The following is a 72,089-nucleotide window of genomic DNA, read 5'->3' as shown; positions in this document are numbered from 1 at the left end:
AGGCCTTTCAAGTTGGTGCTATAGTGGCTAAATTACCACAAACTTGGAAGAGCTATAGGAAAAGAATCCATCATAAAAATGAGGATTATTCGTTGGAGGAAATCAAAAAACATATTCGAATCGAAGAGGAATCAATATGTAGAGACAAACTTGTGGAGGGGTCTAATGAAGAGACTTCCAAAGCAAATGCGGTGTCATAACCAAAACATCCCACAAACAAACGGAAAGGCAAGAAGGGTAATGAGACATCCTTGGGTCGAAGAACCAACCCAAACAAGTTTAAGGGCGAGAAAGGTCCGTGCTTTATGTGTGGGAAAAAGGGTCACTATGCTAGAGAGTGTAGGCAAAGAAAAGACCAACAAGGACCTAAGGTAAATGCAACTAAAGAGGAGAATATAGTTCCTACCCTTAGTGAGGTGAATGCGATCCAAGGCAAGGTAAAAGGGTGGTGGTATGATACATGTGCCACCGTCCATATCACCTCTGACAAATCATTGTTCAAGAACTTTGAAGAGTCAAAGGGAAACCATGAGATTCAAATGGGCAATTAGGGAAAATCCAAGGTACTTGACAAAGTTACCATTGATGTTTTTTTCACCTCCAGCAAGAAAGTAATATTAGTGAATGTACTTTATGTTCCTATAATGAGTAGAAACTTGGTTAGTGGTGATTTGCTTGGCAAGCCCGACATTAAAACCATTTTCGAGTCTGGTAAACTTATTCTTAACAAATCCAATGTATTTTTGGGAAATGGGTACTCTTGTGAGGGTATGGTTAAGTTGTGCACCAATGATGTAACTTTCAATGTTATCAATAAAAATACTAATTCCGCCTACATTGTTGAGTATGATTTTTTATTTTTGTGGCATCTTAGACTATCTCATATAGGTTTTTCAACCATGGAAAGAATAGTAAAATGCGTTATGATTACATGCAATATTAAAAACTATGGTAAATGTGAAACATGCGTTAAGGAAAAAATGATTAAGAAACCATTTCCTAGTGTAGAAAGATCGTCTAATTTACTAGATTTAATCCATAGTGATCTTTGTGAATTAAATGGTATTTTAACTAGAGGTGGTAAAATGTATTTTCTTACTTTTATAGATGATTTTAGTATATATATACCTATGTGTTACTTTTAAAGAATAAAGATGAAACTTTTGATGCTTTTAAAGTATATTAATTAGAAGTTGAAAATCAACTCAATAAAAAGATAAAGGTGCTAAGAAGTGATAGAGGTGGAGAGTACTTCTCTAATGAATTCAATATATTTTGTGAAGAAAATGGTATAATTCATGAGTGCACCGCACGTTATACACCACAACACAATGGTGTTGCCGAAAGGAAAAATAGGACTTTTCTAGGGATGTTATATTTTATGTTGGTGTTTTCTAAGTTGAACTTTAACTTATGGGGTGAAGCGTTGTTAACCGCTTGTCACATTCTTAATTGAATACCGATGAAGAAAAATGATATATCTTCATATGAGTTATGGAAAGGAGGAAAACCCAACATAGGGTACTTCAAAGTGTGGAGGCGTCTTGCATATTGCAAGAAAAACTAACCTAATAGAACAAAATTAGGTTCAAGAGTCACAAAGTGTGCTTTTGTTGGTTATGCCAACAATAGTAAAGCTTATAGGCTAGTAGACTTAGAGTCTAATGTTGTGATTAAATCTAGAGAAGTTGAATTCTTTGAGAACATGTTATGTGTCAACAATTCTCAAGCTTCAACATCTCTAAAGGAGAATTTGTTATATGAGAACAATTCTCAAGCTTTTACATCCAAAAATGATTCTCAAGAGGAGAATTCTCAAAGAAATGTAAAGCAACCCATTGAACATAGAAGAGGTCAAAGGCTTAGAAAGGAGAAAAGTCTAGTATTGGATGAGGTAGATTCTCAACGAATTTCTTTCAACATGGTAGAAGGAAATAGAGAGGAAGTCATTAGGAAAATTCCTATTGTACTTACTGTTGAGGATGATCCTAAGACTTATAGAGAAACCATGCAATCAAGAGATAGTGTATTTTTTGAAAGAAGCCATCAATGATGAGATGAATTCCATTCTTTCCAACAACAGTTGGGAATTGGTAGACCTCCCACTGAGGTCTAAGACAATTGGGTGTAAGTGGGTATTTAAGATAAAATACCACATTGACGACACTATCCAAACCTTTACAGCTAGATTAGTAGCTAAAGGTATTAGGAAAAAAGAGGGTATCGATTATTTCAATACCTATGCACCTGTTGCAAGAACAACTTCTAATAGAATTTTGTTCGATTTGGCTTCTATATACAACTTGTATGTTCATCAAATGGATGTCAAAATGACATTCCTTAATAGTGACCTCAATGAGGAGGTCTATATGGAACAACCCAAAGGGTTTGTCCTACCAAGATATGAACATAAAGTATGTAGACTTGTAAAATCCTTATATGGATTGAAACAAGCTCTTAAGCAATGGCATAAGAAATTTGATCAAGCCATCATGTCTAATGGGTTTAGGCACAACAATGGAGACAAGCGTTTGTATTCCAAAACTTGTAAGGGATATGTGATCATTGTTTTCTTATATATGGATGACATGCTTATTCTACGTGATAGAATGAAAAGGGTAGAAGAAACGAAGAGGTTTCTATCATCAACCTTCAAGATGAAAGATCTTGGAAAAGTTGACACCATACTTGGTATCAAAGTGAAGAAACATAGTGGGGGTTTTGCATTGGGACAAGCCCACTGTGTTGAGAAAGTATTGAACAAATTTAACCATCTCAAGGTTAAAGATGTCAATACTCCATTCGATCATAGTGTAAAGCTAGAGAAGAATGAAGGAAGAGCGGTGGGTCAACTGGAGTACGCTAGTGCTATAGGGAGTCTTATGTACGATGCCCAATGTACTAGACCTGATATAGCATTTGCGGTAAGTAAACTTAGTAGGTTTATAAGTAATCCAAGTGTGGATCACTGGAAGGCTATTGGGAGAGTTCCAGGTTATCTCAAGAAAACCAAAGGACAAAGCCTTCACTACTCCAAATTTCCTTCAATCTTAGAAGGATATACAGATGCAAGCTGGATATCCAATCTTGTGGATAACCTGTCCACAACTGGTTGGGTATTTACACTTGGTAGGGGTGCAATTTCTTGGGATTCCAAGAAACAAACCTGTATATCTCATTCCACTATAGAAGCAGAGTTTATAGCTTTAGCTACTACTGGCAAAGAGACTAAATGGTTAAGGGGTTTATTGATAGAGACACCCCTAATCAAAGAGAATGTATCCACTATATCGATACATTGTGATAGCCAAACAATATTCGCTAGAGCATATAGCAGAGTGTATAATGGGATGTCTAGACATATTAGTCTAAGACATGGATATGTAAGAGAATTGATTCAAAGAGGAGTCATCTTAATATCCTATGTGAGAACAAATGAAAACCTAGCGGATCCTTTCACTGAGCCACAAACGAATGATTTAGTGGCTACATCATCTAGAGGGATGGGACTTAAACTCCCTAAAGAGATTCACAATTGATGGTAACCTATCTTAACACTAGTTATTCAACTAGTGTTAGATTCAATAGGTAACAACAAGCCAGTGAAGTGAATATTAGTTGTACTCAAAACAAGTCCCATCCGAGATGTTGAGTACTTGTGAGTTACTAAGTTACCGAGAGGTTTTTTAATAGAATTCAGTATTGTGAAGACAAGTATTTTTGGTAACAAAATACTGTAAGAGTTCTACCTATATGGACCTAGGGGTGGTGCCGCCTCTCATGAGAACTGGGAGTATTCTCAAGAACGTCCATGAATGGAAAGTGCACATGGCCATTAACGGTGCAAAGTGAGACATAGAGGTCTCAAGTGAACATGGCAAATGTGTGTGTGTTATCACCAATTTTTTTTATCATGGAAAGATGGTTCAATGCCTAGTGCAACCAAATTTTCAACAAATTTTGTGATAATTACACTATAGTAAAGTTCAAGTTGAAAAACAATTTATTTTATGCACCAATGCAATGACTCCTATAAGAGAGAGTTATTATTTAATCAAGTGGGGGATATGTTATATTTTAAAATATAATATTGATGGATTAAATAAGTATTATAATAGATAACTATTTAATCTAGTGAGGGAATATTATATTATTTTATAATATAATGTTTTAGATTAAATAAATGTGACAAAGAGTGTCACATATTGTAACATATTTCGTGTTACAAATTCAGTTATAAATTTGTAACTTCCAAATATTGCCCATTATTGTGTAGATTTGTTGTTACACAATATTGAGATGATTTTCTTAAAGCCATATGTGAATTGGATGTTAGACATATGATTTTAACCCCATTGGGAGTGGTTTGGAACCATTTGGAAAAAAAACACATTTTTGTGTGTTGAAATTCGTCAGTGGTCGCGGCCAGGGGTGTTAGCGGTCGCGACCTGGGGAACAGAGACCAGTGGCCGCGGCCACTGATACTCCTGGCCGTGGCCACAGAGGCAGACTGGCTAATTTTTTCAGTTTTTTCAATCCTTTTTTAACGGCTCCAAAAGCACAAATAACTCCCAAATCTCATTTTGAATTCCATAAACATCCAATTAATCATTGGTAACAACCATGGGGATTGGTGGAATTTGAAATTCAAAGGGTGTCTCTAAACTCTATAAATAGGAGCCTATTGCTCACTTTTAAGACACAACTTTTCTACCCATTAGAGCACTTAGCTAGAAAACACCCAGAGACTTGATTATTCCAGAAAGCAATTTCCAAAATCTGTGAGAGATCCCTTAGTGCTTGAGTTAGGGGGAAATAAGCATTTGGATAAAGGTTTCAAGCCTTGTTCAAGTTGGTGATCCCCAACACTCTTCTCTTTGGTAGTGTGAGTGAGAGTTGTTTGTTCCTTGTTTCTTTTTTATTGTTATTTTCTTTTATTTTATTGCTTTTCATCTTCATATCCCTCTTGTCTCATTTACTTGTATTTCTTTTTAGAGAGTAGTAATCTCTCATTTCTTTTGTTACAAACATTTTACTTTATTTGTATCTTTTTGTTTGGAGTTTTATTCCTCCATTATCTTCTTCGAATTCTTCTATTGTTTGTTTGTATTTTCAGTCATAGATTTGTAACATGATTTAATCAATATTATTTATTTGTATTATTTTGCCTAGAGTTGTAATATTTCTTACCAATTTCCATTGAAATAACATATATTTTCCTAACATTATTATGTGGGGTTTGGGACTTTGTTGCCTAGCTTCTCACTGTAGGGTGCACCAGTTTTGTTTGTGAAGAAGAAAAATGGGTAGCTGAGGATGTGTATAGACTATAGAGAGATGAACAAGTTGACTATCAAGAACAAGTATACTCAGCCAAGGTTTGATGACTTTTTTGATAAGCTGCAAGGCAAGACAGTGTTTTTGAAGATTGATCTTCGATCTAGTTATCACCAACTGAGGATCAAAGATGAGGATATTCCAAAGACAACTTTTCGTATGAGATACGTGCTTTATGAATACAAAACTAATCAATCTAATAATGATAGCTTGAGTTAACAATGGAACACCATAATATCATAACTTGACTTGATGATGGATTCTTCAAGCAACTTCTTCTTCCCTTTGCAAAAGCTCATCCTCATCAATATCACCACGAACGTTCTAGCTTCTACCCATCATCCAATGCTAACATAATTCCATTTTCACTACAAGAATAAAATATATATTTATATAAATATATAAAGTTCTTGTGCAATTACAAAAGGCACCATTAAATGTTGAAAAATGCATACTTCATAAAAAAATCTAGCATATTCTATCATCAAAAGCAATAAAACTTCTACTCAATATCTCAATAATCCTCAAAATTTTCAGCAATAATCATAAAATCTATTCATATGAATATTCTCCAAAATTCTAATTGATCTTCAATGAAACACAACAATAAATTCACACTACCACTTCTCATGAAATCTGAATTTCAGCAATCATTTTCAACATACACCATTAGCACAATCAAAACCAAATTATGCTCAAGAATGCAAGCCACAACACTAACTCAAAATTTTGAATGTAATTCACTATCAAACAAAATCAACCAATAAGATCCAACCATCAATCAATAAGTCAAACAACACACATATTTTCATCCATATATCACTGCTGTACATAGAATTATTCATAGTTTATGCTTATATATATACTATGATTCAACACAAACAGCATAACGAGACAACTTAGAAGAAAAGTGTGAGAATTTGTGAGAACAGTGCACGTGAGAAGATACAACTTTGATTAGTGAGAAAGTGTGTAATGAAATTGTTTACCGAGTTTTTCGGAAACGAATACAAACAGAATAATAAAAAGATAAGAACTGTAGAAGTGCTGAAATGTAACTAAACAAACAGTGTTTTTACGTGGTTCAAGCGTTAACAAGCCCTAGTCCACGAGTCGATGTTATTATACTTGGAAGGGATTACAGTAAGATGGCTGGTGTACAAGAACTTCACACACTCACAGTGTTTCTCTCGGGTTCTCTTGAAGAAGATGAAGCTAGAGAGATTTTTGTAGAGTTCTTGCTATGTGATCTGTTGGTTGTCCCCCTTATTGTAAAATGAGGGGGTCTTTATAGCTAGGTTTTTGGATTAGGGTTTTTCTCTACGTCCATGAGTCTTATTTACACCAGCCATAAATAGGGGATACAATTACTGTAGTAGCATGGCTACAAGACTCTATGTGGGTATATTTACGTGAAAGTATGGGGAATACACAAAGTCAGCCGTCTTTTCCAAGTTGTCAGCAGAACAGTAGGTGAAAAGGTACCCTTAGGCGTGCTGGGATGTGTGCGGCTTTGACCTGTCGGGCGTGTCAGGCGGGATCTTGTGTCAGGTGGATATCATTCCAAATATGCCTCCTCCATGACTCGACCGCTTGGTTTTGTTCCGTGCGAGGCACGGAACTGTTTCCGCGAAGACCACTTGAAGAGCTTCTCCTGGAAGGGGATTCCCCGAAGGATACCCCTTCGGGAGTCCGGGAGAGTTGACGAGTTTCCGTGTCGTGTTTGCTTGGAAGAGTAATCCGGACACTAAACGGGAGAGGCGAAGCCTTTCTGTCCATCCGCGAGCTCTGGTCACCTACCGTGAAAGACATTGGTAATTCTGCTTCCCCGAGGATATAAATCTAAACGCTATCCGGAAATCTGGATAACAGAAATGCAAAGAGGAAGAAAACGCGGGAAGATAATTGTTTGGGAGAAAGGTTACCAATCAATACTATTGTCGATTGGAACCTCCGAAAACTATTGCGATTTTGATCTGAAGTAGCGCATTTTGCTTCTTTATTTTTTTTTCTCAGCCCCGTTGAAGCTTTGTTTTGAACATATCGTTTTTTTTTCTTCTGAAATGTCCACACGTGTTATTAAAGAATTAAGATTCCATGTCAGATTATTGTGTCTCATAATGTGTCTAACCAATATAATTTTGACACCTCATATTACTAGGGGAGGTAACAATTTTTTAATGAAAGGAAAATTAAATGAGGTGTTAGTATTATATTGGTTGAACACATTATGAGACATAGTAATTTGACAGAGGATCTTGATTCGTTATTAAAATGATAAAGCAAGTGTAACTATAAAAGGTTGGAGAAATGTCCTTTGTGTTATGTGTTTCTAACGTGTGTATCATATAGTCTTGTTGTGCCACACGTGTCTATTTAATTTACATGTGTTTATTAAATTTAATTTTCCCCATACCAATTGCTTGTTGATGTATTGTATATTTAATAATATGATAGTTTTTAAGATTCATAAGAATAGAGAGAACCAAATTAATTAATAAAATTGACAAGTAGCTAGATCTATCTTTGTTGAGTAAATGAGGCGAAGACTGAAATTCAAGAGTGTTAGGAGCTGTTATGTAATGATCATTTTCAATTTCTTAATCCACGCATGGCTAAAATATTTAATACCAATAAAATAATATAATTATAATTGATCAGTGTAAATCTCTAGATCTATAAATATTTAATATCCAATTAATTAGTTCAAATCCATAAATAAGTAGACACACAACAATTATAAATATATATATATATATAATAGAAGCGAGAATTAAACTATTAGTATATGTTTTCTTATAGTCAAGTAGCAAACAATTTCTTGTTTTATAGTACTATTTCACAAAATGTTATTCATCCAGTACATAGAGGTATTCCAAAAGAGCAGGAAACTACACCAAAATCAGCAACAAAATAGACCATAAATCTACCATATTAACCCATTCAACCCGGTCACAAAATACACCAAAAAACCAGTAGCACAATATAGATAATATGCCATTAAAACAGTAGAAAAATATACCAAAAATGGTGTTTATTATTAGTCTAAGCTCACCTCAATTCATTTTCCAATTCTTGAATCCACTGCTTCAACTCCTGCACTTTCTTTTTCTCTGATTATTAACAAACAAATACACCAACTATAAGTAAAACAAACATGTACACTAAAACAAATCAGTTAAAATAAATATACTTAAAACCCCTAAAATCATGAACTCAGTGCATCAATTCAACTTATTTCATAACTGTCAATATTATTTATTATTGAACACTTTTAAAATTGTAAATTCTAGAAAACTTTTACTATTTAAAAATAAAGGAAGGGAAATTAAAAAAGTTCCTATATGAATTTGGTTTCGAATCCTAAGAGAATTAAAACAGTTTGCTACTACCCTGAATAAGTTGTAATGATAATTATCAATATCTAGTATAATCCAAGTAATACTGTTCCTAATAAAATTATGTTTGTCCTTCTACTGGGCACCTTGCCATTAGTAGAAAATATACAATTAGATATGTTAGAAAAAAAAAATAAGTGCATTATGTCGCCTATAAAATGGTCTTCTATTGCAGTAAGTTCGGATCACAAGATCATACTCCAACCTTTGATAGACCTCAGCTAGTCTCCATTGCACAATAGCAAACTAACTCAAAAGCATAAACAAAATAGACCATAAATTGACCATATTAATCCATTTAACCCAGTTGCAAAATCCATCAAAATTTAGTCACAAAATACACCAAGAACTAGTAGCAAAATACAAGTAGTAGCCATTAAAGCAGCAACAAAATAGACCATAAATTTACCAAATTCCAGTCACAAAATACAACAAAATAAAGTTACAAAATACACCAAAAACCAGTAGCGAAACACAAGTAGCAGGCCATTAAAGCAAAAGCGAAATACACTAAAGATGGTATTCATTATTAGTCTAAGCTCACCTTCCCAGTTCAATTTCCAATTCTTCAATTCACTGCTTCAGTTCTTGCACTTTCTTGTGTTCTGATTATTAACAAACAAACAAACTAATTATAAGTAAATAAATATGTACATCAAACTATATACCTTTCTCTAATAGAAGCATTACAAAATTTCCTATAGAAAAATGAAATGGTACGTGGAGCCATATATCGAAAATGTTGCTAGAGTCATGGTTTGTATCATAGAAGTATAATATATTGATGATCTACTAAAATCATCCAAATGTGAGAAATCACGCTCTCTTTGAACATATTTGTTTATCATAAAGAAATTAACCTCTTTATTTGGCAGTCATGTTTTAATTTAAGCTTACATATAGACTTTCTACATTTAAAATCTCTTGTAAAATAACTATTCTACAAAGCTAATCCCAAGCTTTCTGCTATAATCACTACCAAACACAGGATAAAAGATCATACAAATTATAAGAAAATGTAGCAAACATATATAAGTATATATATATTCTTTCAAAGTAATGATACCATAACCAAGCCTCTGATAGTGATGGCCTCTTCCACAATCTTGACCCAATAACCATGATCACCACCAAAGCCACCATAGTAAAGGTCCATTGTCAATCCTCCATAACCATTTTCACCATCAAAACCTGTACAAATATAATAAGAAAAAAATCAAATTATTTGATAAATCTCAAACCACAAATAATATGTCATATAAGGTTAAACATATAAATGTACATACATATATTCTAAAAAAACACTATAAATTAAAACAAAAATAAAAAAACACATAGACATCACAGTAGTTATCACCAACTAAGGATATTCCAAAGACAGCTTTTTGTACGAGGTACAACCATTATGATTTCCTGATTACGTCTTTTGGATTGACCAATGCCTCAGCGGCATTTATGGATATGATGAACAGGGTGTTCAAGGATTATCTAGACAGATTCATGATTGTCTTCATCAATGACATCTTAGTTTATTCTAAGTCAGAAGCAGAGCACGAGTGTAACGCCCTGGATAGCCAAGACCGTTACACTGTGTGTTTATAAGGTGCCAGACTTGCTAATCAAGTCATTTAAGTAAAATCGTGTTACTGAAACAGTGGAGGAACTAGGGTTAAACGTGTTTTGGTCTCAAAAGTTATATTTTCATTACTAAGCATTGTTTATCTACATGGGATCCCAAAAACAACAGTCTAAAAGCCATTAACAAAAGTTACAAAGTTTAAATACATTGACTGGCCATACTAAGGCAAAAACGAGCAGTTAGGTAGTCCTTGTCCTGGTCCACTCCTCGATCGTGGTGATCGAACAGCTAGCTATGTACATTTCACCTTGGAGCTCTCCACCTCGGGCTTGGTCCAGTCTGCCCTTGCCTTAACCTGCACCACGTAGCACCCGTGAGCCAAGGCCCAGCAAGAAAGCATGATAACATAGTAAGATCAGCAACACTTAACAAATATTTCACAATGCCCAACCGAGAATTCAACATTTCACACATTTATCCAATCAGCAATAACAGTTGTCATTCAGACAGTCAATTAACTATATTCATAGCACAATATTCACGTTCATAACCAATAGATTGTCATACCCATCAAATAACATTCAGGGTTGGCGCCCTTAGTCGCACCCTCTATTTAGCACACTGTCTTCGGCTCAATAGGGCCGCCCCCAGTGTAATACTCACTGACTCTGGCCAGCTTAACCAAGCTCAGTGATAAATAAGCTGCCTCAGCTCCCAGTGGCCGAGCTGCGCCTCAATGCGCAAATATTGATTCCGACACCCTTAGGCCGGTAATCGCATGTCCCATGGCGTAATAACACCATCTCACGACATGATATACAAATGTTGGGAACACTTAGTCCCATCGTGACCACATGGTTAATCACACTCACATAACAATACATACCAACATAGGGAACACTTAGTCCCAACCTAACCACATACTCAGGTGCAGCTTTCTTACCTTTCAATTCCCCGGTTTCCGATGCCACGAAGCCTCGAGCACGGTCCTCTACCTCGAGCCTCTCCAAAGTCCTAATCACAACAAAAATACAATATTCTTTGTCATTAACAAATCCAAGACTACCTTCCCGGAACCCAATCCACACTCTCGGAACCCCCAAAACCTTAGAACAACACCCTGGAGACATCTCCCGAACCCCCGGAGCAAAGGCCAAAAATTGCATAATGTGACACCCTGAAATTAGCCTTGTGCCACGGCACCACATTCCTTGTGCCGCGGCATCCACCTCCAGAGACCCCTAGGCCGCGGCAAGCAAAAGCCGTGCCGCGGCACACCATCGCAGACCCAGATTTCTGGGTTTCCCTTCGCGTTTTTCCCAAGCCTAACTCACTCCAAATCATCCCAACTTCATACCCAAGCCCCAAAACCTGTTTGAAACCCCACATAGACCAACCAACAACTTATAAACACTATAACCCAACTCATCTACACATTTATCCACATAATTCACACCTAAATTCAAACTCTAACACTTAAACTGAAAGTTAAGAAAGCACAAACCAGTCCCCTAATTCCTTAAACCATAACAGCCATGAAATTGCAAATACACTTAATACCCTTACCTTTATCAGAAATTTGACTTGAGCTTCCTCCAATCCAAGCTTGAGCTAAGTTCCACCTTAACAAACCAGCTGAATCCCACACAAGAAAAACCATGGCTATTTCTCAATTCCTTTCAAAAACCAAATTCAAAACTTAACAAAACAGGGATCAATCCCTTACCTCAGTATAAACCTTGATATATGCTTGATTCCACCTCCTTAAGCCCTTCTCTAGCCTCAAGGAACTCAGCTCAGTTCCTCTCCCACCTTGCCTCTTAGATTCTTGATTCTCCCTTTCCTTCTTGACCTTTCTAGCCTTCCAAGACTTAACTTCAGCTTTACTTAGCATAATAAATCGTACATATCTTTTTCCCTCAGCCAAAGACTCTATATTACTGCCAAAAGACCTTTTTAACCTTCCTCAAATATCCTTTTCTAACTAAGCCTCAAGGGTACACTTATCTTTTCACCAGCTTTGCAATTCTACCACTTTCCCCATAAAACTTGTTACTCTCTATAGTTACTAATAGTTACACAGGTTACCAAATTACCAGTTACCACTATCTAGCTTTCTAGGACCGTCTCGGCACGTGCATCACACTAGTATCACGGCACCCACGTGGTACGATTCACACATCATAATTATCACATAGTATAATTCACATAGTCATATAACATGCTTAAAATCATAATCATGCATCTTAATCATAATCATCACACATAATTCTCATCATGCCCTCCCGGCACACTAATCAAGGCCCTTAAGCCTTATTAGTGAATTTGGGTCGTTACAACTATCCCCTCCTAATGAGAATTTCGTCCTCGAAATTTACCTGAACAATTCAGGACACAAATTCCACACAACTGATTCCAGCTATCCCGGTCACTCCTTGACCCTACCTTTTCTGGTGTGTTACCTTAACTCAAGGTACAATCTTATTCCTCAAAATCTCAGTCTTTCAATCTCATGCTTAAACCGGTCACCCCACATGGAATATCTTCATTTTAATCTGTAGATCCTTATCAATCAACACATGAGTTTCTCCAATCCATGTCCCTAACATGGAATACAAAATCCACTGCGTATAGCTAACGGTGCCCAAAGATGTAGTCAACTTAAATCAATCTCACTGATCCCCTACCGGATCCAAACAGCCTTGATACCCTGGGGTCCATCAAGCTCTTCACCTCTCTATCTCTGGCGACATCCCACGAAAGCTACCATCTTCTACTCGAAACTCCATACCCCTGTTTCCCAATTCAATAAAGCTTTTCCATCTAGTTTGAAAAGTGAGTTTCATGCTCTAATCTTTTAATAATCTCAATGATCCCCCGAACTACCTCCAGATCCAAATACAACCTATCACTTATCTCATTCCAACGAAGGGATGATATATAATCCTTCTTATATTCCATTTTATCAAGTGTTCTTCCAATAACCAAATAACTCCCTTTCTCTCTGATTTACCATCAGTCTGGAAATAATAAAACTCGTCAGATTCTGTCTATCTATTCATTGCCTTTCTTAATCCTCCCAAGACCTGAGAATAAGATAAAGTCCTTGTTCAATAAAATTAACTCCGAATTCCATGGAGGCTTACCACCCGTCTCGCTTAGAGTTCTGAATACTGGTCAACTGTATAAATTATTCTTACTGATAAAAGCAAGTTCTCCCCAAACGTTGATCCATGATGACCCCACCATCTTGGCAACCTCTCTGCAATACCTATCACCATATTTCCTTATTCCCATTATAACATACTCAAAGGTTGCGATGCCTATCACAAACTGCTATCGGGATAAGAATTTTGTTCCTCATTCATTATATTCTTCTCCATCTATGCCTCCAATAAAAACCTTCAAATTATTGTACCTTTTTCCTAATGTCTGGATGAAAGGACCAAGAGAGTAGTACGAGATTCATCCAGAATTTCTATGTAATTTCGGTGTCCATCAGAGTCCAAATTTGGTCCTTATATCACTATAAACTTACACATAACACTGTAGAATCCTTTGCTAATTCAATTAAGACTTGCCTTTGATTCCTTTCATTTGGGATTTCCTTAACTGTCATTCTTGTTCCTGTATACGATAACAATTCCAGGTATCCACTGGCTAATAAGCCTACTAGATACTCCACTCTAGTTCCAGTCGGATCCTTTAACCAACACCATGCATAGATCATCACTTCCTCCTGTCTTGAGGTATCATAGCAACACAACAATTGATTCTAATCTGTAAGAAGACGTGAATCTCACCCAACTACCGGTACCATCATGCTTACCTAGGGAAACTCTTACTTCCAAGGCATTCTTCAACCTTAACAAAGTTCTAACCAGAATACATCACTATGCTGTCGATCAAGACAATTACAAGTCCAATTCAGATAATCTTTGAATACTCTTTTCACCTATTTCACACAAAAAACAGTTTGGCACTGACCAAACCCTCAACACATAACCTAGCATCCTCAGTGCCCTTATCCAACATAATAGCAACCTCCTACTTATCCTCTTCCCTGTTCTCCAACTGGTAATAACCAGGTCGAAGATCCCTAACTGCACCTGATCTTTAGCTGGTAATAACCAGATCAAAGATCCTTAACTATTTCTGATCTCTAGCTGGTAATAATCAGATCAAAGATCCTTCCTGAAGTATGTCATCCTACTCAACAATTAAGACCTTAACTCTCATCGTTTTGTTAAAACCATTCAATACAACATCTTAGATCTAATTCCATCCCTGACACCAGTCTTATCCCCAATCCATCTCTTTGCGCAGACGAACTCCCTGACAAATTCCTTAGAAACTTATCTGGAAACCCACAAACCAACCCAGTCTGTCTTGTCCCACTGATATAACTCAAGTAGTGTCCATCACATCAACTAAGGCTCTAATCATTTCCCTTGCAGTAGACCTCACACTCCAAGTATAAACGCCAGCCACTGCAAGGATTTCCCCTTTTTAAACTCAAGAGTTACCGCTCCTTTCTTACAACCCATCACCGTTCCCCCTGCTTGACCGACTCTTCATGTTAAAAACCCTCACGCTGTAACTGTCTTCGAGGATACTTCAAGTAGTAGCTGATACATTCATCGGTCTTAGTGTGCTTCTGATCAACTCTTTCTGTACCTGATCTCCTCCCACCCTGTACTTAACCTGGAATACCTTTGAAGAATGAAGTTACTACCCTCTGAAACTTTACTTCTGACCCTACTGCTTCAGTCGTGATATCATCAGTATAGTAGTCGTTCACATTCCACTTCTAACTGGGGAGTAATTCAACTAGTCACTAGTGAATCCTGAATGCAAACCATCCATGTCATTTCTTGTTCTCTGCTCGTCAGACTTACTCATGTTATTAAAGTACAAACGACTAGAAATCCTTACTAGTAATGCATCACACCCCTCTCGGTATAAGTAATAATTCCCTAAGATGTCTCTTTCCTTGATCCTTATCTAGTAATAACCAGACCGATAATCAACTCCTACAGACACCGTCCTGTCTTGTAACGAGGCATTTAAACTCTTCATCCCTAATATCATCTCTCATTGCGTCCCTGATACCAACTTCTTCCATACCCAAATTCCAAACTGTGGCCGAAAACTGCATTCTTATCTACTTTCCTACTAACTAATATAATTCCCATTCAGTCCAATCAATATACTTCAAGAAATACTCATGACTGTCCAAAGTTGTCCCTAATATAACATATTAACTTCCCTCAACATATACCCATCTGAATCCTTCCTAATAGACGCACAACACCCACTCCTTTCAGCTCTCTTCCCAACCAAAGCAAAGGCTATCCAAGCCACTGGTCACTTCTGAGAAACTAACCTTGGGCTTTAAATGAGTAAAGTATCCCAGTCTTCCCTGCCTCAATGGCCAACCTGTGCACTGAACCCCTTTCCTGTCCAAACCAGGAACCATAAAACCACCAAAGGTTCTCATTCTTCCAATCACCGAGTAGCCACACTTACTATATTTCGACGGACGAAAATATCATCACATGTATTCCCTTCACCATAGATAATGAGGCCCTCTCTCTCTACTGCCCAAGCACAGACAACCAACTCAGAGTTTAACTCACAAATGACTTATCATCCCCGGCTTCATCCATTTGCACCATAATCCAAAGTGGACCGACCAACCCACCAAACTCAACAATATGTACTATCGCTACCTTGCCACTTTTGACACCCTTTTACCACAATTGCCTAGTAAGGTTACTCATCCCAATTTATCCTTCTCATATCACTAAGAACGGGGTTAGCCACACCCATTTACTAATTGATTCCTGAACAAACCCAAACCTTCCTCGAAACTAGAGGATAAGACTTCCGTACAATAATTCTTGTCTGTTCCTCCTCAGTAATTTGCCTTTTTCATCCATCCAATAAATTCTATCAGACCTTACAGCCTGACTCATATATCAACAAACACCCGCTGCGAATCTCAAGGGAAGGTGGAGGATTCCAACCTCCCAACTGTCATCGTCCATCCCTACCAAAACCAAAAATGAATCCAATTGACCATTCTCAATACATACACCCTGAATTAATCTGTCTTTATCGACTAAACTTCCCAGCCCTGACGTTTATACCCAAAACCAACTCAAAGGCAGATCCAAACAATCATAACAATCAAACACACATAAAACATATTAAGCACCCATATTATGCATAAATTATCAAATCTCTTTATCACTAGATGCGTTCATACCTTTTATGCCCTCCATGCCAACAAACGGGTATATCATACAAGTTTCAATTTAACATATAATAACATGCAATCCCTATATCGCCATTACCCATGTATTCAACCACATGCAAGAGAAATACTAATCAACATGCCTAAATAGCACCACACAGCAGTCAAGGGCCAGGCCCCATCAGTATCTCATGCTCCCTATTCATCAAACAGATATCAACAATCATATCTCACTCAAATCATTTAAGCACCTCATCATGCATACACAATTACCAAACCCCGAGTTGAGCTTGTCTCCCGCGGCGAATGTACATATCCAGCTAGTCTTCAGGACCCATAAACCTAGGACGCTCTGATACCAAGTTGTAACGCCCTGGATAGCCAAGACCGTTACACTGTGTGTTTATAAGGTGCCAGACTTGCTAATCAAGTCATTTAAGTAAAATCGTGTTACTGAAACAGTGGAGGAACTAGGGTTAAAAGTGTTTTGGTCTCAAAAGTTATATTTTCATTACTAAGCATTGTTTATCTACATGGGATCCCAAAAACAACAGTCTGAAAGCCATTAACAAAAGTTACAAAGTTTAAATACATTGACTGGCCATACTAAGGCAAAAACGAGCAGTTAGGTAGTCCTTGTCCTGGTCCACTCCTCGATCGTGGTGATCGAACAGCTAGCTATGTACATTTCACCTTGGAGCTCTCCACCTCGGGCTTGGTCCAGCCTGCCCTTGCCTTAACCTGCACCACGTAGCACCCGTGAGCCAAGGCCCAGCAAGAAAGCATGATAACATAGTAAGATCAGCAACACTTAACAAATATTTCACAATGCCCAACCGAGAATTCAACATTTCACACATTTATCCAATCAGCAATAACAGTTGTCATTCAGACAGTCAATTAACTATGTTCATAGCACAATATTCACGTTCATAACCAATAGATTGTCATACCCATCAAATAACATTCAGGGTTGGCGCCCTTAGTCGCACCCTCTATTTAGCACACTGTCTTCGGCTCAATAGGGCCGCCCCCAGTGTAATACTCACTGACTCTGGCCAGCTTAACCAAGCTCAGTGATAAATAAGCTGCCTCAGCTCCCAGTGGCCGAGCTGCGCCTCAATGCGCAAATATTGATTCCGACACCCTTAGGCCGGTAATCGCATGTCCCATGGCGTAATAACACCATCTCACGACATGATATACAAATGTTGGGAACACTTAGTCCCATCGTGACCACATGGTTAATCACACTCACATAACAATACATACCAACATAGGGAACACTTAGTCCCAACCTAACCACATACTCAGGTTCAGCTTTCTTACCTTTCAATTCCCCGGTTTCCGATGCCACGAAGCCGCGAGCACGGTCCTCTACCTCGAGCCTCTCCAAAGTCCTAATCACAACACAAATACAATATTCTTTGTCATTAACAAATCCAAGACTACCTTCCCGGAACCCAATCCACACTCTCGGAACCCCCAAAACCTTAGAACAACACCCCGGAGACATCTCCCGAACCCCCGGAGCAAAGGCCAAAAATTGCATAATGTGACACCCTGAAATTAGCCTTGTGCCGCGGCACCACATTCCTTGTGCCGCGGCACCCACCTCCAGAGACCCCTAGGCCGCGGCAAGCAAAAGCCGTGCCGCGGCACACCATCGCAGACCCAGATTTCTGGGTTTCCCTTCGCGTTTTTCCCAAGCCTAACTCACTCCAAATCATCCCAACTTCATACCCAAGCCCCAAAACCTGTTTGAAACCCCACATAGACCAACCAACAACTTATAAACACTATAACCCAACTCATCTACACATTTATCCACATAATTCACACCTAAATTCAAACTCTAACACTTAAACTGAAAGTTAAGAAAGCACAAACCAGTCCCCTAATTCCTTAAACCATAACAGCCATGAAATTGCAAATACACTTAATACCCTTACCTTTATCAGAAATTTGACTTGAGCTTCCTCCAATCCAAGCTTGAGCTAAGTTCCACCTTAACAAACCAGCTGAATCCCACACAAGAAAAACCATGGCTATTTCTCAATTCCTTTCAAAAACCAAATTCAAAACTTAACAAAACAGGGATCAATCCCTTACCTCAGTATAAACCTTGATATATGCTTGATTCCACCTCCTTAAGCCCTTCTCTAGCCTCAAGGAACTCAGCTCAGTTCCTCTCCCACCTTGCCTCTTAGATTCTTGATTCTCCCTTTCCTTCTTGACCTTTCTAGCCTTCCAAGACTTAACTTCAGCTTTACTTAGCATAATAAATCGTACATATCTTTTTCCCTCAGCCAAAGACTCTATATTACTGCCAAAAGACCTTTTTAACCTTCCTCAAATATCCTTTTCTAACTAAGCCTCAAGGGTACACTTATCTTTTCACCAGCTTTGCAATTCTACCACTTTCCCCATAAAACTTGTTACTCTCTATAGTTACTAATAGTTACACAGGTTACCAAATTACCAGTTACCACTATCTAGCTTTCTAGGACCGTCTCGGCACGTGCATCACACTAGTATCACGGCACCCACGTGGTACGATTCACACATCATAATTATCACATAGTATAATTCACATAGTCATATAACATGCTTAAAATCATAATCATGCATCTTAATCATAATCATCACACATAATTCTCATCATGCCCTCCCGGCACACTAATCAAGGCCCTTAAGCCTTATTAGTGAATTTGGGTCGTTACAACGAGCATCATCTTCGGATGGTGTTACCAAGAATGAGAAAGCATAGATTGTATGCCAAGTTAAAGAAATGTGAGTTTTGGTTGCCTAAGGAGACATTCCTTAGTCACATTATTAGTAAAGATGGGATTAAGTTGGATCCGACCAAGATTGAGGCAGTGAGGGATTAAGTTGGATCCGACCACTGACAAAGTTGAAATGTAAGAATCTGAAGTTTGTATTGTCAGAAAGCTGTGAGAACAACTTCCAAGAATTGAAGCGGCGATTGATTACTGCTCCGATATTGAGTCTTCCATTAGATCAAGAAAAGTGTGTGGTTTACTGTGATACTCGAGGTAGGGACTAGGCTATGTTCTTAGGCAGGCTGGGAAGGTGATTGCTGATGCATCACGACAGTTAAAGGAATATGAATAGCGATACCCTACACATGATCTGGAATTAACAGCGGTGGTATTTGCATTGAAGATGTGGCAACACTACTTATATGGAGATAAGTGTGAAATATACACCGGTCACAAGAGTTTGAAGTACTTCTTTACCTAGAAAGATCTGAATATGAGACAAAGACGCTGGCTAGAGTTATTAAAAGATTATGATTGTGAGATCTTGTACCATCCAAGAAAGCCAACGTGGTGGAAGATGCTTTAAGTGGAAAAGGTCCGGGACAATTTTTCAATTCAAAGAATATATTGAGAGAGTTGGTAGAGGATATGACCAGAGCATGGATAGAGTTGGTGGTGGGCCAGCTAGCCAACATTACTCTTCAGTCTACACTCCTAGAAAGGATAAGAAAAGCTCAGAGAAATGATCCTCAGTTAGAGAGGCATCGAGGAGACATCCTAGCTAGAGTTGCTAAGGACTTTATTATTTTCGAGACATGAATGTTCAGATACAAGGATTGGAATTGTGTTTCGATAAATGATGGTATTAGATGAGAGATTCTGAATAAATCTCATACTACATCGTATTCGCTGCATCCAGGTATCACGAAGATGTATCAGGATCTTAAGTCTTGGTATTGGTGGTCTAGGACGAAGAAAGATGTCATTGACTATGTGGCTAAGTGCCTAATGTGTCATCAGGTGAACGCTGAGTTATTACAACTGTAACGCCCTACTTCCTTAGAGCCGTTACTAAGTGAATTTTTAAGACAAAACAGTGTGCAATGGACTCGCTAACCGAGGTTTTGAAACAAAAGTGTGACTAATTAAAAGTTAAGGCTGTAATCTTTGAAAATGCGTCATTTCATTAAAACTTCTATTATTAAACATTTGGGATCCCAAAATAAGGTTTGAAAACTAATTACATCTTGAAATAAGGTTACAGTTGAGAAATCATAAAATCATAGATTATTACAGCCATTTTCGAATAAACCCCCAACCAAAGCAGTCGGGCAGACCAAACATGTACACGTCGCTTCACGCTCTCCGTACTCATGGTTGGTTGACTCAGTCATTGCCCTTACCTGCAACACAGAGCACCCGTGAGCCGAAGCCCAGCAAGAAAACTCATGCAGAACATAACATATGCAATGTATACAGTTTTATCATAACAGATAATCCACAAATAAATAAGTCACCCATTTAGACTAAGCAAACACATGTATCCACCGGGCCCCGCCCTGATTATAGCATAACACATGAATCCACCGGGCCCCGCCCTGATTATAGCATCCCATGTGCTAGGTGTTACTTTCGGCCCACGGCCGCCCCGGCTTACGCCGTACTCGGCCCACGGCCGCCCCGGCTTACGCCGTACTCGGCCCACGGCCGCCCCGGCTTACGCCGTACTCGGCCCACGGCCGCCCCGGCTTACGCCGTACTCGGCCCTTGCCGCTCATTTCATCATAATCACACATATAGTACATTCAAAATAATCATTCACACACATCATAATTCATTTAAGATTTAAACATTTGCACATAATACAATCTGGGGCCATGCCCTAACCTCGGGTGTTATAGTTTTCTTACCTTTCCAATCAATAGCTTAGATCACCTGACTCCTTGAGCACGATCCCACCCGAGCCTTAGCGCACACCTAGGCACAAACATAGGTCAAAGTCAACACCGAACCCCAAGTCCGAATACCTAGCCTCGGGACCAATCCCGAGCCCCCGGGAAGTCCCAAATCCCCAAAACAAAGTGGCGGAAACAAGCCCCGAACCCTAGGTCAAAATCCATCATCAAAACTCAAAAATACCCCTCTGTGAACAGTGCAGCGCTACAGCGCTCTAAAGAGGGCGCTGTAGCGCTACAAGCAGAATGCACCCCCCCAGAAACAGGGACTAGCGCTACAGCGCCCACTGACTAGCGCTGTAGCGCTAGTTGCAGCCCAGAAATCCCAAAATCGCATTTCTGCGATTTCTTTCACCCAATCTCAAACCAAACTTCCCCAAATCTTTACCAAACTCAAAATCAAGCTTATGAACACTCTCCATTCATCCCAAGCATCCCAAATCCTCAAATCCCAAGATCATTTATCCCAAATCTCAAAATCTACCATGAACAACCCTAAACCAGAAATTCATGCAAACCACAAAGATAAAGTCTTAGAAATCATACCATTGCTGCAAATTTCGACCTTGAATCAACCCTAAGCCTCCTTAGCTTGCTCTCCCTCAAAGCTTGCCCAGAAATCCCTAAAATTCCCATCAACTCAGCTCAAAACACAGCTTAAACCATCAAAACCCTTAAAACCGAAAATCTCTAAAACTTACCTCAAACATTGATGTGTTCTTGCCAAATCTTCAAGTCTAACCCAAGATCCTTGATGCTCAGCCTATCCTTGCTCTCCACTAAGCTTTGCCCCAAGAAAAATGGAGTGGAATGGTGCAAAAATGCACAAACCAACCCTTTGGAAAACCCACCTGTTTTTCCCTCTTCTCTTTCTTTCCTTTTCCTTCTTTTCTTTCTTTTCTTTCTTTCTCTCCACAGCCAACACTCTCTATAAATCCCACTAAGTGTAAAGCCTCATAAATCAATTTCTAAAAGCCAAATGACCAAAATGCCCTTCCTATTAATTCTCAATCCATTTGTCCAAATAGGGCCGTTTTAGTCATTTTATCCAATTCCCGCTAATCCTCAAGTGTCCCTAATATTTTCCCGTTGCTTTCCAACACTCGATTAACCACCAAATAAATATTCCCCATCATCAAAATAAATCTCAATCTATTCTCTGAATTCCTGCTCCTACCCCCAGGCTCGCCCCAAGCTGGGTATAAATTCCTGTCAACACTTTCCGCTAGCCCGCTCATTGGGATCGCCTCGAGTCACAAGGCACAGATACATCCACATACCACTGTGGCCTCAACAATCAACACATATCAATTACAGTTACGCCCAATCATGGCCAAAATTACAATTATGCCCTTCTAACACGATCCGGGCCTACATGCACACTAACTCACATAGTCATGCATCTCAGATAAACAAATAGTCATATAACATGCTTTAAATCATAACCATGCATTTAAATAATTAAAATCACACATAAATCCCATCATGCCCTCCTGGCACGCTAATCAAGGCCCTTAAGCCTTATTAGCGAATTTGGGTCGTTACAACAACCTTTGGGTATCTCTGAGTGGGAATGGGAGGATATCACCATGGACTTCGTGGTTGGGATGCCCAGGACAGTGGATCAGCATGATTCAATGTGGGTGATTGTGGATCGGTATACCAAGTTAGCTAACTTTTTACCTGTGAGGAAAATTTTACAGTGGATTAGTGTGTTGAGCTGTATATGCGAGAAATAGTACGTCTTCATGGGGCTCCCAAGTATATTGTGTCAGATTTGGACCCCACCTTTACTTCCAAGTTTTGGGAAAGTCTGCAGAAAGCTATGGGTACAAAGTTGAAATTTAGTATAGCTTATTATTCTTATATAAATGGTCAATCTGAGAGGACGATTAAGATATTGGAAGATATGCTTTGAGCACGTGTAAGACTTTGAAGTGTACTCGAGTAAATATCTACCTTTGATAGAGTTTTCCTACAACAACAGTTACCGGTCGACAATTGGAGTAGCTCCATATGAGATGTTGTATGGTAGGAAGTGTAGATCACCCATTCATTGGGATGAAATGGGTGAAAGGAAATACTTTGGTCCTGAAGCAGTTCCGAGGACCAATGATGCCATTGAGAAGATTAGAGCTCGGATGCTCGCATCATAGAGTAGGCAAAAGAGTTATTCTTATCTGAGGCGTAGGAGTGTAGAGTTCCAAGTGGGAGACTATGTCTTCCTTATAGTTTCACCGCTAAAAGGGGTGAAAAGGTTTGGGAAGAAGGGAAAGTTGAGCTCTAGGTTTGTAGGACCTTTTGAGATTCTTGAAATGATTTGATAGGTGGCCTATAGGCTAGCCTTACCTCAATCTTTGTCAGGAGTTTACAATGTGTTTCACGTCTCGATGCGTCAAAAATATGTATCAAATACGACTCATATGTTAAGTTATAAAGATCTAGAGCTATAGACATACTTGTCCTATGAGGAACAACCAGTTTAGATATTAGACAGGAAGGACAAGGTCTTGAGGAACAAGACCATACCCCTAGTTAAAGTGTTATGGAGGAATAGTAAGGTCGAGAAAGAGACCTGGGAGTTAGAGTCAGATCTGCGGGATCAGTATCTTGAGTTGTTCACGTAAATTTTGATAATGAAATTTCTATAAGGAGGGGATAATTGTAACATCCTAAATTTCGAATAAGGCTTAGTGCCTTGATTAGTGTGTCAGGAGGGCATAATTGGATCTTTTTGTGTATTTGTGATCTATTGTTGATTATATATCTGATTATATGAGCTATATTATGATATGATTGATTATATGAGCTGTTCAGGTAAATTTTGATAATGAAATTTCTATAAGGAGGGGATAATTGTAATGTCCCAAAATTTCTAATAAGGCTTAGTGCCTTGATTAGTGTGTCAGGAGGGCATAATTGGATCTTTTTGTGTATTTGTGAAAAGTTATTGATTATATATGTGATTATATGAGCTATATTATGATATGATTCTTTATGCATGTTTATGTGTACTAAATATGCTTGTATGCCCATTTCCGTTAGGAAGGGAATTTTCGTAATCTTGGCCCATTGAGGGTACATCTGTAATTCTAAATGTTGTGTGATTGAGACCAAATTATTGTTGGGAATAGTTCCCTTAAACCAATTTTAGTAGAAAAATATTTTAAATGAAATAAATAGTTTTGAATTATTATATATATATAGACTATGTCCGATATTATATTGATAATATTAAATAAATATTAGAAAATTCCAAAGTTCATCTATGTGGTCTTAATCTAATATTGTTATGAGAGGATCAAAATTGAGATAATGAACTTGAAAACAGTTCACAGTAAAATAAAGTTATGAAATCTTTAGAATAATTACTGCTAGTACGGTTCACTAGTCTTATGAATTCAAGTTACCTAGATTCAGGTCACTAGTGTAGTAGGACACTTCAGTGAAGGTACTTTATATATAGTTATATGTAGAACTAGACCAGATGTGATTTGTTAATACTTGTTTAAACACTGTTTTGTAACACATCAAATGATGATCATGTACACGATGATCTTAATCCTGAGGTTACTATGAACTCCTATATATGTCATCTGAGCCTTTGATTCATGCGTTAAGGTTTATCAGAAAGATCAGGCTTAGAACAATTATTTTGGGGAGACAATGATGTATATGGCTGGGGCCATAGTTTTACAGATATGGAATCTATACCTTCTTATAGATTGAATAATGGTTCCTTATTGGGTTGACTTTTGTGACAAAAAAGGTTATGAGAGCTCATGTCGCAAACTTGCTGTGACACAACCTTCAGTGGTAAAGTCAATGGTACACTAGGAACTAGATATAGTTAAAAGGGTAAAAAGGTAATTTTATTCCTTTTTAGTTATGAACCATTAATAGAGGGTTAACGTTGTATGTAATGATTATATCAATTGACACTTTATTCTTTAATAAAGTACTCTGTACATTAAATTTCAAATTAATTTATCGTGGATTAATATTTATTTTTTTATGTGTTTTTATATGTTGCATTCATAGTACTTCATTAAAGAATAAAATGTCCATTGATATAATCATTATATACAATGTTAATCATCTATTAATATGTTGATTGACCCTAAGGCACACTCTTGGGTTAAGTCATTAATAAAAAAATAATGGGTTACACTCTAAAGGTGTAACTAGGCTTTCAAGCACGACTAGTACATCTTGACCAAAATAGCAATAGTTCATAAGTCAAAAGTGAATAAGGCATTTTTAAGTTTTCACTTATGAAATTGAGATTCGTTTCAAAATTAATTTGGAGTTAGTCTGACCTACCCCAAGGCTGGTCCATTAATTTTCAAATTAATTTATTGTGGATTAGTATTTATTTTCTATGTGTTTTTATATGTTGCATTCATGCATCATGTTTACTTTTCCGAAGAATATCTGGTATTTATTATATGCTTTAATTCATTATATTTTATTTATTTATTTACAACAACAATGGTTAATTCTCTTAATCCAGATCAAGTACTTGAATACTTGGGACTCGACACACACCCCATTGATAGAATCTTGGAAAGGATTCCATTTAGTCTTAACAGCATAAGAAGAAAATATAGAGGAATTCACATTGTCCTTGGAACACGAAAGTTGTTGGAGCGATCTTTGATCCACCTCCAGAGGTTCCAAGCTTTTCATCCAGCTTTGATGAGCATGAAAAATATGATGAATGGATGAGATTGAATCACCTGGCACGTCAATGCATGTTATTGACCATGCATGGTGACATTAAAGAAAGATATAGGGTATTGAAACTGCATATGAGATGGGCCTTGATAAGTAGTGATGCTTTGGCATATGCTCAACTTTTAAGATACGAGGTAAATTCGATTTACTCAAAAGTCTTCTTTAATAATTTGAATGGTTGATTCAAAATTATGACACTAATATTATTTTTCATTTGTTCTTGTTTTCAGGGATGCAGAAATCTCTTGAGAAAAGGAGTGGTGGCATTGAAACCAAAGCGAAGAAGAAGTGATGAAGATGATTGGATCAAGAAAAGATTAGTTTAGAAATTTATTTTTTTTACTTTAAAACAATTTAAATTTTTTAGTCATTTTGAAATAGTTTATTTTCATTATGAAAGAAACTAATAAGTTCTTTCTTTAAATTGGTTATATAATTCTTTCTAGAAACTTTATTTTAGATTCCTTTATTGATGAGTGAACAAGTTTAATATTTCTTTTGAATAATAAATTCAGTTTTTATTTTTGAAATATATTTGTTCTACCTATTTCATCAATGAGTATATTGATAATTATGAATTATTCATTATTGTCCAAATCATAGATTTAATAAATAAGAAATATTATTCTAACAACAATTAAGTGAAACATATATGTGAATTATTTTTTAGATTGGTTTATAAATAAATAGACACATAAAATAAATAAAAGACAGTCTTTTATTATGACTGTTCATTGTTTCTCTCCATGTTTATATAGTCTATTAATTAAATTTAACCAAAAGACCTTTCTCTAATAAAGGCTCAAAAATCACATAATAGTTTAGCGAATACATAAAGATGTATGTTGAACCTTTTAATGTTCAAAACTAAAAGAAATAATGAATACTAAGTCAATATTGATTGACAATTATTTGAAATATGTTTACCTTTGTTGAATGCAAAAGAAATTTCTAGAAATTTTCATGCAACATTCAAAGCAAAGTCACTCAAGACATGTTTGATCTAATCAAAAGGAAGTCTAAACTCAAATTTGGAATTCAAGTAATTTGCATGTGAACTTGGAATTCAAACCCAACTCACATACAACTAGAATGCTAAGCAACATTAATATTTTGGAAATCGAATATAATCATATTAGATAAGATTAAATAAATGATGAGTGATCATTATTGTCTTTATTATTTCTATAATTTTGACACATTATATTCTGTACATGTTTGATTGTACATCATCAAAAACTTAAAAGTTGGGATTCACAAGTAGATATGTGAATAATTGAAACTTTTCCATGAAGTCATTTAGTGAAAAAATTTAATAATCATAAAGAGGTTACAAAAGTGTTTGTATCTCTTAAATGCTACTTTAATGAAGCATGATTATTGTAACCTCTATATTTCTAGTTAACTTGTACTAGAAATAATGACTATAAGTCAAGTAATCGAGTTACTGATAATTAACAATGATAAAACCAAAGAATATCACAGATACTGTAGAGTTTTATTATAGTGGGAATGTTAGTTAGTAACTACTACGCTACAAATATAAAGTTCAGTTGGTTGTGTCTAACACAATCTAACTATGTTTCATTCATATACTAGTATGCAATGAAAGATTCTAACCGAGAACAATGGTTGAAACACCATGAATCTAGAAATGGAAATAGGAATACCTATGACATCTGGATTCTTGAACATTCAACTAAAGTTCATTAAACTTCAGTTTGCAACAGGATATTCAATATGAAGAAGAGAACAAAGGAAAATATAGTCTGTTCAAAGGTTAATATCCGAAGACTATAAATAGAAAGAAGAAATTTATTACTCGAATAAATACCTTCTACTGTAACCAAGCTTAAATATGTTTACATATTCTTATCCATTGCTTTTTGCAAGGATTATGAGATTTATTAAAATGGATGTCTAAATAGTCTTTTCTGAATGGTTGACATGACAAAACGTTTGAAGTTCTCAACCAAAAATATTCAAAATAAAAGATCAAAAGAATTTTTTTTTGCAAGGCTTCTTAAATCCACCTTTGGATTTTAACGAGTCATCAGATCTTAAATATCTTTGATTTAATCAAAGATTCTATTGTGATTCTTATTCTTCATGATAACATTTTGATAATTGGGAATGGTGTAAAGAAATTATCAAAAGTAAACAAATGGTTAGTTGAACATTTCTAAATATTAAATTTGGAAAAGCCAAATATGTTATATATATTCAAATCTTTAGAATTTGACAGAACAATCTTTTGGCACTGATTCAAGTAACTTATATAGACAAGAAGCTTGAATACTTTAGTTTGCAAAACTCGAAGAACAGTTTTTGCCTTCCCGTTCAGAAGGATGTATTATCTAAAAAATAATGCCCATTGATTCTTTTACAAGAAAAGAATGCCAAAAGGCAGTATTCCTACAACTCAGTGATGGACTGTTTAATGTATCGAATGTTATGTGTTCAAATTTACATTTGTTAAACAATGGGAATAGTCAGCAATTATCAATCCAATTTTGGATTGAGTCATTGAATAATCATAAGCACTTGATTTTTTGAGTCTCTTGAATATAATAGAAATTATGTGTTTGTGTATTTAGGAAGTGACCTAAAATCCCAAAGGATGAACTAATTTTCAATCAAATAGAATTCTTCAAAGATTGATATCAGAAGCTGTTTCTATAACTATGGAGGAAACACATTAACCTGGAAATGTGTTGGACATTTCATAAATGTAAATTCCACCATAGAAGTTGAAATGTAAAAGCTATTGAGTAGTTAAATAGGCTATTTTCTTTAGTTGAGTTCTTTACCATTCTGGAAAGGGTTTCAGACATGAATAAGCTACTAGTACCTTATTTAAATAGGCTATTTTCTTTAGTTGAGTTCTTTACCATTCTGGAAAGGGTTTCAGACTTGAATAAGCTACTAGTATCTTATTGCGAAAGCAATGGAGACACAACTATTATAGAAGATTTGATAAATAATGAGAGGGGAAAACACATGAAATGAAGTATCATATAATTCGGGACAATTTTATATAATTGATGTAACGATCTTGAAGACAGCTTCACAACATTTTCTTACAAAACTATTTACAAAGTTTTTGTTAGAAAGATTTGTTCAAGATAGTGTGAGTGACACATTGAGAGAGATGCCTCAATCTTATTTAGGGCAAGTGGGAGATTGTTTGGAATAATGCCCTTAAAACAATTGTAGTTGACAAATGTTTTAAATGAAATAAATAATTGAATTGAATTATTATATATATAGACTATGTCCGATATTATGTTGATAATATTAAGTAAATATAAAAAAATTCCAAAGTTCATCTGTGTGGTCTTAATCTCATATTGGTATGAGAGGATCGAGATTGAGATAATGAACTTGAAACAGTTCGTAGTAAAATAAAGTTATGGAATCTTTAGATTAATTACTACTAGTACGGTTCACTAGTATTATGAATACAAGTTACCTAGATCCGGGTCACTAGTGTAGTAAGACACTTCACTGAAGGTACTTTATTTATAGTTATATATAGAACTAGACAAGATGTGATTTGTTAATACTAGTTTACACATTTTTTTTCGTAGTATTAATCAAACACATCAAATGATGATCATATACACGATGATCTTATTCATGAGGTTACTATGAACTCCTTTATATGTCATCTGATCCTTTGATTCACGCGTTAGGATTTATCAGAGTGATCAGGCTAAGAATAATTATTTTGTGGACTCAATGATATATATGGTTGGGGACATAGTTTAACAGATATAAAATCTATACCTTCTTATAGGTTGAATAATGATTCTTTATTGAATTAACTTTTGGGATTGAAAAGGTTATGAGCACTCACGTCACAAACTTGTTGTGACACAACCTTCACTAGTAAAATCAATGGTACACTGGGAACTAGATATAGTTAAAAGGGTAAAACAATAATTTTATTCATTTTTAATTATGAACCATTAATAGAGGATTAACGTTGTATGTAATGATTATATCAATGGACACTTTATTCTTTAATAAAGTACTCTATAAATATATATCTATAATTATCAAGAGTTCAATATCATATTTTTAGTAGAATAATCATGAGATTAATTAATATAATAATTTAATAAAAGAGCTTTGATTAATAAACTAATATTTATTGAAGCTCAAAATTATTGGTCCATAGGTCCCTAAGGTGGTTCTATCAACACCATATCAATGTAAGAGTTGATACAAGGGTAAAATTGTAATTTGGAAATTTGAGAAGAATTTTATTTTTCGGGTCAAATATATAATTATATGATAATTGAGGATGAATAAATAATTTGGAATTAATTATTAAACTTTGAAAATATATTTATTTATTTAAATATTGAATTTTTGAAATATATATTAAATAAATAAATTATTTTTTTGAGTGGGAGAAAATAAAAATGGTAAGTTAAAATTGTTTTGATTCATTATTTTTTAAAAGTTGATGATAATGATGATCATTAATTTTGAATTTAAAATTTAAATTTGGATTATGGTTGTGATCTTTTCCTTAAAAGGATGATACCATATTTTATAGGAGGGATTTATTTAAATAAATAAAAGAAAATAGGAAAAAGGCAACATATCCTGAATGTAAATAAGGCTACACGCATGACACAGTCCAAGGACTTTGCCATGCATGCATGTGATTTTGATAAAGTATCAATATTGGTTTTTTAATATTTTTATTAATAATTTTAAAATAGATTTTTCAAATTTGGTAAGTTATATATGACCTAAATCTATTCCTATCATCATTATTGTTATATTATTATTATTATTATTATGAATAATGATGTAATATGCAACTTATATATATTATATGATAATAAGAGATAAGAAGAGAACGATCTAGAAAACCATTTTCTAACAAGAAATTCTTCATCTTCTTCTCTTATTATTCCAACCTTTCTCAAGCCATAATCCAAGTTCTCATGTGTTGATATAAACTTGAGATTTCTAAATTAAAACATTTGTTCTCTATGTGCCCACCCACTTCTTAAGGTGTAGAGAACACTCTGGAAGATCGTGGTTTGAGTACTCAAAGCATTGGATTGAAAGATTATTATTTATACGAAAAGACTCGAGGACACTTGATAGGTTTCAAGAGGTAAATATTTATGTCCATTAAATATTATTATACGCACGCATGTAGTATATAGTTGTGTGTATATATATGTATGCATGTATATCTACGTATATATATATACATGTATGAGCGTGTATATATATATGTTGCATGATTAATAATATTGTATATCAATGGTTCCTGTATGTATTCTTGAACCTATAAACTATGTATATGAGTACTGGAGAAAAATTGTTGTTAATCAACGGGCCCACCGTGCAATTTTCCTGCGAACTCTGGATGTTTTTCCAACAATTATTATGTGGATACATTTGTGATATTCAGCACGGGTCTATCCTTTTGAGCAATTGAGCGGAAAAGTCACAATGGGGATGAATAATCGGCTCAGGATGAACTTAAGGGTATTTTTGTAATTGGCAAATTTTCAAGGTTTATTGGTTAATGAGAAATAATTTGGTGAATATTTGGATTTAGTACATTTAATTGGGAATTCGTAAGTAAATTTGAGGTTAACGGGAATTTCGGCAAATGACTAAAGTGCCCTTGAGTTGGATTTTGAGGATTAACCTAGAGTAGGGGAAAATTGATCATTTTGGATACTTTATTAGGCAAGAATAGACTAGATGTTGGGAATTATTGGCACATGGACGTACACCACACACTCTCTCCCTTATGTTTCCTTCTAGGTGAGGTTTTGAAGATAAACAAAGCTTGAGACCACTTCCAGTTCTTTTGTTGAGAATTCTTGGATTTGGAGACATGGAAGGAAAAATCAAGGTACGGGGAAGGGAAGATTGCAGTTGAACACCCCATTTTCAGCCTAGGGATTCAACTCATCGTTAAGGTATGGGTTCTTTCAGTTTGCCTTATTGTGTTCTTCATGTTCTTGAAGGAATTTTTGGGACTTGCTTGATTTTCAAAATCTGTGGCATAGATTTGGTTTGGTTAAGTGGTTAGGTTTAAAAGCGAGTTTCTATATTTTTTTGGGAGGTATGATTGCAGCTGGACGTTAAGAGTTGTAGAGAGAATTCTTGTTTTTGGAGAAATGGGTTTTGAGACCCAAGACCCTTTTTGGGATATTAACAGGAATTCTGGGGTATTCTTGATTATCTGTTGTTGTTTAGGGAGTGTTGTGGTGATTTAAGGGGTGTCTCTGCCTTCTGGATACATTTGTAAAGTGTTGGGTCAGTTTATGGTGTTTGGAGTTGAATAAATCGTAGAAAAATGAAACCCAGAATTATGGGTTCGTGTTGTTGCGCCCCTACGCTATGCAAGGGAAATTTAAGGGGTGTCTCTGCCTTCTTGGCGCCACTACCCTAGGGGTTGGTGCCCCTGCCCTATGGAAATTTCAGGATATGTCATTTTTAGGGTTTTGGGAAGAACTTGGGGGCTCGAGGGACGACTCCACCACCCAGATTGATGGAATTGGATGTCTCGAGAGTATGGGATTTGACCCTGATTCAGTATTTGGATTTAGTTCTTAACGAGAGTACCGTTTATGGTTGTGACTAGGTTTACCGCAAGGCTTGGTGGAAAAAGGATTGTGCTCAGGGTTGTGTAAGAATACGACATCTTGGTTGAGATTAGGGCTTGAGCCCCGGTTACTGAACTTGGTTATAACCATGCTTTGGAATATCTAATTAAAATTTAATAAATGTGTTATGCATGATTATGATATCTATGAATTGCATATCTGGTTGTATTTGATTAAAAGCTCGACTTATAAGTCGTGGTCAACATTAGCATGCGGAATGCAGATCGTCATGGCTGGTCCACTTTGGAAGTGCGATATGCACTTTTCCAACTCTGAGCCCGCTCGAATGCATGGGCTGCGATATGCACTCATGTGACTCTATGGTCGCATAGTTATGTTGAATGTCTGCTTGAGTATGGTTATTACCACTAAGCATGCTATATATGATTTGTTGATTATCTGTTTCTATGTATTTAGGTTTACTTGCTGAGCCTTGGCTCACGGGTGCTACGTGGTGCAGGTAAGGGCAAAAATAAGCTGGACCAGTCATGAGTTGGAGAGTTTCTGGGGGCAGTGTGTTCATATGCAGCCTGCTCGACCGTCACAGTCAAGATTACTTGGGGGAACTAGGGTTAAGCCTTGTTTTGTCGCTTAGGGCGGCGACAAATTTTGTATTCATTTTTTATCTGTAATTAATTGTTAAAGTATTTCTTCAATCGCATGTATAAACTCAAACTTTTTAATGAATGCATCACTTTTTTGACAAAAAAATTTAGTACATAAACCATTAGTTAATGTTAATTAAATGTTTAAGTCCAAATGACTCGCTTAACGAGTTAAGCACTATTTTAAACACACAATGTAACGGTCCTGGATTGGTATGACGTTACAGTAAGGTATGCGAGGGACATAGGAGAAAAGGTCCAATTTTGTCACTTAGGTCGACTATTTTTTAAGCCCTGGTTGTAATTATGTATTTTGTTAAACTTTTGGGGTCTCTTGTAAATGTTTTAGTGAAATTTTTAATCCTTTCAAACAAAATTTTTAGTACCTAAACCTTTATTTAATTTTATTTACAGTTTTGAGTCCAAATGACTCCCTTAACGATCTTGAATTAGTAGGGCATTACAACTTGGTATCAGAGCTGCCAAGGCTTATGGTTCTTGAAGATCAACAGAACATGTACGCTCGCTGCTAAAAACAAGCTCTATTCACGGTTCGGTGGGTATGAGTTGAATTACTTATTTAGAAGTTTAATTGAAATATATGTCTTATTTGGATGCTAGAATAGGAAGCATGAGATGTACTGTTAGGGCATGGCCCTCTTAATTGCTACGTGAATATGTAAGATATTCTTATGAGCATTATTACTACATGTGAATATGATAGAAATGCTTATTAGCATTATTGTTGCATGTGAATGTTGTGATTGTTCAGTTTGACCGTGGGATAGTTTCTTGATATGTTATCATTGCCTAATAAGCTGAGTCATTTATTGCAGACATAATTTGAAGTTTTGTCTCCTAGACGGCCAATCAGACTGGGTGGCGATAATATCAAGGCCAGAGATGATAACCAAGGCCAGAACCTTCCACATGCCCCTCAAAATTGGCAACAGATGTTTGTGGGGGAGGAAAAGGTGTGGTTCTGACATTAGTGCCCAACAAGTAGTGGTGGTATGACTCAGTTCAGGGAGTGGTGGGATGACCTGCATACCTCTGATCATGTACCTACAACTGACACCACGATCCTCTACTCCTCAACACCATGCACCACTACTCTAACAGAGTACAAACATACGATCTTGTCCCTTGGGACCACCTTGTATCAAAGGCCACTAGAGCCCATCTATAAATAGGCTTCAACCCCTCAAATGAGGGGGTTCGAAAAATTCATTGTAGAGAGAGATAGTAAAGTAATAAACGAGGTTTTCCTCCATTGTTGTTCTGCATGTTTCTCTCTTAAGTTTCTCCTAAGTTCAATCTACATATTTTTGGTAACAAGCTTTGAGTTTTCCATCCATATATCGTTATCGAGTTTCTTCTGTCAACAATTTGGCGCCGTCTGTGGGAAGAACAAGCATCAAGCCAACGTTCTTTCATCACTTCCAACAAGGAAAAATGCCAAGGCGTTCAAAACGCTTATGACAACTACAAGATGTTGAGGTTCACCTGGACGGAGAACAACTGAGGGCCTCCAGGAAAGACCCTCCTCCACCTAAGCATGGAGATGTGCCAGAGGAACGTCCTCTCCCAAGGGAGGAGAAGGAAGCATAATCCTTGGCTGTCCAGCCTGACAGAAGTCATTGAGAGTCGCTAGCGCACTCACATCCTCGGCCCCCGGTGGTACCACGTTCTGGCCAACAAGACCCGGGTCCCTCGATGCATAGGATAGGCAAGAGTCCTTGAGTACACTCTGTGAGTTCCAGCTCCAAGACCTATGAAGATGAGATTCACAAGTTACACAAAAAGAATCGAAGCCTGGAAACCATGCTAGAGAACATGCAGGAGGTTTTAAACTGCCTTCTGCAAGGAAAGTCAAGCATGCCCCTTCCGAAGCATAAAGAGAAAGAGCATGAAAGAGGGGAAACCACTGTCCCTGTAGACGATGGGAGAACCCAACTTTCCAATAGCAACACTCCCCAGACAAAGTACCATGAGGGACCTAAGCCGGCAAAATACCCCCAGGAGCAAAGGCGAAGGGACGACGATGGACGTAAGAATGAAGCCGAAGTCACCTAAAAGGAGGCGCCCCCTATCCTAAGAGAAAAGCTCAATGGGAAGAGGTCAGAAGTAAGGACAACACCTCCTATAGCCCATTCGAATGGCAAAGAGAAGAGAAAGGCAAACCCCACGGAGCTGAAAGACTCCTTGAATAGGACGCGACAGGAATTGGACACTGAGATGAGGAGCCTTCTGAGCAAGATCGTCACAACATTTGGGGGGCACATAATCGATGAAGAGTTCGACTATGAGTCACCCTTCACGCGAGACATTCAGTTTGAATGAATCCCGACTAACTTTAAAGAACCTCATATGACCCCTTATGAGGGCACCTCAGACCCCAAGTACCACTTGGACACCTTCAACGATTTAATGAAGTAGAGAGGAATCAACAACAGAGCAAGATGTCACTGTATCGTTGTCACGCTGAAAAGGCATGCATACAAATGGTTCAAGAGACTGGGGTCGGGAACCATCAGGTCATGGCAACAATTTTCTCCAACAACATCATGCCGTACGCGATTACACCATGTCGGGCACTAGCCTCGCTAACATAAATCAAGGGTAGGAGAAAGCTTGAAGAGCTATATTCATAGGTTCAACATGGCTAAAGTGGGAAGCCTAACTAGGGGAGAACTCAAGATGGCAATCACAGCTGGAGTGCGCCCAGGCAGTAAGCATTGGGATAATATGCTAAAAAAGGAGGTCACTGCCTTAGATGACTTCTACGAAAGAGCAAAAAAGTACATCCGTGTCGAGGATGGCCATGAGAACCTAAAGGCAGGAAAGCGCGAATCCCACGTCAAACCTTAGACCCATGAAGGATCGAATAGTGCAAAAAAGAAAAGGGTGTATGAGGGGCCGAGAGATGACCACCAGAGAAGGCCCAAATGCGAGAGCAACTCTAGGCAAACGTCTTACACCTTCTATACAAACCTGACAGACACCAGAGAACATATCTACCTCACAAATGAAGGCCAAGTTCCCTTCAAGAGACACCCACTAATGAGGAAAGGCCGATCCAAAAAAGACCCTAGCAAATACTGCCAGTACCACAAGGACATTGGCCATTCCACAGCATAGTGCACTGTTGCGGATTTTCCTAAGTGTGTGCAAGTGTACACAATCGTTGACCAAGTAATATAATGAAAGTAATTTATATCATCTCCTCAAGGATTTCCAAAAAAACATTGTAAAAATCATCCTTCAAAAAATTTGGGGTACAATTAACTATCCCTTTTTTTTATGACTTAATCAATTGAACTAAAGAACAAAAAGAACTAAACAAGAGAATTAATTTAGGCTTTTAACGATAAAGCTAGAAAATGACAAATTGTGAATACTATGATGATAAAAGTTAGGCATATCAAATCCCCCTAATTTGTAGTTTTTCCCCTGATGTTGCAACAAAGTTCATAGCAAAGTTCTCTTGTAACTAGGATTTCCAATTTAATGCACATGCCATTTTTCCAAATGTTCATGTTAAAGTTCCATCAATTAGATTCACATATTCCTATGCTAAATTTCATTTCAAGAACAAAATTCCACGCATCAATCCTTCAAGTTTGCAAGGTGAATAAAATATTCCTAAGTTGTTCACAAATCAATAACAAAAGTATCAACATGCATCAATCAAGCATTTCCACTAATTTTTACCCTTCCAGAATTAAAACTAGCTTGTCTCTCACCTAAGTTGATCATTCTCAAGCAAGAGATTTGCACAATAAAAATAGCTCAATTGAACAAGAGAGAATTGTCATAAAATAGTCAACAATTTGGGGGAAATTGCAAATTAGGGTTCATCAATATCGCTAACACAAAAAATTTAAGTCATAGTAAAAATACCCAAGTCCACAATAAACATTCAACATTATCTCAAGAGTTCAAGGAAGAAAGAGAAAGAAAATAAAATTATATGAAAGTAGAGTTTATAAGAACAAGCCAAATTGATAGAGATATTCTCTTCGTTGTCTTCTAACTCTTAATCCTCTTCTTCTTCTAACTTCCTTCTCCTTCCTCTTCTCTTCTTGATGATTCAGCTCAAAGAAATGCAGAGAAGTCCCCTTCAATGGAGCATGGGCGGCTGGTTCTTTTTTTCTTGGAGAAGAAGATTATTTCTTTTTGGGCTCACAAAGGGTATAAACCCTCCCCTTCTCTCTCTACACATGGGGGACCACATCCTTTGCCTTTTCAGAATTTTGCAGCTCCTTTCCACCTCATCTAAGTACATGCCAAGTGTGCAGACTTTATATTACTGGCTGCCCACACTTTGCTGCAGCAAAGTTAACTGATGTTGCAACAATTGCCAGAATTTCAGCTCCAATATGATTTTCTTACACATGCTTCACTAAGCTTTCCAAGCACCCTCTCGCTTTGCCTTCAAAATAGATACCAAATTTTTTTTTATAACATAATTCCAATATTTTCCACAAGAGTCATCATTAATTAAAACAAATTACACAAACAAAGTAAAGAGACAAAATGACTAAAACCACACAATAACAGCACAAACACTCTATTTCATGTAACTTTTTAAGTCCAAAAACTCAATTAATAACTCTAAAATATAGAGTTATCATTCACACATTTGAAGGTAGAAATTGAGGAGCTCATACACAGGGGGCACCTAGGCAGATTTGTCAGAAGTAAACATAAAAAACTGGAGGACGGGTCAGCGTCACCTCGGGCTCGAGAAAGAGCCCCATAATACAAGGAGAAGTAAGGACGATCTTCGGAGGTCCGAGGTTTAGACAAGAGTCCAGGTTGGTTCGAGACAGGTACGCTAGAGAAGCCAGACGTAGTCTACCACCATGTGTCATGATCCTGGAGCAACGACCCCCAAAGAGTTTTAAGGGAGAAAATGACTTAGTCACTTTGACGGAGGAGGATGCACGAGGGGTGTAATGCCCCAAATTTCCTAATAAGGTTTAGGACCTTGATTAGGAGGCCGGGAGGGCCATAATTGATTTATTATAGTATTTCATGATTATATGCATATTTACGTGAATTATATTATTATATGACGGTGAGCGCATGCATATGGGAGAATTTATTATTGTGAGGGTATTTTGGTAATTTGGCCACTGTGGGCGTAATTGGGTATCTTGGGTGCATGATTGTGATTTATTAATATAGCCACATTATAAGGTGGATTGGTTTGAGCTATCGACATGAGACGATCATGAGATGTAAGTGTTCGGTCTAGTCATAACGGGTTTAAGTCCGGGGCTCGGGGTGAGTCTCGGGGTGAATTTCATGGTTAGAGCATTACCGGGAATTAAAGGGTAATGGGATATGGCTTATTGGTGTTTGAGAATATTGGGAATAGCGGGAATTGGAGGGTGTTAATTGTGATTAATGAAATAGGTGTGAAAGGACGGTTTTGCCCTTGGTGGCTGCTAAGGTTTCATTTTAGACCTAAGGATATTTAGGTCTTTTTACCCTAAGAAATATATATCAGCCATTAAGGCTATAAAAGAGTAACCAAAACAGAGTCTCTCCTCCTTCTCTCCCGATAGATTTTCTTCCTCTTTTCTCTTTGGATTTTCGAGCTCAGTTTGAGGAATCGAACCTAAACCCCACTCCCGATAGATTAAACGTGACATGCATGGCTGTTATTGGTGCATGTTGGATTGCTGGATATACCGCATATGATGAATAAGAAACACGTGATTAGGACATGCTTTATATACTGAGTATGATATTGTTCAGAGCTTGAGCCTCTGTGGTTGCGCATGGTCCTAATTGTACTGGTATCTGTTAGTAAGCATGCTAAATACTTTGTTTATGGATATTGGACATGTGATGTATGTTTGGTGGCATGGCTTACTTGTGTATGGCGCTGGCTTATTAGTCAGAATTGACGATAGTGTCAGATCCGTCTGTGAAGCTGTGACTTATTAGTTAAGTTCACCACGGGCTGAGCACTGGTCGTGTTTTACCGACCCAAGGGTCAGAGGTGGCGGTGCGTTGTGAACGCCGGGCCAAATAAAGATTAGATCTAATCGGGGTCGGCATTGAATGACTCATATGGGGTATTAATGCTGGACCGACCGGAAGGTCAATGAGAACTATAAGCGCTTACCTGGTCTATAACCAGATGTTTATAGCCAAGGTATATGATCCCGGTGACTGTTTGTCACATGGCTAAGGGACGCTGTCCATTGCACGACCCTAGGGTCGGGAGGAAGGTTATGTTGGTGACCATTCACCATGCACCTGTCCTAATCAAACTTGTGAAAGGATCACTTGTCAATTGAGCCCTGGTGGCCCTATCGTCACATGGATAGAAGGAGCGATGCTCATTATTGTGACTTTTGGCTATTGTCACCTATTTGCTTGGACTGATAGTCCTGAATGGTTATTATGATCGTTGTTGAGACTATGTCACGCTTTATTGTGTTTTCTTGCTGGGCTTTGGCTCACGGGTGCTACGTGGTGCAGGTAAAGGCAAGAGGAAGCTGGACCATCCTTGAGTTGGAGAGCTTAGGTGATGATGTGTACATATGCAGCTGCTCGTCCGCCACGGCCGAGGTTTAAAGTGGAACTAGGGTTGAACCCTGTTTTGCCGCTTGGAACGGCCTGTTGTAAATATTTTCTATAAGAAACTCTGAAACTTTATTTTCGGGATCCCAATGTATATACTAAACGTTCTAGTGAAACGTTACACCTTAACCAAAATGTTTAATCCCTAAATCGCTAATCATACTTAGTTACACGTTTTGGCCAAATGACTCGATTAGCGAGATTAGCACTGTTTGCAAGGCACACTGTAACGGTCCCTGGAGTTTGGGGCGTTACAACTTGGTATCAGAGCGAGCCAAGGTTTATGGTTTCTGAAGACAAGCTGGGCATGTACACTCATCACTGAAGATAGCTTCACTCAAGGAATGGTAACTATTTCTGTAGCTATGTGCATAGCTGTTTGAATAAAATGTGAATGCTTTACCTGCATATTGTATGAGGGAGCATGAGATTCTGATAGAGCCTGGCTCTTGACTATATGATTATATGCTCCGTGAATATATATGTATGTATGACTGTGATCATATGGTTACCTGCTCTGTGAATGTATATAATTGTGTTATTGCATGCTGGGGTTAGAAGCATGGTCTGAGTATTGGAAGAGCAGGAGTTATGAGTATGTATGAATGCCATGGGCATGTTTGCAGCACTGCAAGTGGTTTATGATTGTGGTGTGGTAAGATTTATCCTGTGGGGGAAAGCCCTTGATACGCTAATTGTGATTAATGGATCAAGTTATTGACTGCAGATTGAATCAGCAGGTTTATTCAAGGCGGATTATGAGGCCTGGTGATAGTTATACAGGGGCTGGGAGTTATAGCCAGGGTATCAGTTCTTCGTCTGCACCTTTGAATGTTCAGCGGACGCTTACAGATTTGCAATTAAGATTGCAGAGGCAGGAAGAAGAGATTAGGTATTTGAAGCAACAGCAGAGTCTGTCGGGGAGTACCTCTTCCTTTGTTGTGCCAGGGGTGGCATCAGTTTCAGCTCAGCCTAGGGTTGAGAATAGATGGGAATTTCTCTGTGGAAGATTCCTGAGGTTTTATCCTCCAATCTTTGAGGGAGGCCTAGACCCATTCAGAGCTGAGCAATGGATGGGCATGATCAGCTCCATTCTTGATAGTATGGGGTTGGTGGGTCACGATAGGGTGATCTGTGCTACATGTGTACTGCGGGATGATGCTCGGACATGGTGGGAGGTAGTATCCCAGACACGAGACACAGCTGTAATGGACTGGAAAGAATTTAGGCAGCTGTTTAATGAGAAATATTATTGTGATGCAGCTAAGACTGCCAAGGTGAATGAGTTTCTGAGTCTTGCTCAGGGTAATGCGTTAGTGATTGAGTATGTTACTAAATTTGATGAGTTGGCCAAGTTTGCCTTAGACATGGTACCCACAGACGTGGCCCAGAAGGAAAGGTTTATTCAGGGATTGAACTCTGGAATAGCTCAAGGCATTAGAGTTGCCCCAGTGTATGAAGTCTCTACCTATGCTCAGGTGGTAGAGAAGGCTCTTGCTGTTGAGAGTATAGTAGTTGGGCAGCACAGTGCTAGAGAGCATGGAGCCCAGATAGTGGTACCTCCACTTATTGGAGCAAGCAAGAAGAAAAGCTGGAAACCTTACCTAGAGTGCGCTCGGTGCAAGAGGCATCATCTGGGAGAATGCCGAGCAAGGTCATGTTTTGCTTGTGGCATGGTTGGACATTTCAAGAGGGATTGCCCAAGTCGAGGGACAGAGCGTAAGCAAAGGGGGATTCCAACTCAAGTGTTTATTCCATGGCAATCAGAGTCTGAGACCGAGACTAGTTCCTCAGGGATGACAGGTCAGTTTTCTAGTTCTGAGTTGGGTTATGCTGTTTGGCATTGGTGCCATGCTTTTCTTCTGTTGGTATGTTTATAGAGAAGGGTATATTGATGGTATATGTAGATCACATGGTTATGTTGTGATGGGAAAAGTGGTGCGATATTGACAACTTAAGAGATAAGTTGGGTTATGGAAAGGACTTATCGTTGGTTCCATGAGTTAGTTATGACTGACTATGGTTGATCCAGGGTTTGGGTTGGTTTAGTAGCTAGAGAGCGGTCTTGAATGGCAGGGAAAGTACAGTAATTCTTGAGCTTGTGAGCGGAAAGTCTTGTGACAATTGGCACTGTGCATGGATTCGATATGTTTATGATACCAGATGTGAGGGCTGGAGTTCGTGCAGGGAGGTGCATGGAACTCTTAGCTAGTGTGATGGATATCACCTGGATTGTACCTGTAATATCAGGACAGACTGGACTAGTCTGTGAGTTCTGAATGTGTTCCCAAGTGGTCTGCCAGGGCTTCTTTTTTTTTATGAAAAGAGACTAGAGTGGTGATTGGTTTAGTACCAGAGAGGGAATCAGGTGTAAGCATTGTTTCGAGTGGCTCAGTGGAATTATAAGAATTAAAAGTTAATTGCTGAGTAAGATGAAATCCTCTTAGGTGGATCTTGGATCTGGTTAAGACCAGTTAGAGATCAGAGTGAGAAATTATGTAAAAGATTGTGTTGGTATCAGACTAGAGCATTGTGAGTGCTGAGTATATCTTGATAATTGGTTTGATACTAAGTGTTTGTGAGTCAGATGAATAGAGCATTCGAAGATTTATTTGAATGGGATTGGTAATCGTCTTGGATGATGGTATAGTGGTGTTTTCTCGGTGGAGAATTGCCAAGAGTGAAGAGTGCCTTGGGGACAGGAATGTCCATGGATAGTAAAGATATTTCAGGTGCCTTGGAAAGAAAGTGATGGGTCTTTATAGACCAGGATAAGTTTGAGGATTGTTATGACATTCTAGTGATAGAGGAAGTGATTGCCTATGCAACATGTTGAGTAAAGGATTTGGCCAGGACTGGGTAGAGTTTCTGGCGGGCCAAGCGGCCAGTTTATTGTTTGAGATTATTATCTCAAGAAAGATAAAAGGGAAGATGGTTAAGTGAGCCATCAGACGGGCAAGATTGAATGGGAAGCTTTAGCTGGACTAGCTAAAGGTTGTTAAGTGACAGACATGAATTTATGGTAATATAGAGATTGGACTTGGGATCCGATGGACATTGAGATTAACTGAGAGATTCTGGATGAATCCCATGCTATCCTTTTATTTGTTTCATTCAGGCATCATGGAAGGGTAACATGTTATGGAAATTTTGGTAGTGATGGCCTGAGATGAAAAGGGACGTAATAGAGTGTGATCAAGTTCTTAACCTGTTCACAAATTGAGACAGAATGTCAGGAAACAGCAAGGCCATTACAGCCTTTGGGTATCTCATAGTGGGAATGAGCGAGCATCGCGATGAGTTTCGCGGTGGGATTCCCAGGTTGATGGATCGGTATGAAATGGGTATTAAGTCATTGGGAACTTGTAGTCCAAGTGAGTTTATTACATCAGTAAGGACAGGTGAATAGTACAGCTGATCTATAATTGAGTTTCCTTGTGAGAGGGATAGAGAGCCTTCGTGAACTCAAGGTCTATCTTATCAGATGAAGACTTTATTGTGACTTCCAGGTTATGGAAGGGTTAAGAAGGCAATGAGTATACAAATGGAACTCAGTGCAGATTGTTACTCTCAGACTGGTGGCAAATCAGAGAGAGAGGGTTATCCAATTATAATTGGAGGAACATCTTATAAGATGAGTGAGGAAATATATGTATGTGTCTGGATCCTGAGGTGGTTCAGGGGAGTTAGGAGATTGCTGGAGTTTGAATCTTGGATGATCACTTCTTGGAATAAATGGGGAAAATATTATTAAATTGGATAGTGGGAATGTGGAATTCCAGGTAGGAGAATGTATCTTCTCTAAAGTATCACCATGGGAAAAGGGGTGAGGAATTAAGATATAAGCGCTTGCCTTGTCTATAACCAGATGTTTATAGCCAAGGTATATGACCCCGGTGACTGTTTGTCACATGGCTAAGGGACGCTGTCCATTGCACGACCCTTGGGTCGGGAGGAAGGTTATGTTGGTGACCATTCACCATGCACCTGTCCTAATCAAACTTGTGAAAGGATCACTTGTCAGTTGAGCCCTGGTGGCCCTATCGTCACATGGATAGAAGGAGCGATGCTCATTATTGTGACTTTTGGCTATTGTCACCTATTTGCTTGGACTAATAGTCCTGAATGGTTATTATGATCGTTGTTGAGACTATGTCACGCTTTATTGTGTTTTCTTGCTGGGCTTTGGCTCACGGGTGCTACGTGGTGCAGGTAAAGGCAAGAGGAAGCTGGACCATCCTTGAGTTGGAGAGCTTAGGTGATGATGTGTACATATGCAGCTGCTCGTCCGCCACGGCCGAGGTTTAAAGTGGAACTAGGGTTGAACCCTGTTTTGCCGCTTGGAACGGCCTGTTGTAAATATTTTCTGTAATAAACTCTGAAACTTTATTTTCGGGATCCCAATGTATATACTAAACGTTCTAGTGAAACGTTACACCTTAACCAAAATGTTTAATCCCTAAATCGCTAATCATACTTAGTTATACGTTTTGGCCAAATGACTCGATTAACGAGATTAGCACTGTTTGCAAGGCACACCGTAACGATCCTTGGAGTTTGGGGCGTTACAAGGGGTGCACTTCCCCCACAATGATCCTTTGGTTTTGACAGTTCAATTAGATAACATGAGTGTGCATTGGGTCCTCAGGGTAGGAGACTTGGTACTGAGAAAAGTACTCCCCAACACGCGAGACCAAGGGGCAGGGGTACTAGGGGTGAACTGGGAAGGACCCTACCAAGTCGCCCAATGCATACCGCCGAACACTTATAAAATAGCACGCATGTATGACACCGTAATACCCCGAGTATGGAACGCAGAACACCGCAAGAAATAATACCAAAAAGACTTCCATATCTAATGCAAAGAATATCTGCATTTAGTTTATTGTATGTTATGCTAACTTCAGCAGATAAGAATCAAAGAGGTTACCCAGATAACCTTACAAGTAGATGTAACCATTTCATATATGTCTTTGTAATCTGCCTACTATTAATGAAAGTGTTCGCTACTTCGCATGCTACATTTCTTCTCTATGAAAACTTCCACCAAACTTACTTTCGACTTTATGGATAATTTGTAACTCTTTCTTGATTTTTTTTTATAGGGGATGCACTCTTTCTTTACAAATACACCCTTTTTTTATATATATAATTATCTAAATTTAAATAAAACAATGGCAGTGACACAACATGAGATCCACTCCCCCCAAACTTAAAATGAGATCCACACTAAAATACCATTCATAAAGGCACACTCCTCTCACCCTCTCTCATGATGCAACACTCAACATATATTCAAGAAAAATCAAGGTGCTCAAAAGGTATGGTGAATGGATATGTATATAGTTGGGCTAGCATGTGGTGAAGAAACAAAGGGAGTCTAATAAGCTCAATGGGGTGACTAAGGATAAAATAGTGTATAATGATTTGCTAGAAAGGCTCAAACGGTCCAAATATGTCCTAAATCATGTCCTTGGTTTGGTGTTGTCTAGGATTTCGCCCCAAGGGAACCACTAAGCAATTCTAGAAACTTAAGCTCTCCCAAAAATCTTGCTACTTTATGGGTTTAAGAAATTATTGGTCGAGCTATGCACACAAAATTGGGACACATTCTCATTATGGTTGAATTAGCATAAAAAACTTTAAGTATTAAAGGCTCGCTCATACACAGGAGTTGCAATTTTGTTTTCTGACATGTTATCATTGAGCTATTCCACATTTAAACACAACCAAATTGATTCCATTATAACTAGACTCAAGACTCAAGACTTCAAACAAAACACGCCTAACAATACCTAAAACATAAGAGACATAAAGGAAATTAAAACAAGCTAGCAGATGTAAACAACACACCCCCCCCCCCCCCCCCAAACAAAATCAACAGAGCAAAAAGAACAGAAAAAAAAAACATAAACAGAGCAAGAAAGGAAAAAGTATTGTGGAAAATAAGGAAACCCCCTCTACTCGTTATCCTCCTGCTCATCGGAAGAGGCTGGGACAACGGATGGTTTAGGTGCACACCACCGCTCCATGATGACCTCGGGAAACGGTGGAAAAAGCTCGGGGGGCCGGAAAGATTGACGCAAAACATCGTCACGCTGGCGCACATAGTCCCAATAGGTGTGCTGCTGGGCCTCCATATGATGCATCATGCTCAGCATACTCTGCTGAGTGGTGTAAAGTTCCGCGATAGTGGGGTTCGAAGGCTCAGCAGAGCCAAGGATAGACAAGGGCGGTGGGGGCAGAGGGCGGCGCTTGATCTCTCGGACGTGAAACAACTTTGGTCACCTTCTGAATGGTATGGGCATCTATGTAATCGGGAGAGTGATGGTGCTCATCATCCAGAGCGAAGGGTACACCCACGCTGTGACATAAAGCAGCGATCAACCTGGGAAAAAACAACGGGCCGTTGGTCTTGAGAACACCCAAGGCAACGAGCTCCTCAGAAATGAGCTCCCCCACATCAATTGAGAGGCCAGTCAAAATGCTGTAAAGGAGGATGACACGATCCTTGCTGACCGAGGTATCGTGAGTGGTGAGTATGATATTGGTCTTGATAAAATGATTCCACACACGAGCAGGAGTCGTCAAGGAAGTGTAGGGTATAGTGTGAGCCCCAAACTTTGGCGAAACATTCCATTGGGTGCTCGGCAAAGTAACTTCGGCCAACATCCTGGCAAGGTCTGCCTCACTTTGTTGAGGGGCAACGTCCCCATACTCAGCCGCCTCGATATTGGGTAGCCCAAAAACAACATTGATGGCCTGAGGGGCGTAACTAACCTGCTTGCCCCGGACTGTGACTTGGCGCAATTTTTGTGAGACAAAATTGGCATAGAATTCTTTTATCCAAGTAACAACTGCCTCGCGAGGGGCTGTGCAAAAATTAAGCCACCCTTGAGTACTAAGCACATTGGTCACATAATTAGGATTTCCATCAGTGGGGAATGCTCTTTCTAACCAAATATCGCGCCCAATAAGTTTCCTGAAATTGTCGGCAGCCCTCGAGGATATAAACTTGGCAACAACAGGTGGTTCGTCTGCCACAATTTTTTTCTTTCTATTGGCGACTTGTTTGCTGCGAGGCATAATGTGCAATAACCAAAAGTGCAACAACCACAGTTAGGTGGGATGCCCAAAGTGCAGAGACAAGAGTAATCTAGTACCTTATAGGAGCAGGACACCTTTGTGAATGCACTGCATGGTGGCGAAATTTTCGTGAGACCCCAAGGAAGAGAATACAAGGAGCAGCCCAAATCATGATGTTGTGAATAGGGGCTGTGGGGTAGGGGCTCGTGGGTTCGTGAGGTGGGGTCGTGGGTGGTGGGGTGCGGCTGTGGGTTTGGGTCTGGGTTGGTGGGGGGCGGGTCCGACTGAGTTGGGTCTGTCGCGGCTGTGGGGTCGGCTGGTGGGTTCGGGGCTTGGGTTGTAGGAGGCGGGGCCGATTGGATTGGGTTTTCGCTGGGTGGTGAGGGCCGTGGGGTCGTGGGTTCGTGAGGTGGGGTCGTGCGTGGTGGGGCGCAGCTGTGGGGTCGGCTGGTGGATTCGGGGCTTGGGTTGTAGGAGGCGGAGCTGATTGGGTTGGGTTTTCGCTGGGTGGTGAGGGTCGTGGGGTCGGAGGGTGTGATCGGGGCGTGGGTTCTCTGGGAGTGGGGTTGGTTGGTGGGGTCGTGGGTGGTGGGGTCGCGGGTGCGTAATGGCGAGCAGATGGCGGCCGTGAGGTTTGGGAGATGGGCTGGGTTCGTGGGGGCTAGGGGCGGTTAGGAGGTGTGGGTGGCGGCTGGGTGTTTACAGAGAAATGGGGATGATGAAGATGATGGGCTTAGGGTTTCAAAAATGGAATGGGTCAAATTTTTACTCTATGTGTCTTTTAACAACTTTGCTGCAACATCATAGAACTTTGCTGCAGCAAAGTCAAGTCAGAGAGCAAGACCAAAAATGTGTTTTGTTTTAATGCTGATGTTGCAACATCATGGAACTTTGCTGCAACAACAGTCAAGTCAGAGAGCATGCTGAATTTTGATGTTGCAACATCATGGAACTTTGCTGCAGCAACAGCAAGTCAGAGAGAAACCTGAATTTTGATGTTGCAACATCATGGAACTTTGCTGTAGCAACAGTCAAGTGAGAGAGCAAGCCCAATATGATGCTACATCACTCAAACTGTTCAACCCCTTTTTCTAATTCCATTTTTTTGCAACCATAAGCACATTGAACCATCAAAATCCGATGTTCCAAAGAAATATATTATATACATACATGTATATATTTTTCATATATTTCTTGTCTTCTCCCTTTTTTATATATATATATAATATACTTCTATATAAAACTTGGGTTGCTCTACAATTAAATCTCAAACTTTCACAGCAACCCGAGTTTTTACATATTCTTCAAGGATCCTCCAAAGAGATTGAGCACTTGTTTCGCTCAATGTCACCTCCCCAATAATGCTTGATCCTTTGGCCATTAACCTTGAATTCTCTTCTGGAGCCTTCTTCACGCAATTCCATTGCTCCATAAGGATGCACCTTAACCACCAAGAATGGGCCCGAACATCTTGACTTGAGCTTGCCTGGGAATAGTTTCAAACGCGAGTTAAACAACAAAACTCGCTGGCCTTCTTCGAACACCCTTGGCTGAATATGCTTGTCATGCAACCTTTTTGTTTTCTCCTTGTAAAGTTTGGCATTTTCATAAGAGAATAATCACATTTCTTCCAATTCATTTAACTGCAACATTCTCTTTTCTCCTGCAAGTTGCAAGTCCATGTTGAGTGTTTGAATAGCCCAATAAGCGCGGTGCTCAAGTTCCACTGGCAGGTGACATGCTTTTCCAAATACCAACCAATATGGTGACATCCCCAATGGTGTCTTGAAAGCTGTTCTATAAGCCCACAATGCGTCATCTAATCTCTTGGACCAATCCTTGCGGTTGGGACTCACCACTTTCTCAAGGACACCTTTTATCTCTCTATTAGACAACTCAGCTTGCCCATTAGTTTGAGGATGGTAAGCAGTAGCTATCTTGTGCCTCACATCATATTTAGCCAATAAGCTAGCCAACACTTTGTTCACAAAATGGGTCCCTTCATCGCTAATGATTGCCCTTGGAGTGCAAAAACGAGTGAAAACATTCTTCTGTAAGAACCTCATGACAACTTTAGCATCATTAGTGGGAGAGGCAATTGCTTCCACCCATTTTGAAACGTAATCAACATCTACCAAAATGTACAAGTCGCCATAAGATGGAGGGAAAGGGCCCATAAAATCGATACCCCACATATTGAACAATTCAACTTCAAGAACATTAGTTAAGGGCATCTCATTCCTTCTAGAAATATTACCAACCCTTTGGCATCGATCACACCTCAACACAAAAGCATGAGCATCTTTGAATAAGGAAGGCCAAAAGAACCCACATTGAAGTACCTTAGATGCGGTGCGCGATCCCCCAAAATGACCACCACAAGGTGAAGAGTGACAATGATGCAGGATATCCTACATCTCTTGCTCGAAAACACACATCCTAATCATGTGGTCGGCACATTGTTTGAACAAGAATGGCTCCTTCCAAAAATAATGCCTCACGTCATGCAAAAACTTCTTCTTTTGTTGGCTTGTCAGATCTGGAGGCAACAATCCACTAACCAAGTAATTAGCAAAATCTGCAAACCAAGGAACAACATGAGAGTGGTTGACCTCAAACAATTTCTCATCTGGAAATGTCTCTTTGATGGGCACTAGAACACTGGATCCTTTTTCACCTTCCACTCTCGACAAATGATCCGCCACTGGATTCTCGACTCCCTTCCTTTCTTGAATTTCCACATCAAACTCTTGAAGTAAAAGCACCCATCTAATTAAATGCGGCTTGGCATCCTTTTTCTCAATCAAGTACTTTATAGCGGAGTGATCTGTGTATACTATTACCTTGGTGCCCACCAAATAAGCTTGAAACTTGTCAAAGGCAAAGACAATAGCCAAGAGTTCCTTTTTCGTCACTATATAATTAAGTTGAGCACCTGTCAAAGTGTGGCTAGCATAATAAATGGAGTGAAATATCTTGCTTCTTCGCTGCCCCATAACAACTCCCACTGCATAGTCGCTAGTGTCACACATTAATTCAAAAGGTAAGTCCCAATCTGGAGCTACAATTATTGGTGCTGAAATCAATCTCTCTTTCAACTCTTCAAAGGCTTTCAAACATGCTTCATCAAAGTGGAATGGCGCCTCTTTCTCCAATAGGTTGTAGAGAGGCTTAGAGACCTTGGAGAAATCTTTTCTGAATCGCCTATTGAACCCGGCATGCTCAAGAAAGCTTCTAATATGCTTCACCGAAGTAGGAGGAGGGAGCTTCTCAATAACTTCAATCTTAGCTTGGTCAACTTCAATTGCTTGCCTTGATATCTTGTGGCCCAAAACAATACCTTCCTTAACCATAAAATGGCATTTTTCCCAATTAAGAACAAGGTTTGTTTCTTTACATCTTTGCAAAACCTTGGCCAAGTTGCTCAAGAAATCGTCATATGAATCACCAAAAATAGAGAAGTCATCCATTAATACCTCTAGGAACTGCTCCACCATGTCAGTGAAAATAGCCATCATACATCTCTGAAATGTGGCAGCTGCGTTACATAGACCAAAAGGCATCCTTCGAAATGCGAAAGTACCATAGGGACAAGTGAAAGTTGTCTTGTGCTGATCCTCTGGAGCGATTGCAATCTAACTGTAACCAGAGTATCCATCTAGAAAACAATAGTACTCTCTCCCTACAAGTCTGTCTAACATCTGATCAATGAAGGAAAGAGGAAAGTGATCTTTTTAAGTAGCCTTGTTGAGTTTTCTATAGTCCATGCAAATTCGCCACGCTGTCACGGTTCTAGTAGGAATCAGCTCATTGTCTTCATTTTTCACTACTGTAATCCCACCTTTCTTTGGTACACACTGGACAGAACTGACCCATGAGCTGTCAAAGATGGGATAAATAATACCTGCATCGAGCCACTTGATAATCTCCTTTTTCACCACTTCTTTCATTATAGGATTTAGCCTTCTTTGCCCTTCAATAGACCCTTTTTCATTGTTTTCTAACAGAATCTTATGCATGCATAGAGAAGGACTAATGCCCTATATGTCTACAATGGTCCACCCAATGGCCTTCTTGAACTTCCTCAACACATCCAACAACTTTTCTTCTTGCTCCATACTTAACTCAGCTGAAACAATCACAGGTAAGGTGGAAGATTTACCCAAATAGGCATATCTTAAGTGTGAGGGTAAAGCTTTTAATTCCGACTCCAGAGACTCTTCCACTGATGGTTTAGGGGATGCGAAAGACCTTGAAGAGAGCTCCAAAGATTCAAAATGCTTTCTTGTATGCAATCCTTGTTAGCTAACTTCTTGCCAAGCCAAGTATTCATCCTCATCCTCTGCATGTGAATCAAACATCAAGAGTCTCTCTAGAGGATCATCAAAATTGTTTTCTAATTCCTTTGAAGCCAAAGAGTCTACCACTGAAACCACAGAACACTCTTCGACCTCATCTGGAAATCTCATATCCTTGAAAACATTGAAAGTCACCTGCTCATTTTGAACCCTCATAGTAAGTTCACCCTTTTGCACATCAATCAAAGTTCTACCAGTAGCTAGAAAAGGCCTCCCTAGAATGATTGGTACCTCCCTGTCTGCCTCATAATCCAACACAATGAAATCAACTAGGAAAATGAACTTATCAACTTTTACCAAGACATCCCCAATCTTCCCATCTGGATAAGAAAGAGATCTATCTGCAAGTTGTAGAGTCACTGTGGTAGGTCGGACTTCACCAATCCCCGATTGTCTATACACAGACATAGGCATCAGATTTATACTAGCACCCAAGTCACATAATGCCATGCCACAATAAGAATTACCAATGGTACATGGAATGGTGAAACTCCCAGGATCTTTCATCTTCGGTGGCAGCTTGTTTTGCAAGAATGAGCTACATTCCTTGGTAATAGCCACTGTCTAAAATTCTCCTAACCTTCTCTTCCTTGTAAGAATATCTTTCATGAATTTTACATAGTTAGGCATTTTCTCAAGTGCCTCTACCAGTGGGATGTTGATATGCAACTGCTTCAACATATCTAGAAACTTCTTGAATTGAGAATCCAACTTTTGCTTCTAAAAACGTTGAGGAAATGGAGGTGGCTTCTTTGAAATTGAGCTTGCTGGTTGACAATGCTGCGGTATCCCTGCAGTATCCTGGGTAGAGGCAGATTTTTGTGCACTAGGAAGTTCAGCATCTTTTTGGAATTCCTCATTTATTTGGATTGAAGAGAGCTCACCCTCATGCCCAGACTCGGTCTTGTCCTTCTCCAACTCCTTTCCACTCCTCAAAGTGACAGCTTTACAATGTTCCTCCCCCATACTCCTTGGATTCTCGGTATCACTTGGCAGTGTACCGTGGGGTCTATTTCTAAGCTCATTAGCTAGTTGCCCAACTTGGTTTTCTAAGTTCCTCAATGAAGCCGCTTGGCTGTGAATCATGGCTTCATTCTTCACTATATATTCCTTCAACATGCTCTCAAGAGAGCTAGATTGCATTGTCTGTTGTTGTGGTGCTTGAGGGGGATAACCCGGTGGAAATTTAGTCTTGGAGGCATTGAAGGATTACTAGGGCCAGCTCCTTGATTACTCCATGAAAAATTGGGGTGTTGCCTCCATGATGGGTTGTAGGAATTAGAATAAGGACCATTCCTATTTTGGTTCCCCATATAACATACAACTGCTGGATTAGAGGGACAGTTATCAAAAGTATGACCCTCACCACAATACACACACGAAATGCTCTCCATTTGCCCCATTTGTGTCCCCATAGGCTTTCCCATTGATTGATTCATCCCCATATTCATTGTCTTGAGCATATTAGAAATAGAAGACACTTGGGCCGCCAAAGAAGTGATGGCATCTACATCATGAATACCAGCCACCTTTCTACCTGTAGACAATCTAGAAGTGGGCCACTGATAGTTGTTGTTGGATATCCTCTCAAGTATTTCATATGCCTCATTATATGACTTAGCAAGAAGAGCCCCGTTCGCTGAAGCATCAACCACCATCCTAGTATGAGCATTGAGACCGTTATAGAAGGTCTCCATCTGGATGCAATGAAGAATGCCATGGTGAGGGCATTTGCGCAGCAACTCCTTAAACTGCTCCCATGCCTCATATAAGGATACTTCATCAAGTTGTTGAAATGAAGTAATCTCATTGCGGAGCTTAGCATTTTTAGTGGGAGGAAAATACTTCATCAAAAACCGCTCAGCCAACTCTTGCCAAGTACTCACAGAATCAGATGGCAAAGAGTTCAACCAAGCTCTGGCTCTGTCTCTCAAGGAATATGGGAACAACTTTAGTCTTAATGCATCCTTTGTCACTCCAGGCAGCTTGAAAGAGTCACTTACTTCAATGAACAAGCGAAGGTGAAGGTGAGGATCCTCCATTGGCATCCCACTAAATTGGCCCATATTTTGAAGCATCTGGAACATGACTGGCTTCAATTCAAACTGTGCTGCCTGAATTTCTGGTCTGATGATGCCTGGATTGAGCTCATTGAAGAGGGGGAGAGCATATTGCCTGATAGCACGATCTCTGTCATCAGCCACAATAACTGCATTTTGCCCATTGTTGGCAGCTACTCCCCCTTGAGCAACTCCTGCTGTATTTACTGGTGGATCATGAGCGACTCCTGGTAGAGGAGCTGCTGTCTGGGCGACTCCCTGTTGAGCGCCTTGCTCAGCATCCATCACTACTACTTCCCTTTTTAACTTTTGTATTCTTCGCCTTCTTCTAAAAGTGCACTCGATTTCTAGATCAATGGGAAGTAGTTCAGGGTCTTGATTCTCGTTCATACACTGTATAAACCTGAAATTGCACGAGAATCACCCAAGTTAGCACAAAAGAAAGAAAAATTAAACCAAATTGCAAGATAATCAACTTTACAATAATTGACTTTAAGCAATCCCCGACAATGGCGCCAAAAACTTGTTGCGGATTTTCCTAAGTGTGTGCAAGTGTACACAATCGTTGAACAAGTAATATAATGAAAGTAATTTTTATCGTCTCCTCAAGGATTGCCAAACAAATAATGTAAAAATCATCATCAAACAATTTGGGGTACAATTAACTATCCCTTTTTTTTATGACTTAATCAATTGAACTAAAGAACAAAAAGAACTAAACAAGAGAATTAATTTAGGCTTTTAACGATAAAGTTAGAAAATGACAAATAGTGATTACTATGATGATAAAAGTTAGGCATATCAAATCCCCCTAATTTGTAGTTTTGCCCCAGATGTTGCAACAAAGTTCATAGCTAAGTTATCTTGTAACTAGGATTTCCAATTTAATGCACATGCCATTTTTCCAAATGCTCATGTTAAAGTTCCATCAATTAAATTCACATATTCCTATGCTAAATTTAATTTCAAGAACATAATTCCAAGCATCAATCCTTCAAGTTTGCAAGGTGAATAAAATATTCCTAAGTTATTCACTAATCAATAACAAAAGTATCAACATTCATCAATCAAGCATTTCCACAAATTTTTACCCTCCAGAATTAAAACTAGCTTGTCTCTCACCTAAGTTGATCATTCTCAAGCAAGAGATTTGCACAATAAAAATAGCTCAATTGAACAAGAGAGAATTGTCATAAAATAGTCAAGAATTTGGGGGCAATTGCAAATTAGGGTTCATCAATGTCCCTAACACAAACAATTTAAGTCATAGTAAAAATACCCAAGTCACCACAATAAACATTCAACATTATCACAAGAGTTCAAGGAAGAAAGAGAAAGAAAATAAAATTATATGAAAGTATAGTTTAGAAGAACAAGCCAAATTGATAGAGATATTCTCTTCTTTGTCTTCTAACTCTTAATCCTCTTCTTCTTCTAGCTTCCTTCTCCTTCCTCTTCTCATCTTGATGATTCAGCTCAAAGAAATGCAGAGAAGTCCCCTTCAATGGAGCATGGGGGGCTGGTTCTTTTTTTCTTGGAGAAGAAGATTATTTCTTTTTGGGCTCACAAAGGGTATAAACCCTCCCCTTCTCTCTCTACACATGGGGGACCACATCCTTTGCCTTTTCAGAATTTTGCAGCTCCTTTCCACCTCATCTAAGTACATGCCAAGTGTACAGACTTTATGTTGCTAGCTGCCCACACTTTGCTGCAGCAAAGTTAACTGATGTTGCAACAAATTCAGCTCCAATATGATTTTCTTACACATGCTTCACTAAGCTTTCCAAGCACCCTCTCACTATGCCTTCAAAATAGATACCACATTTTTTTAGAACATAATTCCAATATTTTCCACAAGAGTCATCATTAATTAAAAAAAATTACACAAACAAAGTAAAGAGACAAAATGACTAAAACCACATAATAACAGCACAAACACTCTATTTCATGTAACTTTTTAAGTCCAAAAGTTCAATTAATAACTCTAAAATATAGAGTTATCATGCACCCATTTGAAGGTAGAAATTGAGGAGATCATACACAGGGGGAACCTAGGCAGACATGTCAGAAGTAAATGGAGGACGGGTCGGCGTCACCTCGGGCCCGAGAAAGAGCCCCAGAATACAAGGAAAAGTGAGAACGATCTTCGGAGGCCCGAGGTTTGGACGAGAGTCCAGGTTGGGTCGAGACAGGTACGCTAGAGAAGCCAAACGGAGTTTACCACCATGTGTCATGATCCTGGAGCAACGACCCCCACAGGGAGAAAATGACTTAGTCACTTTCACGGAGGAGGATGCACGAGGGGTGCACTTCTCCCACAATGATCCTTTGGTGTTGACAGTTCAATTAGCCAACATGAGGGTGCATTGGGTCCTCAGGGTAGGAGATTTGGTGGTGAGAAAAGTACTCCCCAACACGCGAGACCAGGGGGCAGGGGTACTAGGGGCGAACTGGGAAGGACCCTACCAAGTCGCCCAATGCATACCGCTGAACACTTATAAAATAGCACGCATGTATGACACCGTAATACCCCGAGTATGGAACGCAGAACACCTGAAGAAATAATACCAAGAAGACTTCCATATCTAATGCAAAGAATATCCGTATTTAGTTTATTGTATGTTATGCTAACTTCAGTTGATAAGAATCAAAGAGGTTACCCAGATAACCTCACAAGTAGATGTAACCATTTCATATATGTCTTTGTAATCTGCCTACTATGAATGAAAGTGTTCGCTACTTCTCATGCTACATTTCTTCTCTATGCAAACATCCACCAAAGTGCTTGATGGAATAAATTTCACCAAGCACTTGGGGGCAGGACAGGAGGCACGCATATATGCAAAAAAGAATAAACTCGGCAAGTTGTCTCTTATGTTCAATAGGATTAGCTACCATTATGAATATCAATGGAATAGTAAAATAAATAAATTTTTGTAAAAACGATGACCTCCAACCAAAGGCTGACACCCCCGCAGGGAGTGAGGCTGTAAGGAAGGCATCTCCTAATAAGTCTAGAACGACCACTAAGCCGGCTAGCCAAAAAGGGTCCTAAAATAGACCCTTGTAAAAATAGTACTATGCATAATGACGAGAAAGACGCTTCTCGCAAGAAATAACAAGCGCACACAAAGAATATAAAAGGATACAGAGAACCCAAGGGTTAACATGTCCTTACAAGTATAGTAAAGGTGCACCAAAAAGACTATCATCATCAGACCAAGAAAGAGATACATAATTCATAAAAGAATAATAATAAGAGGGACTTACAAAGTTCCTTAAGTTTGATAATTAAAAGAGAACGACAAAGGCTAGAATGGCCTCATCCCCATAGTCGATATAAAAAACAAACAAGGACATAGAAATCAAGAGTTCCACACACCATTAAAGATTTATGAGGAGTTCAAAAAAAAAAAGGAAAAAAAATATGGAGGATTACATGACAACAACATATATGTACACAAATAAGCCTTGAAGAGGGATCTACGGGTTTCGACCCTAACCTTTCCACTCAGAGATTTTCCAGTTGCGTAATCTCCAAAGGGAGGTAGGTCGACGTCGGGGTTGGTCCTCCATACGGTATGCAGCGTGCGCTCAATTATTACGTTCTAGGCATTTACAAGTTTAGTCTCAAGTGCAATAATCTTCTCATTCAGAGTGTGAATGGTAGCTTCAAGCCTAGTGTTGGAGTGAGAATTTGAAACAGCCTTGGCTAATGCAGAGTCTCTCTGGAAAGCTGCCTGAGCAAGTTGACCCTCCAAGTCACGGAACCATGTGGACAAACTATCCTTTTCTGCCTCGGCCATCGAGAGATTCTTCATTGCCCCCTCGAGCTTGAGTTGTAACCGTTGTGTGGATGAGGAGCTCGAGGTGACAAGCCGGTGACCCAGGATAGAAGCCTAAGCAAGGACAAAGAAATAAAATAAAACATCAAGGGTCAAGTGATATCAAAACCGAAAAACATACATCGAGTGTTTTGACAAATACCTGCAAGGATGCTCGCATATAAGCCTCACCCAACTCGGCATCGGGAATGTCATTTATAGACCCACACTCGCCTTCAGGAATGTTGCCCATGTAATGGTTCATGGCTTCCCCATACTGGCTTGCCAGAGGATGGCGTCTAGAAGCAGAAGCATAAGCTCAAAGTAGTTAAGTACCTTGACAAAAAAGGGGTGAAGTGGCCAAACTCCATCAAATTTGATTATTGACTCACTGAAAGGAATGACCCCTTCGGGTGGCTCAAATGCTCAGTCCTTGCATTTTGGAATTATGAACTTGATGTCCAATGATAGTTGGTGGGCCTTTAGCATGTTGGCAAGTTTAACACTGGTAAGAGTGGACATGAAGCCCGCGTTTTCAGAATTGTCAGAAGTCCACCTCGGCATGTTGGGTACCTGGATAGAGATGAGAAATTTGTGAGAGATTGACTTCCAGAACCCCCTAGAAAGCCCTCTATGCGTCTTACGTCTACCCGCACTCTGCTTGACACTATGACGTGCAACCGAGGGCAAGTGAGGCAGCGTGAGGAAGATCATAGAAAGAAACATAGGTTCAGGGGGTTCACAATCGGCACGCCCATGGACAGGACCCCCATAGTTTGAGGATTCATCACCACAAAAAGAAAAAGGTTCATGTGGTAAGTTTTCCTCTAGGCAGGCGATTCCGACTATACAATCCTGAAGGATTGATTTTAGTTGGGAGACGTACGTTTCATGCCATGGGGAGAAACGTAAACCCTCGCCACTAGTAACAGATTCGAGTTCATTCTCAAGGCCACGCGCCTTCTACCTAAGGTAGGACAACATCTGTAGGTAGAGAATTCGCACACCCCCATGGTTAGGGGGTTTGTGAACATCAGCCACAGAGTCGGAGGATGACAACTCGATAAATTCGATATTAGATGGACCTTCAAATCACCGTCTAGAGGCCATGGGCCAGCTAAGACTCGATGATGTATGTGTGTGAAGATAACCCTATATCTACAACATAAGTATGACGGGTATAAGAAAAGGACCCATGCGTATGTACTTGATGGGCTGTAAAAAAAAAACCCTCTAAGGAACAGGTGCATTTCAACCAGTGACCCTACCCTCCTATAAAAGATAAAGGAAACATGCGTATCATTGGAGGAAGAAGGTATACCTGGGTGTGTATGTGTTGACTCGTAGATGTGCGAGGACAGACTTTTGGGTGCATAAAGAAGGGTCGAGTGACAAGCGAAAGCTGATCCTTAGCAGCAAGAGAATGCCTAGCGCCACTACAATGCAAACCTGATATGAGAAGAAATAAGCAACAAAAAAGAAATAATAATGAATGAATAAATGAAAAGGGGTGAAAATCACCTAAAAAATGCCTCTGCAAAGATTAGAACCTTGGAGCTCTTAGATATAGATTGAAGGAAATACCACTAAGCTAAATAGGTGTAAGTGTGAAGAAGTGGGTTCAAGTCTTGGGGTATTTATAAGGAAGGTCAAGGTTTTCTAGGCATTGGATCAAATTTTGATGGATGGTGGAGATCAAGAGCCTTGGAAACCTTGGGATCCGTGATTGGAAATGATTGGCCCTCATCACATCTTAAGGTCACATTTGAATCACCACCAAAATGGGGTGGATTTTGTGTTTCTATATGAATTACAAAGAAACACACCACCAAGGTCAATTTTGTGTTTCCTCATTCATTTAAGATATCATTCGAAAGGTGATCCTTCTACGCCCCTTCAATGACAACAAAGTATAAACGTCACTCATGTCACGTGAAGAACATATAAAAGAGTCTATGAACAAACTTAAAATAATGTTCATAGACTCGGGGGAAAGTGTGAGTATGGGAAAATTTCGCTTGAGACATCTATCGACGCATATGGGCGTGAGTGTAGAAGGGGCGAAGGCCTTGCTATGTGAGGCCTAGCTAGGCTTAGACGTTCGCCTACACCCCTGCAATACTTAGTGCACCCCTTGGAAAGCAAGGGCCTCACTCAGTGATCTGGCTTTCATGAGCGCCTTAAGCTCGAGACCCATGCGCTTGTAGCTTAGAGTCTCGATCTGCTTGGTGTGAGGCGCGCGGATTCAAGGACACCCCGATAGAGTAAGGCACGTGGATTCAGGGGTGCCTCGCTGTGTAGGGTGAGCAGAGGTGAGGGATCCTTGTTGTCCGAGGCGTACGGAGTTGATGACGCCCCGACTATGCGAGGCCGCGCGGAGTCAGGGAAGTCGTGTTGAGCGAGGCCTGTGGAACTAGGGATGACTCGCTGATTGAGGCGCACGGAGCTGAGGACGCCTCGACTATGTGAGGTTGCACGAAGGCAGGGATGCCTCGCTGTGCGAGGCTAAATGAATGGAGGAGGGGTTGGGCATCGAGGGTGGTACGCCCATGCGGAGGGCCTCACAAGGTCCTAGGCCCTTTCATGTCACGATACGTGGAGAGCCTCGCATAGGCCTAGGGTGGTATGCCCTTGTTGAAGGCGTGCTTAGTGAAGGCTTCCAAGAAGGCCCGCGCACCCCCCAGACACCATGTGAAGTCCCAACACCTCATCGGGTTGCTCCGAACATGGTGCACTGCCTATGAGCCAAAGACACTTCGCCCATATGAAAAACATGCAAGGGCCTCATTGCTATGATGCATGGCACAAGGTTGAACCACACATAGTGAGGGCATCAATGCCTTATCACGTACCATATCTCCCAAGCCTCCCAAGTATACAAGGAGAACTAGTAGATGTGTCCAACATATCTCCCAAGCAAAATATTAGAAGGCGATGAGAGAATATATATTTTGGAGGCATGAGAAGGACCTCCAGGTATGAGGCACGTGAATAAGTACGAGACCTACGACCCTGGGGGAGGCAAAGGCGTGGTTCTGACATCAGTGCTCGACAAGTAATGGTGGTACGACTCAGTGCAGGGAGTGGTGGCATGACCTGCATACCCCTGACCATGTACCTACAACCTACACCATGATCCTCTGCTCCTTAACACCATGCACCACTACTTTGACAGAGTACAAACGTACAATCTTGTCCCTTGGGACCACCTTGTATCAGAGGCCACTAGAGCCCATCTATAAATAGGCTTCAACCCCTCAAATGAGGGGTTGGAAAAATTCATTGTAGAGAGAGATAGTAAAGCAATAAATAAGGTTTTCCTCCATTGTTGTTCTGCATGTTTCTTTCATAAGTTTCTCCTAAGTTCAATCTACATAGTTTTTGTAACAAGCTTTGAGTTTTCCATCCATATATCATTGACGAGTTTCTGCCGTCAACAGTTGGCCAAGATTGGCTTTGACTTGATGCAAACTGATGTGACTCATAAGGAACAATTCGTTCAAGGGCTAAATTCCATGATATATCGGGATATCACGATTACTTCAGTACCTGGGGTTACCACATATCCTCATGTAGTTGAGAAGGCCCTTACTGCTGAGGGAATTGAGGATAAGATATGGAGAGAAGGCACTGCCAGACGCGATGGTCGGAGGGTGGTACCTTCATTTACTTGGTCTAGTAGGAGTGAAGGCCCCAGTGACCAGAAGAGGAAGACTGTTGACACAGTTAGTACCCCAAGTTCAGACAAGAGGCTTCATAGTACTTAGGGTGGTCGTCAGGGAAGGAGCACCATTTGGGAGAATGTCATGCGAAGGCATGTTTCCTAAGTGGAGTAGTGGGTCATCTCAAGAAAGGTTGTCCGTAGTTGAAGAAAGAAGAACCGAGGAAAAGTGGAAATTTGGTTCCTGGTCGAGTATTTTTATTGATGCAAATAGGAGTTGAGGCTAGACCTTTTGTGGTGATAGGTAAGATTTTTACCGCTGGCTCTTCTTATATAGTGTTGATTGATTTTGGTGCAACACATTGATTTGTTTCTAGTAAAGTGATAGACAGACTTAGTAAACGCTGTGATGAGTATGCGGTTAGGTTTGGGACTTTGTTGCCTACTGGGGAATTGGTAGTTTCTAGGAGGTGGATTAGATCCTAACCAGTAGAGGTGGATGGTAGAGAATTGTCTGTGGACTTGATCGAGTTAGCAATGGAGGATTTTGATATGATATTGGGCATGGATTGGTTGGTCAAGTACGGGGCGACCATAGATTGTAAAATGAGGATGGTGACTTTTGAGCCCGAGGAAGAAAACCCATTTGTGTTTGTGGGTGCAGTGAATGGGGCTCACATTCCAATGATTTTAACATTGTAGGCTTGAGACTTATTGCAAGGAGGTTGCATAGGATTCCTAGCGAGTGTGGTGGACAACACTAAGGTTGTGCAAGTTGGACTAGAGGAGACTAGATTTGTAACGCCCTACTCCCTTAGAGCCGTTACTAAGTGAATTTTTAAGACAAAACAGTGCAATGAACTCGCTAACCGAGGTTTTGAGGCAAAAGTGTGACTAATAAAAGTTAAGGCTGTAATCCTTGAAAATGCGTTGACTCAATAAAAACTTCTAGTTTTAAACAATTGGGATCCCAAAAATAAGGTTTGAAAACCATTTTCATCTTGAAGTAAGTTTACAGTTGATCAGTTATAAAATCATAGATTATTACAGCCAATTTCAAATAAACCCCCAACCAAAGCAGTCGGGCAGGCCAAACATGTACGCATCGCTTCACGCTCTCCGTACTCATGGTTGGTTGACTCAGTCTTTGCCCTACCTGCAACACGGAGCACCCGTGAGCCGAAGCCCAGCAAGAAAACTCATGCAGAACATAACATATGCAGTAAATACAGTTTATCATAACAGATAATCCACAGATAAACAAGTCAATCAATAGACTAAGCAAACACGGCCATGCCGCCCCAGAGCCTTACCAAAGCCCTGGGGTATCGGTTCTCACCGCGAGGATAACTCATGTATCCCTTGGGTCCCACCCTGAATATAGCATCCCATGTGCTAGGTGTTACTTTCGGCCCACGGCCGCCCCGGCCTACGCCGTTCTCGGCACTTGCCGCTCATTTCATCATAATCACACATATAGTACATTCAAAATAATCATTCACACATCATGATTCATTTAAGGTTAAACATTTGCACACAACACAATCTGGGGCCATGCCCTGCAATCATCTCATCATGCAACATGCAATATAGGGCCATGCCCGGCAATCACACTATGGGCCCATGCCCTACCCTACGGGTGTTATAGTTTTCTTACCTTAGTTCCAAATGCTTTAAATAGAAAATGACGGCCCCCGAGCACGATCCACTTCCCGAGCACTAGCTTAACACCTAGTCACAACCAAGATAATGGATACCAATAAGATTAATCTCAAATGAGTTTCTAAACCAAGTTCTAGTACTCGGAACGTTGAAATTCACCAAACATTGTAAAAGACTCAACCCCGAGCACCCTAGGTTAAATTCCCAAGCCCAAATTCTCAAAATCCCAAAATTCCTTAAGCGCCGCGGCATGGCCCAACCATGCCGCGGCATGGCCCCCAAACAGAGCCACAAAATGCCCAGAAACAGGTAAGGGCCGCGGCCCTACATGGACCATGCCGCGGCCCGCCCTCCATCCTCAGCACAACTAAGCCTTCAAGGGCCGCGGCCCTCCAAGAACCATGCCGCGGCCCGACCCTTCAAACCCAGAAAAACCCACCATTTTCAAGCTTAAAACCTCACCTTAAGCCATCCCAAAGCTCCCAAATCAAAACCAATTAATAATCACAACATTAGGATGGTTTAAACAACACAATTCCACCAAAAATCCAACCTAACACTCACCAAGATCCCAATTCCAAATTTCTGAAATTTCAAACCTAAAACTCAAAACCAACCATGGAAATTCTCAATTTCAACCATCAAACTTTAATTTAAACCTTACCTCAGTTGTAGAATCATTTCCCAAAGGATCCCATGACCTATCTTCAAAGTTTCAAGCCTCAAACTCCACCTTGAACATCAAAATCCATAAACATTCACAACCCAACAAAATCTCATAAATTTAACTTGAGAAAAAGAATTAATTGCTTACCTTTACCCTGATTTGTTCTTGATTAACTCTTGAGCTAAACCTCCAAATCCCACAATCAATTTTCTGAAATTCAAGCTTGATTTCTCCTAAGATTTCTGTGGATTCATGAAAGAAAGGGGAAAGAAAGAAGAAGAAGAGAGGGTGGAGGCTGGGTCGGTTTCTCTAAGTCTCCAAATGGTTTATTTGTTTTGTTTTTATAACTTAAGCTGGTTACCTCAAGGTTCGGGGTACCAAAATATCCCCGAGGCAAAAATGGTAAAATCCCCCAGTATTCCCGCCTAGACATCCTAACCTCAAATATATCTCCAATTATTTATTTTCATAACCCAACATCAAAATACTCCTTGACTCGCTCAAAGTCAAACATAATGCCCCGTTGTGACTTTTCCCCGCTATCCAGCTCTAGGATCGCCTCGTGCCGAAAGTTACACATCACGGATATACCCACATACCACTGTGGTCTCAACAATCATCACATATTAATACAGTTATGCCCATCATGGCCAAAATTACAATTATGCCCTTCTAACACAATCCGGGCCTACATGCATACTAATATACATAGTCAAGCATCTCAAATAATCAAATAGTCACATAACACGCTTTAAATCATAACCATGCATTTAACTCATAAAATCACACATAAATCCCAACATGCCCTCCTGGCACACTAATCAAGGCTCTTAAGCCTTATTAGCGAATTTGGGTCGTTACAAGATTGGTCTGTAAATTTCTGGATGTATTCCAAGATGACCTAGTGGATTACCACTACACGAGGAGATTGAGTTCGTTATCGAATTGGCACTAGGAATAAAACCGGTATCCAAGGAACCATACAGAATGGAACTGGTAGAATTGAAGGCATTGAAGGTTTAGTTACAAGAGTTACTTGACTTGGATTTGTCATACCTAGTTTCTCGTCTTGGGGTGCGCCAGTGTTGTTTGTGAAGAAGAAGGATGGGTCGTTGAGGATGTGTATCGACTGCCGAAAATTGAACACTTGACTAACAAGAATAAGTATCCGCTATCGAGAATAGACGAATTGTTTGATCAATTGCAAGGAAAGACAGTGTTTCCAAAGATTGATCTTCGATCTACTTATCACCAGCTTAGGATCAAAGAAGAGGATGTACTAAAGATGGCCTTTCACACAAGATACAGGCACTATGAGTTCTTTGTTATGTTCTTTGGACCAACCAATTGTTGGATTTTATTCCCTTATAAAATCATGTTGGACATTTATTGCGATTTTATATTGTTAGTAAAGTAGTAGACATTATTTAGTTTGACAATCGTGTTGCTTGATTGTTTTATTACATGATAATTGGAAGTAGTACAAACATTTATAAAATCCTGAACATATAAATAGTTACAATTAGAGTGCTAGGTCACAGTGGATTACAATTGTAATTATATGTTCAAAAGAACGAGTCCTAAGATTATGTCAGTGCATTGAATTTTCACTGATCTGGTAATCTAAGATATGATCTACTTACACATTCAGGTGTGATGTCTTATCCAGGGCTTTGACCAAGTAGTAAGATCACATGTTTATGGGTACATTGGACTAGGACCGATATTGATAATTAATTGATAAATAAGTATCGTTCTTATCGAATCTAATCAATGTCACAACATTGACCATAGGTCATATTGATCTTAATTATAAGTGATAATATTATACTAATTATATTATATAAATCTTTTGACTTGTTTGTTACCAGCTTACCCTATGGTCTAGTCCATACTTACATCTTGGAGATTTGGTAGTATAATTGAGTGGGAGTATTAATCATAGATATTTAATCTATAAATTCTATATGAGAGGTGAAAAGATTATTTCCTTAATAGCTTAGTCTAAAAGGATAAATGATTGAGCTCTCATATCTGTGATTAAGGATAAAATACAAATGAGGGGTAAAACAGTAATTTTCATCCAACTCATTTGTAAGTCAACGATAGATGATTGACTAATTGTATTGATTATAACAAAGGATAACATATTTGTGGTCCCGCATCACCTTTGAGTAAATCATCTATAATGTCTCAATTAATTGATCTAATTATCAATTAGGATTTTTAAAGTTGACTAGGTCAATTTTGGAAAATCTTACAGAGATTTGAGATTTAGATAATAAAATAGAATCTTTGGGCAAATTTATTAATATTGATAAATTTGTGTCGATATAAATAAATAATATTAAATCTGTTAGGAAAACTTATTCAGGATCTTATTTATTTTCATGTAGATCTTACATTAAACAAATTAATATAAGAAAACCTAGAACATTTTTCTAAAATTAAATTCAAACAGAAATAATGATAAGAACATTTACATTATATGCAGCGAAATGAATGAGTCATTCCTTCAGTTTCTCTAATCATTATATCCTTTATGTCGCAGGGTATCGCCAAGAAACTGAAATGATCTTCAATTTCTTCACAACCTTCCAATGTTTTCTTAAAATCACCTACACTAGAGTAGGAAATCCTCAACACATGAGACAGATACAGAGAGAATATGAGAAAAGAATATTTAGGCTTAGAAAATGACTTATGTTATAGAGAAAATCTAAAACCTAGAGCATCAAGAATAGAACTTCTCATTTTCTAGCAGATAGTCTTTCTGTAATCTCAAACATATCTATTTTCAACCTTCATTTAGCATTCATTTTATAGGCTCAATTAGGTCATTTATTTTAATTAAAAAATCAATAAAATAATAGCCAATAATCAGCCCTAGGTTGAAATTATCATGGGCCATAGGCCCGTGAAATTTCTCATTTAATTATAAGCCTGCTGGACTTAAAATCAATGTCTGTATTATTTTCTATTGATTTAGTTAATTAAATAATTATTTAAATCCTTTATGAAATTAATTATTTATAATTTGAACCTTGATTTAAACTTATTTATTAATTTAGATACCAATTTATCTTAATTAATAAATATGCCCTAATGCCTCTTTTCTTCTGTAAATTACATAACTCTGTGAAACTATCCAAAATTGATGATCAACTTTAATAATTCTAATTGATAATTAAATCAATTAATTGAGACTATCTACTTTATTTTATCCAAGGTACAGTGGGGGCTATGGACCTATGATATCAAGCTCCAATAAGTTATCATAAATTTAACAAATAAATTTACTAACATATTAATTCATCGTGACTCCACGAAAGACTCAGAATTGCACTCTTGAAATCATAGAACGCTATATAAGCAATATAGATACGTTATTAATTATCCATTGTTACAACCATAATTGTCACTATCCTCTATAGACAGTCTACAATAAGATGGGACTAAAATACCGTTTTACCCCTCATTGAATTTTTTCCGTAAAACACTTAGTTCACTACAAGAAAAAATGCTTTTAATAACACCAAAAATGTGTTATCAAAACATACGATAATACTTTCTGATGTGTTATGACCGACTATGTTATCGCAGGTCAGGGTACTTTACATAACACTTTATCAGTGTTATACATATATGTTATTGTACTGTCAATGATAACACAATTTCTGTGTTATTTTAATATATAGATAAGTGTTGAATTATGTTATTTATAGTCGATTATATAACACTTTTTTTGTGTTATACTACACTTTAGTATAACACATTTTTTGTGTTATACTACACTTTAGTATAATGAAGTTATACTACACATTTTTAACATATTATTTGTGTTATATAATGAAGTTTGCATAACACAATTCTTTGCATAAAAAGTGTTATTGTAATAGATATTATAACACATTTTTCGTATTATTTTAATATTTAGATTCGTTTAAATTCTCATTATATATTCATTTATATAACACTAATTTATTCTATTATATTTTTATTTTTTATTTATATAATTAAAATTAGCTTTCTAATATATACTAGCATCATCAAATGAACTCGATTTTCAAATAACAAAAAGTAAAAACATTCAACATTGTATTAATAATCCACAAATTAGTTTAAAACATTCAACACTGTCATCAACAACAGTGTACATAAATAATGCTCTCTCTTTAACTCCAACCTCTACAACTCACTGAACTCTCTCTTTCTCTCTTGTTTTTCTCTTAGTGCTCTCTAAATCTGTGTACATAAATAATGATGCAAGGTTCACTTATATACGTGCACCAAAATACAAAAGAACCAACCCAAAAACAAAACTAAAAAATTAACTTAACTAACTCTGCAGTTGAACCAAAGTAAGTGAACTTGAGGAATCTTGTTAAAACAGTTATGGTCACTAGCTGTTTTAATCACTTTTTGATAGCCTAGATAACCACATTGTGAGACATACACAACAGATATGTTATAGTGATTCTTCTTATTACATGTTGACATAATTCTTTAGTACTAATAGTTTCTGCAACATGAAGTTTCTCAAAATTTCAGAAGCAAATAATGCAATGATAGCCACAACCCGATCATAAGAAAATAATGCAATGATAGCCACAATCAATTGCTTAGCATCTGACTCGGTATACCTTTAGCAATGATAGCCTGAACTCGAACGTTTGGCTGCTTTAGTGCAGACATTGAAGAGGCAGCAGCACTGAAAATGAGAAATAAATAATGCATGTTCATTAAAAAGTACTTGTGTAGGAGTTCAAAATACCAATTGTTAATGAATATCAGTAAATTTCCTGCCTTACATCTTCTATGAATTTGCATTTCCTTGAGATAGAGAAAAAAGAGCAATCGTCACGGTAATAAGCAAGTTGGAAAATGTAAAATCATTGAAAAGAAAAAAAGAAAGAACATTAAAATATGAATAGATAAAAAGCTGCAGCAGTGGCTCAGATAGAAACAAATTCAGTCATCAAGTAACAAATATATATATGAAAACACAATTTCCCAACATTTTCTACCTGATTAACTGCAGAATAAGCAGAGAGAAATTCTAGATACCATTTGCCTTCAGGATCCCATATACATGATCCCTTTGCCTCAGAGAACACAACTGGTATTGGGTGATAGCTGCATTTCAACAGCTAAAAACTCTTAGACAAGTACTGTATTAGCATTTAGAAACTGCTGCTCTCTCTCTATACACAAGATAATGTAAGTGAAAACTTCAGAACATCAAAATGACACAAGTTGAAGAACATCAAAAGTAAAGTTTCTCTCTCTATCGCTCTCTCTCTCTCTCGTACAAATAAAAATTACAAAAAATCATATATTGGTCATCACTTGCAAAAGTGAATATCTTAAACATAAGAGAATTACCTTACTTCATCCAGCAACTGAGTGGCTATTCATTTTCTTCTGTTGACAGGAGACACCAAAATTGCTCTAATGCCACAGACAGCCGGCACTGCTACCTCCTCGCAAACAACTGCGCTACCAAGGTCTACATCCAACAGGTTAGTATTACTAGCAGAATGAGATCTTTTCACTGTCTCCCTCTGAAAACTAATATCCCCAAATTGGAGGATGGTTGCTTTGGTTCTTTGTTCTTTTGTGGAAATAGCATCATTGTCTGCCTAATTTGAGATGACTTTGAATGCCTTCTCTATTGGTTCGGCAATTAGGCATCCAGCTACACTATTGGATAGAATGAACAGTAAGACCTGCAAGAACAGTAAAACAAGTCTAATTTCATGTTTAAACAAAACAACTCTAATTACACATATCACTGACATTGAAGATTTCTTTAAAAAAAAATCAGAGAGAATCCAAGTGCATTATCATGAACTTCATGAAATAACTACTAGACATCTTTATGATTTATGGATAAGGAATGAAAAGTGCAAATTAGAAGCAGTTTGATAAAACATAGAGGAGAACTGTAACTAAGGGCATCTCCAATGGTAGCAACACCATTGGTTGCCAAAAGTTGACAATTTATTTTAAAATATTAGCTTTTAAAAAAAATAAAAAAATAAAGGGTTGGCAAGGTTGCCCAGCAAAGGCGACGTTGGTAGGCAATCTTCATATAATTATTATTTATGGACCCACTTAAACCTTGCAACTGCAGTGGTTCTAGTGCTACATATGTTCTAAGAATCCAAGTGCATTTGACATGAAAATAAAGTAAAAAGACTATTCTAAACAGACAGTAAAAATGGGAGGATATCACCTTACAAAACTTAAGGAAAATAAATCAACTTCCAAGCTCAATCCACTTGAAAATGGTCCCTTCACCTCCTTCAGCAGCAGCTGCTACAACACTTGATTCCTCACTAATATCAATAACAGTGTCAATAAGACGCTGCTTTATTTCCCTAATTTCATCTTTAAGAGCATGAATTGCCTGCAACAAGATCACCATAGTCACTTCACAGGTATAAGTTTCTTAATGGATATGATAAAATGAACTCTCAGCACAACACACTCATAATAAGCATATCTTTATGTGCAGCACGGCACAAAGAATTAGTTTAGATTATGTTGGACTGGATTTGAAATAAAGTTCAATTGTATAATGCAAGTCAATTAATTCTAATCCAAAAACATGAACTTTTATTGTTATCCATGCAACTCTTGACCTAATAATGCAACATGGCAATATGCAGCAGTTGAAAAGTAATAAATATACAATAACACAGGGGAAATGGAAAAGCAACCACATTCTCGTATAAACATGTTAACAAACACTTGAAAGGCAAATAAAAATATCTTACATTGTTGGTTTTCCTGCCACGTAATATATGATCATTTCAGATTTGAAACTACACATTTTCTTAGATCACAGTCTGTGAGTCATTTTAACAAATACATATTGAAATCTCAAAATAAGAAAAATGACAAAATTTATCTCAAAAGTTGACCACAAAATTCCGAATCATCACAAATCAAAATGTACTTTTCCAAACACCTCAAATAAAGTCCCAGGGGCAAATAATATCAAATATATTTAAAAAATTAAAAATTAAAGAGCACAAAGCATATATTAGGAAATCAAATCCTATTTTTCCCCACCAAAAAAAGTCTAGAAAAAAGAAGAAAAATCCAAAACAACAAAATTTACAATAGTGCATAAATGAATCTCAAGTGAAGCTTTATAACATATATGTTGTATTGTACATATGTTGTACAAATAAAATGTGAAAACAAAGCCATAGAATCACAATATATATATATATATACATCTTACAATCAAGTGACTTATCACCCCAAAATAACTAAGTCAATTTTCTTTTCTATTTTCAAGTAAAGGAAATTTGTACACATGTTGTGCTAATAAAATGTGAAAACTAAGCAAGCAAAATACTTAAGAATTTATTTAGGATCCATAGATTAATGGTAGATAATATATACTACGGACGAAATTTATTTAGGGATTTAAAAAAAAATAAAAAAAGAGAGATAGTGATTTGGGGATTTCGAAATACTCATTAACTAAACCAAATCAAAATTAAGAGAAGTGTGTGCTTCTGTTTTGGATTTTGAAATCATGAAATATACATATATAAATTATAGACTAAAGATCCTAAAAAGAAAAAGCATCATTTCGAAAGCCATCTAAATTAGTTATTTGCAGCAACATTAGAACCACTCAATACAATACAACCAACACAAGACATAATGATTATAAAAGAAAAAAAAAATACAATACCACCAACACTAGTTAATAATTAATACCTTGGCCAAGCTTAAACTTGAATGGAATCCTCTATAATGGCTGGAATTGAACTTAGTCCCATCAAGCACAGTTCCAGTGTAATGAGGCGCTACACCAGTAGAAACCTAATAAAATTAGAAAAAATTACAATGCTACTAAATGCCATCAATATCCCGCATGTGAGAGCCCTTGACAGAATCAATGACAAAAGGTTGTCCGCCGACAGATTTAAAAGCACGAACAGGGGAATTTACACCTCCTGGCATCAACTCCTAATAGGTGTTAACATGAGTAAATAATTAGAGAGTCTGAAACACAGTTCACATTTGAGAGTTAATATGACTGTAGCAAAACATAATGAACTGAAATATAATTACTAGTTGTATTACCACTAGTTTGAAATATGCATATTTCAAGTAGAAACAGGCAACGAACACTTCAACAAGATTATTTGGGCATGGCACAACACAAGGAAACATAGATTATATTTGTAATGAATTGCACCTGGGAATATTGAACCACTAAACTACATCTAAAATCATGCCATATTTTCACTCATTGAATCTCGAGTTTAAGTTCAAGTATGGCCATGTTTTCAGATTCGTAAAAGGCTGTAAAACAATGAAGATTGTGCTATAGGGAAAAAAAATTAACAGACGAGCATGGTTTGAAACACAGTACAAGTCTACAACAATATATACGACTACCGGTAAGCAATGTACCAATTGATACATAATCAAATTTTTACACAAACCGAATGTTTTCAACATTTAATCTCAAACCAAACCATGTTTTACAGACATTGATATCTCAGGCATTTGCCAAGTTAATAAAAATATGACAAGATGGAAGATAAAACAATAGTAACCTAGGCAAGCTCCAAAATTTCATTATGGTCTTTGTTCAACTCTGTTGGAACAGAACGAACAAGCTTTTTTCTTCCAACAGAAATCACCTCAAAACCACTCCCCAAAACCTGAAACCGAATGCAATAGATGTTAGTATAAGAAAATCCTAAAATAAACACACAAGCTACACAGTAAACAAATCTAAGGGCTTCAGACTATAACTGATGTTAAAAAATAGAATTTGCAAATAAGGTTTATGTGTAAAACTGATGTATGAATTCAGGAAAAAGT

The 72,089-nt window shown here is 38.5% G+C and overlaps 1 protein-coding gene and 1 non-coding gene across 2 annotated transcripts; one reads left to right on the top strand and one right to left on the bottom strand.

Annotated features, from left to right (window-relative positions):
- Positions 1-51,296: 51,296 nt before the first annotated feature.
- On the bottom strand, positions 51,297-51,860 carry LOC133785421 (uncharacterized). Its single transcript, XM_062224661.1, has one exon. The coding sequence runs from the start codon at positions 51,858-51,860 to the stop codon at positions 51,297-51,299; it is 564 nt and encodes a 187-aa protein (XP_062080645.1).
- A 1,206-nt stretch (positions 51,861-53,066) lies between these two features.
- LOC133787240 (small nucleolar RNA R71) lies at positions 53,067-53,173 on the top strand. The gene has a single exon (XR_009872272.1). It is a non-coding gene; the product is annotated as a small nucleolar RNA R71 (small nucleolar RNA).
- The last annotated feature ends 18,916 nt before the right edge of the window (positions 53,174-72,089 follow it).

The sequence above is a fragment of the Humulus lupulus genome, chromosome 6 (assembly GCF_963169125.1).
Source record: "Humulus lupulus chromosome 6, drHumLupu1.1, whole genome shotgun sequence".
NCBI classification, from domain to species: Eukaryota; Viridiplantae; Streptophyta; class Magnoliopsida; order Rosales; family Cannabaceae; genus Humulus; species Humulus lupulus.
This window is presented reverse-complemented; position numbering and strand designations above follow the sequence as displayed.

Coding starts and splice junctions, on each gene's coding strand:
- LOC133785421 (XM_062224661.1), bottom strand. CDS start 51,860: ATGAAAGATCCTGGGAGTTTCACCATTCCATGTACCATTGGTAATTCT.